At 35.7% G+C, this 70685-nt stretch overlaps 9 protein-coding genes and 2 pseudogenes across 14 annotated transcripts; 6 read left to right on the top strand and 5 right to left on the bottom strand.

Annotated features, from left to right (window-relative positions):
* Window positions 1–1254: 1254 nt before the first annotated feature.
* LOC147941379 (uncharacterized) lies at window positions 1255–2162 on the top strand (annotated as a pseudogene).
* Window positions 2163–2204: 42 nt separating this feature from the next.
* Window positions 2205–3075, top strand: LOC147941380 (uncharacterized). The gene is made up of 2 exons (XM_087458496.1): window positions 2205–2303; window positions 2392–3075. The coding sequence occupies exons 1-2, from the start codon at window positions 2205–2207 to the stop codon at window positions 3073–3075; spliced, it is 783 nt and encodes a 260-aa protein (XP_087314622.1).
* A 7313-nt stretch (window positions 3076–10388) lies between these two features.
* On the bottom strand, window positions 10389–12301 carry LOC104701223 (FBD-associated F-box protein At1g66310-like). Its single transcript, XM_010416870.3, has 3 exons — window positions 11244–12301; window positions 11018–11158; window positions 10389–10940 (listed from the first exon to the last, which is right to left on the bottom strand). The coding sequence occupies exons 1-3, from the start codon at window positions 12240–12242 to the stop codon at window positions 10668–10670; spliced, it is 1413 nt and encodes a 470-aa protein (XP_010415172.2). The 5' UTR covers window positions 12243–12301; the 3' UTR covers window positions 10389–10667.
* Window positions 12302–16706: 4405 nt separating this feature from the next.
* LOC104701224 (senescence-associated protein AAF, chloroplastic) lies at window positions 16707–20038 on the bottom strand. Of its 5 annotated transcripts, none has more exons than XM_087458809.1 (13): window positions 19827–20038; window positions 19215–19467; window positions 18992–19138; window positions 18834–18907; window positions 18662–18738; window positions 18499–18570; window positions 18316–18384; window positions 18194–18243; window positions 17989–18100; window positions 17842–17910; window positions 17644–17747; window positions 17201–17276; window positions 16707–17116 (listed from the first exon to the last, which is right to left on the bottom strand). In XM_087458809.1, the coding sequence occupies exons 2-13, from the start codon at window positions 19454–19456 to the stop codon at window positions 16949–16951; spliced, it is 1260 nt and encodes a 419-aa protein (XP_087314935.1). In that variant the 5' UTR covers window positions 19457–19467; window positions 19827–20038; the 3' UTR covers window positions 16707–16948. The 5 variants fall into 5 exon arrangements, 3 of the variants coding, with proteins under 3 accessions (XP_087314935.1, XP_010415174.1, XP_087314936.1); XM_010416872.3 differs by having other exon boundaries at window positions 19741–19829; XM_087458810.1 differs by having other exon boundaries at window positions 19577–19829.
* Window positions 20039–21233: 1195 nt separating this feature from the next.
* LOC104704654 (uncharacterized) lies at window positions 21234–23426 on the bottom strand (annotated as a pseudogene).
* Window positions 23427–27693: 4267 nt separating this feature from the next.
* LOC104701225 (ethylene receptor 1) lies at window positions 27694–31362 on the top strand. 2 transcript variants are annotated; one of them, XM_010416875.3, is made up of 7 exons: window positions 27694–27908; window positions 28282–29236; window positions 29347–29715; window positions 29808–30062; window positions 30150–30277; window positions 30373–30570; window positions 30688–31362. In XM_010416875.3, exons 2-7 carry the CDS (start codon window positions 28331–28333, stop codon window positions 31046–31048), a joined length of 2217 nt encoding a protein of 738 aa, XP_010415177.1. In that variant the 5' UTR covers window positions 27694–27908; window positions 28282–28330; the 3' UTR covers window positions 31049–31362. The 2 variants fall into 2 exon arrangements, with proteins under 2 accessions (XP_010415177.1, XP_019083195.1); XM_019227650.2 differs by having other exon boundaries at window positions 27715–27908; window positions 28256–29236.
* Window positions 31363–31938: 576 nt separating this feature from the next.
* On the bottom strand, window positions 31939–34159 carry LOC147941381 (uncharacterized). Its single transcript, XM_087456460.1, has 4 exons — window positions 33992–34159; window positions 32661–33776; window positions 32228–32570; window positions 31939–32153 (listed from the first exon to the last, which is right to left on the bottom strand). The coding sequence occupies exons 2-4, from the start codon at window positions 32933–32935 to the stop codon at window positions 32016–32018; spliced, it is 756 nt and encodes a 251-aa protein (XP_087312586.1). The 5' UTR covers window positions 32936–33776; window positions 33992–34159; the 3' UTR covers window positions 31939–32015.
* Window positions 34160–35842: 1683 nt separating this feature from the next.
* LOC104701226 (uncharacterized) lies at window positions 35843–37755 on the top strand. The gene has a single exon (XM_010416876.3). The coding sequence runs from the start codon at window positions 35925–35927 to the stop codon at window positions 37524–37526; it is 1602 nt and encodes a 533-aa protein (XP_010415178.2). The 5' UTR covers window positions 35843–35924; the 3' UTR covers window positions 37527–37755.
* A 4829-nt stretch (window positions 37756–42584) lies between these two features.
* LOC109125449 (uncharacterized) lies at window positions 42585–44376 on the top strand. The gene is made up of 5 exons (XM_087458497.1): window positions 42585–43180; window positions 43299–43582; window positions 43632–43922; window positions 44001–44128; window positions 44209–44376. The coding sequence occupies exons 1-5, from the start codon at window positions 42585–42587 to the stop codon at window positions 44374–44376; spliced, it is 1467 nt and encodes a 488-aa protein (XP_087314623.1).
* Window positions 44377–45741: 1365 nt separating this feature from the next.
* On the bottom strand, window positions 45742–46389 carry LOC147941382 (uncharacterized). The gene is made up of 2 exons (XM_087458498.1): window positions 46300–46389; window positions 45742–46215 (listed from the first exon to the last, which is right to left on the bottom strand). Exons 1-2 carry the CDS (start codon window positions 46387–46389, stop codon window positions 45742–45744), a joined length of 564 nt encoding a protein of 187 aa, XP_087314624.1.
* An 8153-nt stretch (window positions 46390–54542) lies between these two features.
* Window positions 54543–56537, top strand: LOC104701227 (DELLA protein RGL1). Its single transcript, XM_010416877.3, has one exon. The coding sequence runs from the start codon at window positions 54892–54894 to the stop codon at window positions 56416–56418; it is 1527 nt and encodes a 508-aa protein (XP_010415179.2). The 5' UTR covers window positions 54543–54891; the 3' UTR covers window positions 56419–56537.
* The last annotated feature ends 14148 nt before the right edge of the window (window positions 56538–70685 follow it).

Consider the following 70685-nt stretch of genomic DNA (forward strand, 5'->3'; position numbering starts at 1 on the left):
TTAGGGTTTTTCACAGGGATTTTATGATTTATTATATCTATTTATTTAGGATTTATTATCTTTTTAGATTTTTATCTTAGGTTGTTCTTCACATTAATTCTTGATTGATCACCTAGAATTAATACTTTAGGAAAATAAATTGATATGAGAACATAATTGATTTTCCTGATTAAAACCTTTGATGAGGAAAATTACTTTTTGCAAAGAGATTTGATTTAGTAATTTTGTGAACTTATCTAAACCTGTTTTTAAAACTGATTTTTAACTTAAAATTTTGCAAAGAGATTTGGATTTTCTGGTTTTAAATTTAGATAATATTTGCAGTGAGAACTGATTTATTTTACAGAAGAGTTTAGAGTTCTAGATCTGATTTTTAATTGTTTGAATCCTAATTATTTCTTGATTTAATAATTTGTAATTTCCTGAAAAATTCCCTAGGCCTAGCTTTTTGATATTTTGAATTTACAACAGTTTAATTTAATATTTTGCATTACCTTTTTAATTTAAATTACCTTGTTTAGCGTAATTCATATAACTCTATAATTTATTGTGTAGACTTGAGTCCTTGTGAAATTCGACCCCTAATTACTACAGTGACCTCTTAATTTGAGAGAGTAGCTCTAGGGTTTAATTTGAGCATATCAGTACGATCAGGTCCGGCCCTTCACTCATTCTCAAGACACATTGGTGTTGGGCCTCCAAAATTTTTGAGATTTTTCGTAACAAAAATAGGCCACAAAATATATTTTTATTGCAAAAATAGGCCTCAGTTTTATGAAAGTTATAGATTTGGCTTCAATTTATAAATTTATATAAAAAAATTGTTTTGTATTGGACCACAAATTTCACTGGGTCGGCTCTGTGTACAACAATGCATCAAAATCACCACAATAACAAAAAAAAGGATAAACAACATTTTAAAGTGCGTTTAACGATGAAACTGATTGACATATGTGCACACTGATGCATGCGATTTTTTTGTGCGATTGAAAGACGGTTACTTTCCCGTCCACTTCTCACATTTGAGACGGTTATTGAAACTACCGGCGTTGTGGATCTTGATCTCCATGATCACTACGACTGGGTAATTATCCCACTATGGAAACCATATTCCTTAGTGATATCATTAATCTCGCGAGGAAGTTTCTTGCTGAGAACTATAAAGAGCATCAGATGGAGAAATTCTGTTATCACTTCTCAACTTCAAACTTTTCAGCAAACTATCTCTATCGAGATTACAACTCTCTTGTTCAAATGGCGGAAAACATCCGGCGAGTTCTCCAAGATCTTGAGTTGGGGGTGGATGACATCCCAATTGCACTTCCATTTGATGTTGTTAACAACGCGGCAGCGGAAAACAGATTTATTCTCATGGGCCAACCAGTGATGCCGAGACGTCAGAACCTCCGCTCTATTATTGCGGTCATGCCACGCTTGTGGGGTCAATCTGGCCTTGTTCATGGGCGAATTGTTGAAGGACGTCGCTTCCAATTCGTTTTCCCATCTGAAGAATCAATGGAGACAGTCCTCGGAAGAGGACCTTAGGCTTTTGCAGACCGAATGGTGGTTCTCCAGCGATGGACACCACTAATGAATCATGAGAATCTGAACTTCATTCCTTTCTGGATCCAAGTCAGAGGCATTCCGCTGCAATACATGAACCAGGAAGTGGTTGCCCACATTGGTCGGGCTATGGGAATGATCATGGACATTGATTATGATCAGGCAGCAGCACAACGAGTGGAATACATTCGCATAAGGCTTAATTGGGATATCAGAGATCCACTTCGTTTCCAACGTAACTTCCAATTTACCCCTGGGGTCAACACCATTCTGAGATTCAGGTATGAACGACTGAGAGGATTCTGTGAAGCATGTGGTATGCTTACCCACGTTCTGGGGCTTGTCTGATCCGTAATGGTGGATTCGATCCTTTCTCGGATGATGATGATAGCGACGAGGACAATCAACCCCCAGTGGAACCAAGAAACCAGAATGTCCACATTGAAGAAGTGGATGATGTTAATGAGGATAACCAGAACGAGCCTCAGGATAATGGTCCAATAGCAGATGAACACAATATGTACGACGCCGAGGACCTGAGTGAACAACTGAAACACCCTCTACAAACAACAAAAGGAAGCGCAAACTGGAGCACATAGGAGAAGGAAGCAACATCGGTTTGAAGATGACAGATCCTGGAAATGACGGAGGATCAAGCACTGATCCAGCACTTGCTAGTGGCGTGGTGGGCCCTAAACCACCACAGCCTCCATGAGGACAACCTGTTGGAACTGTCAAGGGTTAGGCCAAGACTTGACAGTTCGATGCCTTAAGGAGATTCATCGAAAGTTTCTCCCGGACATAATCTGCCTTTCATAAACAAAGCAGGATGATGATCATATTAGAGATATAGGGGGCCAGCTAGGTTTCCTTAACTATGTTTCAGTTCCTCCTCTAGGACTTAGTGGTGGTTTTATTATCTTTTGGAAAAATCATGTATCGCTTTCTGTTTCTTTTGCTTCTCCCAATCTTGTAGATTGCTTAGTTGATTTCAATGGAAGTTCATTTAACTTGTCTTTCGTTTATGGAAAACCTGATCCAAATCTCCGGGACCATACTTGGGAACGTATTGAAAGACTAAACATCAATAGGAAAAATCATCCATGGCTATTACTAGGAGACTCCAATGAAATCCTTAGTAATAGTGAGAAAAAAGGGGGAAAAATAAGACCAGAAGCTACCTTTAGAGATTTCAGGCGGATGGTTAGAGAGTGTGGATTAACAGGTGATAGATTTTCCTGGGCTGGCCAAATGGGACAACATTATGTTAAATGTTGTTTGGATAGAACTATGGCTAACAAGGTTTGGATAGACAAATACCCGGCTGCAGTCACAGAATTTTTAGAGTTTGGAGAATCAGATCACAGACCATTGGTTACATTCATTTCCGATGTTGAGGAGGAAAAGTGTGGTTATTTCATCTATGATAATAGAATGACAACTAAAGAAGGATTCCATGATGCAGTGCTATCAGGCTGGAAAGATAGATATGATCGAAAGATCCCATTGTAAAGAAGACTACACCAATGCCGATAACATATTTCCAGATGGAAAAAAGCAAACAGAATGAACTCAGAAGAACGAATCAAAACAGTCCGTATCAAATTGGACAAGGCTATTGCAGAGGGTGAAACAATAACAACAAGACAAGAGTTAAGAAGAGAGCTCAATCAAGCATACATAGATGAAGAAGTGTATTGGAAACAAAAAAGCCGAAACCAATGGATGCACGCAGGAGATCGCAACACAGCGTACTTCCACTCAACTGCCAAAGCCAGACATGTAAAACAACGCATCAACGCAATTCAAGACGATCAGGGAGTTATCCAAAGAGGTGATGGAGAAATAGCATAAACGGAAGAGACGTATTTCAGGAACCTCTATAAATCCTCACCAGTTGATCCAAGAGAGTATGATGATGTATTTAGAGGATATTCACGTCGGATTACAGACACTATCAATGAAGACCTTATTAAACCAGTCAGCTTGGAGGAAATTAGGAATCGATATTTGCAGTAGGACCACACAAAGCTTCAGGTCCTGATGGTTTTACTGGAGCTTTTTATTAAAACTTTTGGGAGGACATCCATCATTGCTCATGAAGTTTTTCATAGCCTTAATACCAGAACAAGACAGGCGATCTCCTATATGGCTATAAAACCGACATTTCTAAAGCTTATGACCGACTTGAATGGTCATTCTTAGAAGAAACGATGAAGAGAATGGGATTCCACTGGCAATGGATTACATGGATAATGAACTGCGTTTCTTCAGTCAGCTACTCGGTTTTAATCAATGGATCGCCTAGGGAAATATAGTACCAGAAAGGGGCATAAAAAAAGGAGATCCACCCTCACCATATCTGTTCATATTATGTGCTGAAGTTCTTTCTCATTTGATGAATCAAAACATGGGAGAGAGAAAACTCCAAGGAATCAAGATTAACAATAGAAGTCCGGAGGTTAGTCATCTTCTTTTGCGGATGATTCACTCTTTTTTACACTAGCCAATGTAAAATCAGCAAAAAAGATATGAGATATCCTACAACAGTATGAGAGAGTATCGGGACAAGCAGTCAATTTGAGTAAATCCTCAATAACCTTTGGGACGAAAGTGCGACAGGCGAATAAGACGAGAGTAAGACACATACTCAACATTCATAATGATGGTGGAGGGGGAAAATATCTGGGCATTCCTGAACAGTTTGGACGCCGAAAAAGTGAAATGCTTCAGTATATTACAGAGAAAGTAAAAGCAAAAACTCAAGGTTGGAACAAGAAATTCTTATCACTAGGAGGAAAAGAAGTATTGCTCAAATCTATTGCTCTTGCCATGCCGGTCTACTCAATGAATGTATTCAAATTTCCAAAGGAAACATGCCAAGAAATTAACTTGGTACTGGCAAAGTTTTGGTGGAGTTCGGACGAACAAACTCAAGGAATGCATTGGTTGTCATGGGAGAGAATGGGAACTTCCAAAAGTACGGGAGGTCTAGGTTTCAGAAACTTAGAGCTTTTCAATGATGCTCTTCTTGGTAAAAAAGCATGGGGATTACTCCATCAGCCTCAATGTCTAATGGCGAGGGTAATCAAAGGAAAATATTTTCCGGATTCAAATGTCCTCAATGCAACAAGGAAACATAAAGAATCATACTTTTAGAGGTCACTGCTTCATGGAAGAGATCTATTAAAACAAGGAGTCAGAGCTTTAGTTGGCAATGGGCACTCAATTGATGTATGGAACGATCATTGGCTCCCAACGAACCCACCAAGAGCTCCTATACCAAGAGGCAATCCAATACCAACGGTACTAAGCAGTTGGATTACATCTGCACCAACATCGTGGGATGAAGGAAAAATAACAGAACAAGTTCATCAAGATGATGTCGAGAAAATAAAAAGGATAATACTTTGTTCTCAACAAGGACCGGATCTCTTGGGTTGGCATTACACAAAGAATGGTATCTACTCGGTTAAGTTAGCCTACTACCTTGCCACAAAACTACAAGATCATCAACAGCAACCGATCCCAGGGAATATTGAGATGAAGAAAAACATTTGGAAACTCAAGACTGCTTCAAAAATCAAACATTTCTTATGGAGAATGTTATCATGTATCTTACCAACAGGCGAAAACCTTCTAAGGAGACATATATCTCGACAAAGTCTATGCAGAAGATGCTGCCAAGAAGAAGAAACAACAAACCACCTATTTTCACATGTTACCATGTCCAATATTTATGGAGAGCATCGGGACATCCCATTGCAGGTCTGATCAGCCCAAATTTAACTTTGGAGAACAACCTAGACAATGTAGTAAATTGCAGCCTAGCCAACAATATTGATTTCACCAATCAACTGCCAATTTGGATTCTCTGGAGGATATGGAAAAGCCGCAACTTACTAACATTCCAACTACGACATCAACCATGGTCTCAAACCATCAAACTAGCAAGACAATATACAGAAGAATGGATCACTGCTGAAGCCTACTTAGCAAAGTTAAGCAATACACAAACAACACCATCAACAAGAAGAGTACAAGGATGGACAAAACCAGAATCCACATGGGTCAAATGTAATTATGATGCTTCCTTTGTCAATGAGAACAGAGAACCTCAAGCAGGATGGATCATAAGAAATGATACAGGAACATATATGGGAGCAAGCCAAGCAAAAGGAGCAAAAGTCAAGAATGTTCTAGAAAATGAATGTCAAAGTCTACTACAAGCAATGCAACATTGTTGGACGAAAGGATACCGCAAAGTTATATTTGAGGGAGACAATTTGGAGTTAACAAGTCTCCTAAAAGGACAAAACATCAACTTTAGCATGCACAATTGGATAAGAGAAGTTCTGTTTTGGAAAGGAAAGTTTGAATATACTAAATTCGCATGGATTAAGAGAGACATCAATAAAGCAGCTGATTATCTAGCCAAAACTCCCTTACCGGATGATACTTCTTTTACTTTTCATTTTTATGTTCCAAATGGTTTAAGTCATTTCCTCTTTGAGGATTATTGTACCACAAACTACTAATTATCAATAAAGTCAGATGTTACAAAAAAAAAACAAAAAACAAAAATTTAGAGAGTTCACATTAATAAAAAGTACATAAAAACAACTTTTGTATGTTGCTCTACGAGGATCAAAGAACAACGACTTGGCATGAGTTAGAGCGCCTTGGGATCTTAATGAGTTCTATGAGGATGACAGATTTCTTTATAGGATAATTACCCAACCATGCATAGAGTGAGTTTCTTGAGGACTGGTGAGATTTCCAGTAAGACACTCACAATTTCATCTCTACCGCGTCCCCTTCAAATGACGGCGATTCTATCTTAACATACTCAAGAGATAATAGGAGACCCCAAGGTCGTCTAGTCACAATATTGTTAAATTTAGATTTTACTGTGGGCTTCAAACTCAAAACCAATTGGCAATGAGTGGAGAGGTCCTAATCCTTTATATATTACACAAGTCCTTTCACATCTATCCGATGTGGGATCTTTCTCCACACGCCCCATAGAGATAATGGCTCTTCTAGTCATTAATCTCGACATTCCATCAGGCCCCCTCTAGATAATGGCTCGTCTAGTCATTAATCTCGACATTCCATCATGCACCCTCGAGATAATGACTCTTATAGTCATTAATCTCGACATTCCATCACGCCTCCTCGAGATAATGCTCTGTCTTTAGAGATCTCGATGGAATTGGGTCTTCTTTTGGGCCATCAATTATTGGGGTGATCGGGCCTCTATTCGGGCAGAATAAATTAACGGGTCAGCGTGTGTAGGCTCTGATACAATGATAAATTTGGACTTTACTGTGGCCTTCTTACTAAAAACCAATTGACAATGAGTGGAGAGGCCCTTCACATCTATCCGATGTTAGATATTTCTCCACAAATAATAGTACTCCCCTTTGGAAATGTAGCAGCTTCATGATATTACAACCATGTGAAAGAAACAAGTTTTGAGTAATTATGATACTTTCCCCATTTGTATTATACCAAAGAAAGTGCATAAGTTTTAGGTATACGATCCTAACCACGACAAGAGATTTTAGATTCGGGCAGCTCTCAAGAAAGACACTTTGGCCCGAAGTTGGTCCCTGCCATCTTCATCCATGAGTGCCTTCGAAATTGTGAAGAAGCGGGGTAAGCGGCAATGAATCGGTGTGGTCAAAAATAAAACGATAACTTATACCTAAACCTAAAAGTACCACCTTAATGGCGTCATATAAATGATGATAGAGAAACAAAACGCCTCTAACTTTTAAATATACTAGGTTAGTACCTGCGCTACGCCGTAGGTTTGTTTTTATATTTTTTTTTGTTTTGTACTTTTTAAAATTATACTTCATAGGATAATTGTGGTAAATCATATTTTCTATAGTTTTGTTTTTCTATAAAAAAAGCACTATACCGCAAAATCTAGCATTCAAATCTCAAGAGTCTTCTGCACCAATGTTCTAGCTTCTTTTAAATCCAAATATGTAAAACTTCGCAACTCCTTTAGCCTAATCATCAAAAGACTTCAATTTTATCTTAAATACAGTTTTCTCCACAGCTGACTCACTCGAACTACTACTACTATATCCATGATTTGATCCTGCCACGATCCCACCAGCACCAAGTTTCATAACAACAACGGTTCAGAATTTTCTGATGGCGACAAGGATCAGATCTCGTTGGTGGACTATGGGGCTAAGGTCGTTGACTCGTTGGATTTGTTGGGAGCTTTCTCTGATCTAAATCTTCTTTTGAGTTTTAGAACGAAGGAAAGATTGGAAATTTCTACACAAAAAAAGAGTAAAATATTAAGGTTCAATTTGGCAGCCAAATCTGAAACATAGCATCAAGTATGAGAGACTCGTAGCCTTCACTTGCTTCAAGAATGGTTTGAGACTATTGTTCTTTTTTTTGGATGACCTCCGATTAGCGTTTCAATGTCCTCTTTCTTTCCTCTGGTGTTGAGTATGTGTTGCTCGTCACCTTCCTCAGTTGCAATATACATTTTAATTTGAGTTTTTTTTACAGTTTTTCTTGGACACCATTGTAATTGGGCTGAGCCCGTAACATAAAGCCAAAAGAATGATGTGGAATGGAGAAGGATTATTACTCGAAAAAAATATTGAGCTGTATTAATCCTTATAATTTGATTGACTAACTATTTTAACTGATGTGTAAACTCCTCTTTTAACTAAAAAGCTGAGGTGTCAACACTGGAGAGAAGCACATCTAGTTTTTATCGTATTGATATCTCATAATTCTGAACTATGAATTTAATTTACTTTTTTTTTGGGCAAAAGATTTAAAATTAAAGATGGATTTTAATGGGAAATTAGTATATTCAATTATTTAATTAATTGGACACAGGTTTTTTTAACATCTGCTTTTTTTTTTAAATAACTTGGAAAAATGAAATCATATTATCATATAAAATCATAAACAATTAAATTATTTTACCAATAATTTTTAATATATTTTTTAATTTAGAGATATTCTAAAACTTAACCAAACTAAATGATGTTATCCACATACATTTATTAAAGTGATAATATTACATAAATGATCTAAAGGCGGTTCCAAATTCTAAAATTATCAAATAGTTCTCAAATTAATTAATATCTCTATGAAAATTTAAAACTTTTGTAATATTTACAACGAATATCTAAAATAATATATTTATTTAAATATCTAGGTATGAGTATGGCCCTTACCAATTCGTATTGTGTTTTTGTTTATCCGAATTCCAAAATATGTATATGTTGCCAACTTTATCTGACCTATATAAAAAAAAATCATTTTTGATATAGCTTTTGTCTTTTAATTTCCTCAATATCTTTTTTACTCCACTCCTATATCCGCTATTATCTAATCTTTTATCCAAAACAAATATGGCATATATAGTTTAAGTGTTTAACTGTTGTAAATACTTGTTTATATTGGTTGGCGTTGGAATTAAAAATGATTTAATCTAACTGAATTCAGTCCAGTATGGCAGTTTTTTTATTTATGAATTGTTGAATATGGCAGATCGATGTTTTTAGATAAGGAATGGAATTGCCAAAATTGTAGAATCGTTGAATATATTTGAATCTTGCAGAAATCTTTGGTGTGTTACCCATTTAGAATCTTACAAAAAAAAATCTGTCATGTTCAGTTACATTCATAAAAATATTAATTTTGGACTAGATATCAGGTATGGCCTATAGGTAAAGCATCAAGGAGTGGATCACTAATCAAAAGAAGTAGAATATATGGCGGTTGCCCACACAACCTCTGTATTTACGATGTGTATGTTCTTTGCTTTTTGAACTTTGATTTACCTTGCCCACAATGCTTGTCATCCACTACAATAATCTTGTGTGTTCTTAGTGGATTAAAGAGGATGATAATAAGAAAATATGTGCTTAGCAAATGTGATAGTATAATTTTTTTTTTAAGTTAGAGAAAAATTGTAAGCTTGCCACATCAGCATTCAAAATAAAAACTCTAGGTTTAGATACTAAAAGTACAAAAGTATAATTATCAAAAAAAAGTACAAAAGGATTGGGCCTTGAATAAAAACTTAAACATGTAATTAAAAAAAAAAATTGGGCCCTTGAAAATATCAAACCTAAACATGTAATAAAAAAAACCTAAACATGTAATAAACCCTAAACATGTTGTAGCAGCCGCATACATTTAAAGATCTCATGAATTGTTCAGTTCCATAGATATGAACCTATTTTCATCACTAGCCCTAATCCTTGTTGTAATATTTTTGCTTAGCTCAACCTCCACATGAATCTTGGCCTCACCCATGAGTATGGGATTTAGTTTGAGTTTTTGTTCGTTGCCAATGGATCTATAAACAACAGCGGCTTACAGAGTCCACGAAGCTAGCTACAAACACCAGATAGTCACCATCAACGTGCCAAAAAAAACCCATGACCTAGATTTTGATTTATATATATATAGGTTATTCGATCTTGATTTTTCTTTTCTGTTTTTGTCGAAAAACAGTGACGTAGTTTGTCTCCCTCTTTATCGCCTTGATCCTCTCAAGCCACTGCTCCAATTAGAGAGCCACTTGCTCTCGGATCCATATAATCCTCTTCTCTTCCACGCACAGGTTCTGAGTAGGGTTGGCAATAAATATGTTGTAATCTTTGAAAAGGAAAAGTCTAGAAGTTTATTCATTCACCACTCGTGTATAGCTTAAAAGCTCCAACCCTTGAGTCTCTAGAATATACTAGTCACTTAGTTTCATCTAATTATCTAGCTGAAGTACTGATAAATTAAAGAGTTTCAAGGAACCTTATAATTCCCTTATCTTACACAAACCTTATTCCATTTTTTTCAACATTGTAACAGTTAAGACAAACATATGATCTTTGTACGATCAACAACAACACATCAAAGTCACAACAATAAAGAAGAAAACACAGAGTTCACATAATAAAGTACATAAAAACAACCACTTGGCATGAGCTAGAGAACATCGACATGGCATAGAGAACATCGACTTGGCATGAGCTAGAGAGCCAGGATGTCCGTTACTGAGGATAGAGAACACCGACTTGGCATGAGCTAGAGAGCCAGTGTGTCCGTTACTAAGGATCGAGAACATACACTTGGCATGAGCTAGAGAGCCTTGGAATCATAAGGAGTTCTCTGAGGATGACAGATTCATTGCTTGACTCTCTATCCACATATAGAGTGAGTCTCCTGAGGACTGGTGAGTTCTCAAGTAAGTAACTCAGTAATTCCATCTCCATCGCTTCCCCTTCCAATGGCGATTCTATCTCAGCATACTCCAGAGATGATAGGAGACGCCAAGGTCTAGTCAAAATACGAGTATTCCCCTTTGGAAATGTAGCAGATTCCTAATATTACAACCAAATGATGTTATTATGATTATACTTTCCCCATTTGCATTAAGTTTTAAGTAAAGAATCCTAACCACAACAAGAGATTTGACATTCGGGCATCTCTCAAGAAAGACTGGCAACATTTCCCAGCTGTGGTTGTAGAAGTAGACACTCAAGGAAGATAGGTTACAAAACAAGGGCAGCAGTTCACATTTTGAGTACTCATAAATGACCTACAACCACCACATGCACCAGGGATAAAAAATAATTTTAGACAAACTTGTTAGAAAAATTAAAAGAACGAAATCAACATGTTACCTCAAGAGTGCTTGGAGAGATGATCATGTTTTTGACATTAGAAATCGCAACAAGAAAATTCCTAATTATCTTTCTCTTCGGTATATCCATCGGATCGAACTTCTTCCCAAAGCAGAAGTTAAACTGAACATCGATATCCGCCTCTTTAAGTGAGCTCATATTATCTATCATGAAACTCTCAGTCAAATGATCAGAGAGCTGAAGATCTTCAAGCATAGGAGCATCTATGGCAACCACTAGATCTTCATGAGGACCCGTAAAAGTTGAGCCGTTGTAATCGAAGTTGAGTAAAGACTTAGATCTCACCCTCAACACTTTTACATTGTCATTCTGACTTCTATATAGAGTTAACCTTTCGAGACCAAGGCAGCCTGAGATCAGCTTTTCGAAAGCCAAATCGTTTGCAAACTTAACCGACTCTAGAAGTATAGCTTTGACAGACGGTAAAGACACAAACTCAGGGTTTGGCAAGACTGCTTCAGTGAGCTTTAAAGAAACCAAGCTCTCAGACTTGTAAAGTGTTGGAGGTATCGGCACTTCACCCCACGACAAAGCAAGGTGCTGAACTTTTCGCCTAACAACAGTGTCGATCCACCGGGTGAGATTAGCGTTATCAGTCTCCTCGTCCACATCGCCACCCAGATCACTATGGTAACGTAACTTAAACATTTTTATGGACAACTCACCATTGTTAAAGCTCAGGAAGCTATCGATAAAACCGGCAACTTCATCGTATTCCTTGAAATCACGACAGTCCAAGTCCAGACCAGGAACATACCTCCAGAGATGTCTCCATTGGCTGGATAAGGTACATGTCTTCACCACATCTTTTGTCGGAAGGTTCAAGAGAAGATGACATAGCAAACATTCTGGCAAATTTCTTAGCCAATCATCAACTTGAACAATTTTACCACCAGAGACTTTGGCACGAACTCGTTTCCCTCCGTCTTCATCACGAGAGACTTTGGCACGAACTCCTTCTACTCCGTCTTCCTCCATGAGAACCTTCAAAGTTGTGTAGTAGTGGTAGTGAGTAGGTGTGGTCAGAAATGAAACAATAAATAGTAAACCTAAACCTAACATTACCACTTTAACGGCGTTTCTAGAATGATGACAGAGAAGAATAAAACGGCTGTTTTAACTTTTTTAAATATGTCAGAGTATATATTATATTATTTTGGGTCAACTTAGCAGTTACAACATTGTAATTTTGACAGAGTTTTAAATGACATTAATTAAACACAATTTTTTTCTATAACAATTGCTTTGTTTTTTTTAATACAACTTGGGGAAATTGTATTCATATAAAAGTATAAATTTATTTCAAAACAGTATTCTGAAACCGAACGGAACAAATTTTTGTATATTCTTAACTTAAGTAATGAAATTACCAAAATTATCTTAAAGTTTTCATACCAAAATTATCTAAAATTTCTCAAACTAATATTTCTATAAAGATTCAATTTTTTTTGGTAATAATTCTTCAATGTATTATATATCCAACAGTTTGTATCTATTTATCAGTTGAATAAGCTGGAATGTTTTTAGATAAAAAGTGGTAATAGCAGATTTTTAGAGTCTAGCAGAATTGCAGAATGTACATGAAACTTGCATAAATGTTTTTAAGTGCTAACATTTAGGAAAATTCAAGGATTTCATTGTCCTCATCTTGTTTAAGCACCCAATTACATGATAATTACATAGGCTTTTGAATTTTTCATGAGACATTATATTGGGCTTCATATGAATCCTTTAATAATTCATGTATTTCAAAATATTTGATATACATTATTTGAAAAGTATTATGACATACATTAGCAAATTAACAAAAAGTCAGAGTAACTAAATCTATTTTTAGTGAGATGTGATTTTATATGTTATAGATTTTCACAAGTTATTTTTGGAAATAAACTTTTTTTTTTTTAAATGAATGATGTCTCTTTCTTATATCACAACTTTTCTTGTTAAACCGTTAATTTTTTTAACGTTTTCTTTTTTAATAATTTGAAAACAAATCGTACGTACATTAGCACAAAAATCATGCGCCGTCAACATTTTTATTTTTGATGAGATGTGATATTTATTATACATTTTAAAATAATAACTTTTCGAAGTAAACATTTTCTATTAAAATAAATGGATTATATATTTTTATTATATCACGACTTTTCAGGTTACCCGTCAATTTTAGTTAACTTTTTATTTTCTAATCATATGCGTCTCGAAAAAGACATACCATAAGTACTTTACAATGTAATCATGTGCGCCGTCTAAATATTTATTTTTGGTGAGATGTGCCTTTATTATAAATTTTACAAATAATAACTTTTGGGAGTAAACATTTTTCCATGAATGATGTTGTTTTCTTATATCGCTACTTTTTCAGGTTAAACCATTAATTTTAATAACTTTTTTTATGTTCTAATCATCAGTGCCTCGGAAAAGACATACCATAGTTACCGTTAGCACATAAGCACATGTGTCGTCTAATAATATTGGATGAAATGTGTTCTTTATTATACATTGTAATTTTTGGAAATATACATTTTTTATTAAAATAAATAGAAACTTGCATAGACTTATAAACTATTTATATTGGTTTAATTTTTTCATAGGCTTTCTGGTTTAGCAATTCAGCAAAAACAAATATTGCTAGATACAGATGAATTCAGCTAGATTAACAGTTCTTCCAACACCAATTGATACACAAATATATAAGTGTTGGATTTACTATTAGCTAATAATTAATATCTGGATTGGGTGAAGATTTATAAATTGCAAAAAAAATAACATTTGGAATGTATTTTTTATTACAAAAATAGATTAGAATAACTTTTTGGATATATAAAATCATTACACACACAATATCTTCTCTTGTATTGATGAACTATATTAATATTTGTGTAAGCTAGATTGATTTTGATGTAGCTTTTTCTTTATTTACAAAATTATCCGGACGGATAATCATCCTCTCTCAAATGTATAACTAAATTATAATTAGAACTATCAATGTCTTATTTTAATACTAGATGTTGTTAGCACAAAAATATGTAAATTAACATATAAAATATAATATTTAGTAAATGTAAACACTTAATAATTTTTTTGATAGCTTATGTTTTATAGAATTATTAATTATGTTTGAAAAGTACTACATATATTAACTTCAAATATCATCAAAATTCATCCTTAGTCTTTTACGAGTTCCAAGTTGTTTGGCCAAATTATCTTGTTATCTTATGTCTATATAATTAATAGTTATAGGTTATAAAGTTATAGTTATTATTTGATTCATTAGTTGGTTACAAAATAAGTGATATGGATTTACTTCGATAGTACACGAGATTTAGCCATTTAGGGGTTAAAATAATTACTTTACCTGCATTATTATTAATTACTAGCAATGAATACACTTAAAAAATATATTCCAAAGAATAATACAACTTAAGAAAATAAAAATTTTAACAAAATCTTTCTCTATTAAACACGTCTAATAGAGTATATTTACACAACCATATATATTGTTAGGTAACTAAAAAAAAATAGAATAAAATTTTTAAGTTGTAATTATATCAAGCAACTAAATTTATAATTTTGTAATCGATTTTAGTCGGTTCTTTGTCTCGCTTCTTTAGATGAACCATTAGTTATTCTAGATAAAATAAATTTTAAATTTTAAAAAGTTCAAAATATTATAAATAGTTACACTTATTAAAAAATATCACGGACATGGTTATATACTGTATATGGTGGGACATGTTTGGGTTAATAATAATATAAATTCAAATTATAATTAACTGTTACAACACGGTTAAATTATAAGTTCATTATTGTGTTATCACTATTAATAGAAGTAGCTAAAATATTTAATTAAGTTATGTTGATTAAATTTCAGTTAAGTAAAAATAATTTATTCTGTAGTATATTGTGGGTTAAGTACTAAAATTAACAATCAAAATACATTTATACAATCTTAAACACTAAACAAATTAACAAATAAATATAACTTGAAATTTTTTAAAAATAGTTTTAAAAAACTCGACAGTGGTGTACCGCAGATTAAAGTCTAGTATTATTTAATATAATAGTGGTTTATATCAATTATTTCGACAAAAAAAAATTAACTAATATTATTTATGAATTTATTTAATTAATTCATTTGTTCTAGAAACACTCAGCCCATTTAGCCCAATAACATATTGGGCAATATTACTAAATGATTATGGTTCCAAAAAAATTAAGAGAATAGCTATATGTCATAATGTTTTGGAAAATAACTTTTTCAAAGACTATGAAAATTGAAAAATGCCCTCAGACAAAAGACAAATATAGGGTATTGTTATTTGTGAAAAAACATGTGATTTAATACAAAAAATCATATTATGTTGAAAGAAACAACGTATCATTTGAAAAAATAGTGTTTTTAACACTATAAATTATGTTTGCGAAAGAGATCACATGTAATATTATTAAAGAAACATGTAATACAAGAAAGCAATATGTTAAAGAGAGAGATTTTTTTGCTATCACTTGTAATTTTGAGGAAGTAGTGGGTTAGAAAACAAAATAACATGCGTTAAAGAAAAAAACACAATGGCGGAGATTACACGAGAGATTGAAAAATCAAAGAAGAAAGAAGGAGAATAAAACAAAACCTTTCTAATTTGGAAAATTGGCATAAATAATATAAAAAAAATTATAATTTATTCACTGACTAGTCTAAGCATTATAAGGTACTATACTCTATATTATCTATATTATATACTATTTTATCTTTCCCACAATCATCACCTTTACCATCTTGCCACCATCACCTTTACCTTCTACCACCATCAACATCACCATCATCACCTCTATACCACTATCACCATTAGGGTTCTCAATATACTATCTTTTAGGGCTTATATTTTCTCCAACCACTACCGTCGGAGAACCATCAGGCCACCGCCTGAGAACCGTCAGACCACCGCTACAGAACTGCCGGACCGCCCCGGAGAATCGTCGGAGAACCGTCGGACCGCCACCGGACTGCCGCCAGATTACCGCCGTTTCACCGTCGGACCACCGTCCACCACCACCGCCGTCCATCCCTATCCACCACTACCCTTAAACCAAAAACCCAAAATAGTAATTTATCCTACCCTTGATCCTATTTTTCTATTTTTTTTGAATAGATGACTATATTATTTGTTAGTTTTTTTTTTGACTACTCAGCTAATTCACCCTTCTAATTTTGCTACCCTCTACAAAAAATACTCTAGAGAAGGTTAATTTATTAATTCTTTTTGAATATATACTCTGACATTTAGTATATATACTCTGATATTTAACCCAATACCAGGTAGCTTCCCCCATTCAACTTGAAGTTTTATGCTATTCCTCTACCTTCCTTCACCAGTTATACCCTAAAAGTGATTGCGACAAAGTGATGAAGGAGCAACTCGTTGTTATCCCATATTATTATTATGTGTTATCCCATGTTATTATTATGTGGAAGGTAAAACAAAACACATTATAGTTGCATACAATTTAAGGTACATAGGGGTTATATATGACCATATCCAACAACAAATACTAAATCGGCCTCTTTTAATTACATGACCCCAACGTAGATCCCTAGTAACATTGTCTTGACTCTGTAACACTACCTTCATTGAAAATTATCTATACAACTTCATATTCGTCTACATGAAATAAAATCATTTTCAGATGTCATCATGGTCACTGTCTCCATCGTTGTCATCATTTGGTGTCTCAAAGTTCATCATAAACCTAAGTGAGTCTCCTTCCTCTATTTCCCATTGCTTCTTCAGTGCAATGATCGCTCTCGAAGCAGCTGCAGCAATCGCCGGGTTACTGTCTTCAGCGAGTCTCTACGGAAAGGTTCATCGATAGGTAATTTAATATTGTTCAAATTCCAGTTTCAAAAATAGTCATCAATTTTTTTTTTCTTTTACCTGTAATGCTCCCATGCCTGCATTTCCTAGTGTCCACATGGATGGTGCAGCTGCTAAAGCATTAGCCAACGCTTTTCTACAACAAGAACCGGAAATAACCAAACGATGAAGTATCGGATAATCTCAAGAAACAAAATGTGTCCTAAGTATGAATTACATTAGTTAATACAAAACATATACAGACCAGAAGATAATGTCTATAGTACTATTGGAAAACTTTTTGTAATCAAATTTAGGCCATGCTAATATGCTATTCAGTATTGGCTTTTCCGTATCAATTCAGTAGTTACAGAACCGTACCGCATTAGATTGTTAGCAACTTAGAATCACAGCAGTAACACTATCTATGTATCAAGAAGAAGGTATAAAGAATGGTATGTTTCTTCTAAAGCAAAGAACTCACACAAGAGAGTTGGTAACAGATAACAGAATAGTGGTTTTACCTTGTATTGACGTCTGGAGAGATTGAGCATTCAGCCAAGAGAGATGCACTACTTTTACCATCCATCGCATCAAGGTCAATCAAAGTTGTAACTAACAACTCGAGCTGTTCAAACCAAAGTATAATATGATCATTTATGAAAAAGTTGGATTACCAGAAGTAAGAAAAAGAACGACAAGAATGACAATTTTGGACCGACCTCTTCAGGGTCAGTGTAGTCAATTCCATCGGCTTCTGAGAGTGCTGATGCCATACTCTTGTAAGCTTCCTGTTTCAATATCAAAAAAGAAATCATCAGAGAGAAGAACACTTAAAGAACACAGCATTTTCACAAGTGGGATCAGACCTCAATAGCAGATATGCGATCAGATGAAACTTCCCCTGGAAAAAACTCTAGAGCTTTTCCATTCTTCTCAAGTGATATACGATCCGTGGTACCAGTTTCAGATGTAACCCCTCTTAAGATTCAAAAGAAAACTCCAATTTTAGATCTTGACATCAAGAAACCACACAAAAAAAAAAAACATACAGTGTCAAGGTCGTTATCTTACAAGCTGTTAACCATTTTGTTCACCATCATGTCATGAACGTTCTTGATGAACTACACCAGAACAGGACACATCAAGTGTCAATAAGAGAAGATGAATCAATACATATAAGACTTTGCTTTTACCTCTAAAGCCATTAATGCATCCTCCATTGCCCGTTGCTTCGCACGGTAATCTGCACGCCTTAAATCAGCCTGGAAAAATCAGGGTAAATCTCTTAACTGCCAGTTTAAACCCAATAATATATGTACATTGAGTAGTTACTGTTATCAGGTCAATACTTAGATCCGCTCACATAGTGATTATACCTCTAAGGCGCCATCACTCCAATGCTTATCAGCGGCATTTTTCAACTTAGACTCAGCTATGTTTTTAAATATCTATAGAGATAAACCAATTAAGAAAAGTAAGAGGAAACATAGCCAGAAGAACGGTTAGTATATGTGCATCTATAAATGAGAAGCATCATACAGTAGCAATATGATGAAGACGCTCAGCCTTTCTTTTGACATTACGATCTATCTTCTCTGTATCTTCTCTTGCCCGAGCTACATAGTAATACACCAACAAGACAGGATTAGAATACAGTGAAAGAAAAAAAGAAACACAAAATATGTAAGTGTGAAAGGGAACCATATCTCACCGTCCAGTTTAAGGAACCCGGACCCAAGAATCGCTACATCCTGGCGAGCACGAGCATCAAGTCTCATAATGCCACTGGAAAGGAATCAAAAACATATATCTCAACAACACACATAAGTAATGTATAAATGTTAAACATTTGGATATGAGAAAAAATACCGAGATAGAATAACAAAGTCACTACGAGCTCTCTCATTCACAAACTTAGCATCATTGGACACATAATCAACCAAAACTTGGCTTGAGTTATTACTTTTCCTCCTTGGCATCACTTGCTTCTCACCTTCTTTTTGTACAGTTTGGGAACTAACACATCACCAATAAGTATCAACAACACAACCAGTGCAAATGGAAGCTAAGAAAAAAACCAAAAGGGGCTTACTTAGTAGTTTCCGTGTCTTGTGATTTCCCAACAAAGCACAATGTAGAAGATCTCCGAGAACTAACAAAAGTGATATTCTTTGTACAACAAAGACCTTGCTTTAACTCTTCAACAGATAAACCCTTTTTAGCAACTAGAGGATGATGAACAAACGCCAACAAAACTCTTTGAGATCTTGACGCATTAACACTCTTCCCTAAACCTGGACTGTTTGGTACCACTTTGCTCACGTTAAGAGCCATTGGGATCAAACCTATAACAGAAAAAAAAATCGAAATTGATTCCCTTACACTTGTAAAGGCATCAAATTTATAAATCCTAAGTAATAAAGATACAATTTTTCTCACAAAGGGGAGATTTACCAATTGAATCAAACTCAAATTATTGAATTTTAAGACAAACCCATCAAGAAAAAACTGGAAAATTGGAGAGATGAAACAGTTCTTTGAAACCAATTCGATTCTAGAATGACATAAATATACAATTTTTTCACAAAGGCATCAAATTGTTGAATTTTAAGACAAACCCATCTAGGAAAAATTGGGAATTGGAGAGATATAACAGTGATGAACACAGAGTCTTGTTAGAGAGAGAGAGAGAGAGGAGACAAACCTTGTGGGGAAGAGATGAAGAAGAAGAGTAATATCCAAAGAAGGATTAAGGATATTAAGAGGAGAAGGAAGGAGACAAAGAAGTGGAATTATGGGAACGGGAAGTGAAAATTGTAGCCACAAGAGTTACTTGTGGACCAGTGTGAGCCAACCATGCCGTACGTTTCCTTTCTATTTCGATTCTCTGGTCATTGTAATAGTGGGCACCACTCTTTCCCTTAATATCATCAGTCTCAATTTGGTTAAACACTTCGGTTGCATAAATTTTGGATTTCTTTTTTTTAATAAAGTTTTATATATCTTTCCTAATTATAAGAAATTTCTGTTAGATGTATGTATTAATGAAACTAATATGGTAAAACATTATTAAGAACATATTAAAAATATGTTTAGTTGCTTTTTAAATAAATTGATCATTTTTATATTAAATAAAGTTATGGTTCATATTCAATAATTATTTTATAAAATCTATATATACTTATTTAAACAATGTTATTAAAGTTTAACCCTAGTATCATGTGGCATATTACAAAAAAGCCACTACATTTAAATTAATTTAATAACTAACAAAAGAAAAACTTATATTGATTTATAAAATAATAAAACAATATTTTCAAAATTATTTAAAGAAACTATTTAACATATTCTATTTATTGTTTCTGAAATCTTAGGAAACAGTAACAAACTAGTTATAACAATTATAAAACCTAATTTTATTTATAAAACTAAGATTAAATATTTTCATATCTAAATCATTTAATAATGACAAATATATTTTAAAATTAAGATATAACATTAATTATATTTTAAAAATATATCTATATACTTATTTAAACAATGTTGTTAGAACTTTAACCAGATTTGATGTGGCATATTACGAAAATGCTATTATATTTGAATTCATCTAATAACTAACAAAAGAAATATCTATATTTGTTTACAAAATACTAAATCAATATTTTTAAAATTATTTAATAAAATTATTTAACAGATTCTATTTATAGTACAGTGTGGGTCACTATCTAGTTCTTTTGTTATATCGTTAAAATTGTAAAAGTATTTAAGTTTCTATCATAGTGAGTTGTTGAATGCCACATAAGACTAGAAAATTTTGATAAAAAAAAAACAATGAGTAAAATAGATTAGAAAACACAAATAAAGATGTTAAGAAATCTTTTGGTGTATGCTATTTTTTTTTGGTGTTTTTTCCCTTTTCTTATGAAACATTTGTATTTATAATTGTGGAGCCATTGAATGTTTTCATCTACTTTTAGTAAAGTATGTAGGTATTTGGACTTGAAATACATAGCCAGTGGCGGACCTAGGAACTTTTTTAACCCAGGTCAAAACATAAAGAAAAAAAATCGTCTTTAATATAAATATAAAAATCCTACAATGTTAAAAAAAATTATAAAAGCATCATACGATCTTTCATGTTCTGAAATCGTGTCATCACAGTTTCGTTTGTAATAGTTTTGAATACATCTTTCTCGATAAAACAAACTAAACAATCATTCAAAAATTGATCTCCAATCCGATTGCGTCGATATGTCTTTACGATCTTCATGGCTGAAAAACATCTCTCAACAGTTGCAGTAGCAACAGACAGAATCAAAACCAACTTCAAAAGCCTATAAACCAAAGGATATGACATATGTTTTCGTGTTTCCACCAACATTCTAGCAAGGTCTCCAAGATTCTCCAAATTAGAAAATCTTTCATCATGTCGAACATTATCAATGTAGATACATAATTCTTGCTCAAGAGAAATGAGCTCCCCTGAACTGAAGTCATCTGAGTAGAACTTAGATAACCTCAACAATTTTGAGAGATCAAACTCAGTAAATGCATCGATGGGAGATAGAGAAGCAGCACAAATAAGCAATTCAGTGTTCACCTCATTAAAGCAGTCGTTAAATTCTTGAAGCTGCAAATCCAAGACAGAATATAAGCAATTGATCTTGTAATGATGCATATTTGATACTCCTGTCTTTTTTCTTCATCTTTTTGAGTCTATAAAATCTGCCTCCATCTCAACCTTTTCAAGCTTATGTTTTTCACAAAACAAATAAACTTTCGTCATGAGAGAATTTTACCCACCATCCCTAAACAACTGGAGTTGTCTCTTAGTTGATTTCACTAATGACATAGCATTTAAAATATCATGATCTCTTCTTTGCAGCGCCACTGACAAGGTATTTGTGAGTCCTAAAAGGTGTATCATCATATGCAAATAAAACACAAAATCAAAGCTATGAAAGTAATCAAGGAGACCATGAGCTTGACGTCTTTTCAAGTCATCTGCGCCTTCATTCTCAATGTACTCAAGCACCTTGATGATAGAAGAAAACAACTGAATCACCCGCAATAGAGTTCTGTAGTGAGAATTCCAATGAGTATACCCTGGTCTTTGAAGAGAGATCTTTTGATTCAATCTTGTTCCTGTACTGATTTCACCATTATTAATTTCTTCCATAATTTCCTTTTTGTAACTCTCTCGGATCATATCTTTCCTTTTGCATGAGGCTCCCACTACATTCAGTAACAAAGAAATCATATCAAAAAGTCGCCAACATTAAAATGTTTTTTTTGCAACTGCCACAACAACTAATTGAAGTTGATGAGCAAAGCAATGAACATAATATGCTGATGTGCTTTCCCTCTGAATTAATGATCTTAATCCATTGAACTCGCCTTTCATGTTACTTGCTCCGTCATACCCTTGTCCTCTCACCCTTTTTATGCTCAATTCATATTTAGCAAACAAATCATCAATAGCAAATTTCAAAGATGTTGCAGAAGTCTCACTCACATGTGTGATACTCATAAATCTCTCTTTGACTATCCCACCTTTATCAACAAATCGAAACACTACCGCCATTTGCTCTTTGTCGGAAACATCAGCAGATTCATCCACCAGCAAACCGAAAACATCATGATTAATTTCTTCAATAACATATTTGACTACCTCTTTTGCAAAACAATGCACAATATCTTTCTGAATCTTAGGAGACTTCATCTGATTATTTCCAGGAGCATTATCTAAAATAACCTTACTCACAACTTCATTCTGATCAGCAGTGTACTTCAAGAGTTCCACAAAGTTTCCTCTATTGACAAAATTTTCTTATTCATCATGAACACGAAAAGCTAATCCTTGTTGCAATAAGTATCTTAAAGCATCAACAGAAGCATTCAACCAAATTTGATACTCATTTTTTGTAATATCGTCTTGTTTATGCAAAGCATGCTCAATAGATTGACCTTGTTTCATCAAGTTTTCACACTTCATAACTGCATTGTTGTAAAAACTATCAACACCTCCCACATGTCCTGAAAAACTCTTGAAATCATTCCACCTACAGAATCCATTTGTGATAAATGCATCACTTTTTACGCATTTACCAGCATTATCTCTGAACAAGTAACAACACAGACAAAAAGCTTTTTCTTTTTTTCACACTGTACTCTAACCAATTTCTATATTGATCAAACCAAGCTGGATTAAATCGCCTCAATGTGTTTCCTATCAATATTTGTTTTAAAGTATGCCCACGAGGTTGACAAGGACCACGAATCAAGTATTTTCGAATTACCTCATCTCTTTGATTCGGATGATAATCTGTTATTCTTTTTCGATCAGCAGGATCCCAAGGTTAATCAATATCATCTGATTCACTGCAAAGTGGAGATGGTGGTTCATTGCAAGGTGTAGATGGTGGTTCACTGCGAGGTGTAGATGGTTCTTTTCTTTTATAGTAGTTTTTCAAAGTATTTATTGTTTCGTCTGAAAAAATTAGAAAAAAAAATTGTCAACATAAAATAAAACCATGTATTGGAATTTTTATTTCTAAATATAATTTTTTTTTAAAAATTGATTATAAAACAAAATCTAGTTTTGTATCTAATAAACTTACTTGGTTTGAAGAATCTGATGTACTGAAGGCGTGAAGCATAAAAATTGAAAACAGTCACGGACACACCAACACGACGATCGTTGCTTCTTTCTCTTTTTTGGTCGACTTAAAAAAGATGGTACTTCTTTGTTTAATATATACGCACAGAATAAATTATTAGGGTAAACAAATTGGGCCAGATTTGTTTTTAATTATAAGAAATAAAAGGCTTCGATCTTCTCTTTGTTATGGGCTAGTGGACTTTCGTTTTCATAAATTAAGGGAGGTCAGATTTTTTAAACTTGTTTGGTTGGACTCATATAACACTAAAAAAAACTCTAAAACTACGAAATAATTTTTTTTTTCAAAATTTGGGCAGGTCAGCTGACCTCCCATTAATACACGTGGGTCTGCCCCTGTACATAACGACCATCTTGTTATATTGTTATATATGTAGTCAAATCCATTCTTTTAAACCTCTCTGCATGCATCACTATATTTTTTGAAACCAGAGTGTTACTGTGACACCCCGGTTTCAGAGACTTGCAGAGATGTTTAAAAAAATTGAGTTGGCCACCTATGTCATCAAAATGCACTTATCTTTTCGTTCAAGAGTCATGAGAGAACCCCAAAGTTAAGCGTGCTTGAGCTGCAGTAGTTTTAGGATGGGTGACCTTGTGGGAAGTGATTGTCATAATTGTGTGAGTGAGAACAAAACACAGTGTGGTGATATGTAGAGATGACAACAAGTTTTTAAAGCCTCTCGAACGTAGCAAACCGGTCGTCGGATATGGATGAGCTCATAGGCCTAGTGAGAGGACGTGATGCCCATTAAAAAAGATGGGCTCATAGACTCGGAGTAGACATGGGACCCACTTGGAGGTGGTGGTAAGAGCGTTACAAGTGGTATTAGGCCGAACCCAGATGAGTGTTGAGTCAAGTGGGATCACACTGTCAGGAGATGACGGACTTGGTGCGCAACAATGACGTTGCAATTTGTTAGTGGGGTGAATTGTGACATCCCGGTTTAAGAGACTTGCGGAGAGGTTTAAAATAACTGATTTGACCACCTATGTCACCAAAGTGCACTTATCTTTTCGGTCAATGGTCCTGAGAGAACTTCAGAGTTAAGCGTGTTTGAACTGGAGTAGTTTTTGGGAAGTGACTGTCAGAACTGTGTGAGTGAGGACAAAACGCATGAAAAATCGTGTGATGATTTGTAGGAACGGTAACAAGACTTTAAAGCCTCCCAGACGTAGCAAACCAGCCGTCAAATATAGATGGGCTCACAGGTCTAGTGAGAGAAACAAATTCTGTAGATTTTTTATTTAGGAAATTATGTCGGATTAGGTTTATAAAGGAGAATTAAGGTTTTAATTTTATAATTGGAAAAAATTATATGTCGGTTTGAGTTTATAAAAGAATGATTAGGGTTTAGATTTTACAATTAAACGAAATTATATGTCGGTTTGGGTTTACAAAATAGTGGAGTGAATGAAGAGGTTCATCCCTAGGGGTATTGTTCTTAAAAAAAATAAAAATAAAAGTAAATAATTTTGCCTTAATAGATAATATTTGATAGAAGAACCATACAAATAAAACTCCCTCTAAAGTCAAGTTAACGATGGGACAAACCTCTTTTGTTGCCTTAATTAATAATTACCACAATTATAACTAAACCTAAAGTTTTAGTATTTGAGAGAAAAAACATATGCTCTTAATTTTTTTCCAATAAAATGGATGTAGATGCCAATATAGAGTTGGGCAAAACAGCCCTAGCTCCAGTGGGTAGGATAGAAGGCAGTGGCCCATGTGACCATCAATAATTTCAAAAAAAGAATTATGTTTAAGGATCCATTTAAAAATAATATATAAATATAGTCCTAATTCTGAACATTTTAATGTATATTAAAGTCCATTTTGTAGAAATGAATTTTAAGAAGGCCCGAACAAGTTTTTTTTAAGACATAAATAGGTCTAAATTTACTAAAAAATCAGTGTATATATAGCTTAAGGGTCTAAAAAGTATATTTTTTGTCATAGAGCTCTAAATACTATTGAGTCAGCTGAACTTAAACTTTAAAAGTATATGAATGGGCTTTAGAGGTTAGTACTCCATGTGTTTGAGCAAAAGCATGAGGCACAATATTGCTCAAATCATAAAATCTAAATTCTAAAAGCTGATCTATTTTTAAAAAGCTACACGTAATATATTTATCCTTTTTTATAACATAAGTACGAAGATGCTTTTTCCTAATTGTCTATATTTTCTTATAGTCTCCAATCTATATTTATCCTCTCTTTTACAACATAAATACGAAGATACTTTTTCCTAATTATCTATATATTTTTTTTACGGTCTCCAATTTCTATTCTTCGAAAACTAAATTGTCACCTTGGGCGTTCGGTAAAACCCGAAGAAACCGAACCAGACAACCCAAAATTTTCGGTTATCAGGACAAACCGAAGAGAGTAGGTTAAACCGTTCGGCGTAATTGATTTGGGTAATCGGATTTCGGTTTGGTTCAGTTTGGTAATCGGACCGATCGGTTTATTAAAATCTGCAGCCATATATAAGCCTAACCCTAAACTATTAACCCTAGTTTTATTTCTCTTCTTCTTCGCCTCTGCCTCCTGTGATCCGAGATTCAAAAACTTCTCTAGTTCATATTTCTTTCCGATCTAATCAATAATCATCATCACATCTTCTTTCATTCTCTCAAATCTCAGTCGCAGTTAAGAAAGAAGCCTTTTATCAGAGATTCAACCTGTAAAATTTCTCAAGGGTAAACTCTTCTTCTTGGGAAAAAACGGCAAAAATCAACCTAAACTATTTCTCAAGCGCTTTTTCATACCTGAACTTTGGTACCATGTAAAAATCAACCTAAACCATCCGAAAATTCAAATTTTAAACCTGAACTAGGTGAATTTGGCCGATTTCAACATCTATTTAAAGGGTGTTAATTAGCGGGTTAACGGTGGCAAACACATGTTGAAATCAGCCGTTTTCCCCTTCTTCTTGGTCTTTAATTGATTCCACGTTTGATTCTTTGCTCTCTAAACTCTTCCTATATCTTGATAACTTCTTATTCGATTTGGAGAACTTTAGACTTTGAGTTTTCAACTTTCAAATCACAGATTATTCATTAGTCTTCTGTCTTTTGTTTGTGTTTTTGTCGTTGTAAGTCCTAAATAGATATATCTTTATTAAACTTTTCTATTTTTGTTCTTTGCAGGTGGAAAAATGCATACCCGAGAACTGTCAATCTATGCTGCCTCAACTCGCCGTCATAGTTCGCCGCCTCAGCTCGTCGTTATAGTTCTTTGCAGCTGCACATCATCATTTCTGGAAAACCTAATGGATCTGGCCATTTGGGATTGTAACTATTGGACGTGTTTCAGATTGATTTAGTTTGTTTTGGACCGGTATATTTTATTAGGTCCATTATTATTTTGGTGGTTTGTAAATTTTTTATGTTAATTTAGCCCATAATCTTATTTTTTTTTGTTTATTCGGTTTAAATTAACCAAATTAGAAAAAATTGGATAAAATTCGGAATTGATTTAAAACCTAATTACTGACCCGAATAAACCGTGTACCGATTAACCCGAACCGAATAATCCGAACCAGCTGAACGCCCAGGAAAACTAAATTGTAACATAATTTAACCATATGGCCTAAAATATAAACTCAAAATGCTAAGCCACAAACTTCAAAACTTATAAGCTCTTAACCTCAAATTCTAATCTTAATCCCCCAATAGCCTAAATGATAATATTTCTTTTATTTGAAAATATATATATATTACACCGAATTTCTTTATTTATTCTCACCCTTTTTGTTTTACAGCAAAAGTTTGTAATCATCTCTTATTTTATTCCATTTCTCTAATTTCAATTTCTCTATCTACGTTATACAATTGAGGAAAATTTAATTTATCAATACGGTATTTTGAACGAACAAATTCATGTACCCCAGCTATATATTACTCTATTCAAAAAAATCAAATAAAAAAGTTGAGAAATGACGTCAGAAAGAAAAAAGAAAAAAAAGTAAAAGAGAGAAGAAGTGTTAAACCCAACCATTTTTGACTTGATAAAAAGCTTCAACGCTCTCCTTCTCCGTCGCTCTCCGCCGCGTCCGAATTCCCCCCAAATCCTCCTCTTCTCCGATCAATTCTTCCCAAGTAAGCTTCTTCCTCGATTCTCTTCTCACACCAATCGTAATTGTTTCCTGAGTTCTCCGTGTATACACATACGTTCTTCACTTTCACAGTTTTTTTTCTTTCTTTCTTTGTTCTCGATCTCTCAAATCAAAGAGATTAAGAAACCTAATTCCTATTGTTCTAATGTAATGCAATGGTATTAGGAACGGTGACCTATGATTTCAAAGATTTGGATTCGAATTATTCTGTTTTCGATTCTTAAATTGGAACCTAATTTTTTTTTTGTGATCAAGTCCGTCACAGTGATGTAGAAACCCTAATTTCTTGATTCTGTTAGGTGCATAGTGATTGATATAGCTATTTTTCAGCTCTTGTTCTGTTGTTTGTTTCACAGGTGTGTGTGTATGTGTTGAGAGAGGAACCATAGTGTTAAACATTTCATAATGGAAGTTTGCAATTGTATTGAACCGCAATGGCCGGCGGATGAACTGTTAATGAAATATCAATACATCTCAGATTTCTTCATTGCGATTGCGTATTTCTCAATTCCTCTCGAGCTGATATACTTTGTGAAGAAATCTGCGGTTTTCCCTTATAGATGGGTGCTTGTTCAGTTTGGTGCTTTTATCGTTCTTTGTGGTGCGACGCATCTTATAAACTTGTGGACTTTCACTACACATTCGAGAACCGTAGCGCTTGTGATGACTACCGCAAAGGGGTTAACCGCTGCTGTCTCGTGTGCTACTGCTTTGATGCTCGTTCATATTATTCCTGATCTGTTGAGTGTTAAGACCAGGGAGCTGTTCTTGAAAAATAAAGCTGCTGAGCTTGATAGAGAAATGGGATTGATTCGAACTCAGGAAGAAACTGGACGGCATGTCAGAATGCTGACTCATGAGATAAGAAGCACGTTAGATAGACATACTATTTTAAAGACTACACTTGTTGAGCTTGGTAGAACATTAGCTTTGGAGGAGTGTGCGTTGTGGATGCCTACTAGGACTGGGTTAGAGCTACAACTCTCTTATACACTTCGTCAGCAACATCCTGTTGAGTATACGGTTCCCATTCAATTACCGGTGATCAACCAAGTGTTTGGTACTAGTAGGGCTGTAAAGATATCTCCTAATTCCCCTGTGGCTAGGTTGAGACCTGTCACTGGGAAATATATGCTTGGGGAGGTGGTCGCTGTGAGGGTTCCACTTCTCCACCTTTCCAATTTTCAGATTAATGACTGGCCTGAGCTTTCAACAAAGAAATATGCTCTGATGGTCTTGATGCTTCCTTCAGATAGTGCAAGGCAATGGCATGTCCATGAGTTGGAACTCGTTGAAGTTGTTGCTGATCAGGTTCAGCATAATTTCTCTTTCTCATGTTTTTTTTCTTTTGTTTCTTATAGTTTGGTTCAGTCTGAAGTTTGGTATTAAATCTTTTCTAAACTTTTCTTCTCTTATTCCAGGTGGCTGTAGCTCTCTCACATGCTGCGATCCTAGAAGAGTCAATGCGAGCTAGGGACCTTCTCATGGAGCAGAATGTTGCTCTTGATCTAGCAAGACAAGAAGCAGAAACAGCGATCCGTGCCCGTAATGATTTCCTGGCAGTTATGAACCATGAGATGCGAACTCCAATGCACGCGATCATTGCACTCTCTTCCTTACTCCAAGAGACGGAATTAACCCCTGAACAAAGGCTGATGGTGGAAACAATACTTAAAAGTAGTAACCTTTTGGCAACTTTGATGAATGATGTCTTGGATCTTTCAAGGTTAGAAGATGGAAGTCTTCAACTTGAACTCGGGACATTTAATCTTCATACTTTATTTAGAGAGGTAATTACTACTATGTCAATTTTTGAATTGTTCTATGTTTCAGAAGGTATACTATTTGTGTACTTAATTGATACATTTGAATCTTGGTGCAGATCCTCAGTCTGATAAAGCCTATCGCAGTTGTTAAGAAATTACCTATCACACTAAATCTTGCACCTGATTTGCCAGAATTTGTCGTTGGGGATGAGAAACGGCTAATGCAGATAATATTAAATATAGTTGGTAATGCTGTGAAATTCTCCAAACAAGGTAGTATCTCCGTAGCCGCTCTTGTCACCAAGTCAGACACTAGAGCTGCTGACCTTTTTGTCGTGCCAACGGGGAGTCATTTCTACTTGAGAGTGAAGGTTAGTATCTTACACAAGCATCTTGTATCTTAAACCATACCTGAACGTATTTCTTAGGTCTTAATCGTGGCGATTATTCAAATATAGGTAAAAGACTCTGGAGCAGGAATAAATCCTCAAGACATTCCGAAGCTATTTACTAAATTTGCTCAAACACAATCTTTAGCGACGAGAAGTTCGGGAGGTAGTGGGCTTGGCCTCGCCATCTCCAAGAGGTTGAGCCTTATTTAGAGACACTTCTATGCTTTCTAATTTTTCTTCTCTCTTTGGTATTGCTAACAGTTTGCTCATGTGCGTTTGATATGACAAGGTTTGTGAATTTGATGGAGGGTAACATTTGGATTGAGAGCGATGGTCTTGGAAAAGGATGCACGGCTATCTTTGATGTTAAACTTGGGATTTCAGTGCGTTCAAACGAATCTAAACAGTCAGGCATACCAAAGGTTCCAGCCATTCCTCGGCATGCAAATTTCACTGGACTTAAGGTTCTTGTCATGGATGAGGACGGGTTAGTATAAGCCTCTCTCCTTGCGAAAATACTCGCCTTACTCCCTGCACATGGAGAAATTGGCGTGTGGAAGAAACACAGCCTGAATCTTATGGGAAGTGATTATTTTGGTTGCAGGGTAAGTAGAATGGTGACGAAGGGACTTCTTGTACACCTTGGATGCGAAGTGACCACGGTGAGTTCAAACGAGGAGTGTCTCCGAGTTGTGTCCCAGGAGCACAAAGTGGTCTTCATGGACGTGTGCATGCCCGGGGTCCAAAACTACCAAATCGCCATCCGTATACACGAAAAATTCACAAAACAACGCCACCAACGGCCACTGCTCGTGGCACTCACTGGTAACACCGACAAATCCACAAAGGAGAAGTGCATGAGCTTTGGTCTAGACGGTGTTTTACTCAAACCTGTATCTCTCGACAACATGAGAGACGTTCTGTCTGATCTTCTTGAACGCCGGGTTCTGTACGAGGGCATGTAAAGGCATCGCCCCGCCCCACCCCACCCAGAGGAGTGATTCTGCTCCCGGCTTTTGCTCCCGTAAAACATCGGAAGCTGATGTTCTCTGGTTTAATGTGTACATATCAGAGAGAGACTGTGGGATTGTTTTGGATGATGTCTAAAACCAGAAAGGAAATAACTTAAAACAGAAACTCTAGGCCGGTCTGTATCGTTGGCGATCCGGTTAGAGAGGAACTAGACGTTGATGGTAAAATTATACCATTCCATATTACATGTATGAATATATGATTGATGTTGTTGTATCCTTATATATCAGTTACATTCTTATTAAAATATTCGGATTGAGTCATGGACGCTTGTTGCGTGCATGTGTGATGTTGATGCGGTATCATGACGTTAAAATTTGTTGTTTACACTTTCGATGTGGTATTGTAACGTCAATTTATAATGAAAAAAAATAGGAAAAAGAAAAAGGTTCGATGAAATGCCAAAACAGATGAAGTAATAATGTAACTGCCGTTAACGGTCGTTAAGTTGCGACTCAAATCCACCGACCTATTCCCCCTAAACTTAATTACTTTATCGCACATATTCCTGAAACTTTCAACTGTGCCAATTTCCCTCTAAACTCTAATAAATTTTGAATTTCCCACACCAATTATACAAATACGGATTAAACCCCCAAATCGTGAAACGGAGTTAATTTGCCGTTAACAGATGATGATTAGGACGACACGTAAGCACTAAAACGATTGCGTTTTAGCACTAAACCCATCGTTTTACAGACACAAAACGACGTCGTATAACGAATTGGGGGTTTATTCGATTTAGGGTTTTTATTTCTTCTTCCTTCGCAAAAGTGAGAAACTGAAACAAAGAGAAACACTTAGAGATCGATAATCGAAGCTGTTGTAGCTGAAATGGGTGAAAGAGGAAGAGGATTTCCGAAGAAATGTAGATGTGGAGAGAATGCATTTTTGAGGACATCAAAGACTGTGAAAAATCCAAGGAGACTTTTTAATGCTTGTCCAAATGGAGATGAGGTAATGGTTTTTAATGCTTTTTAATGCACACATACAATGCTCAACTTGTGGCAATAACTCAGAAACATCATTCAATAAACCCTGAAATCATCAAAGAATAATTATTATGCGGTAAATAATAACAAGATGAAAGTTGTAGAGTCCCTTGTAATTACCTTTTGTCTGTCTGAAATCAGTGTAAAACCAGCACCATCTCGCAGATTCAAATCAGACTGCAACTTTCCAATGAACCACTTCCAGTTTTCTTCATCCTCTTTGTCCACCACAGCCCATGCAAGTGGATACATTTGATTATTTGAATCGCGTCCCACGACAGCCAAAAACTGTCCTTTTGTGTAGTATTTGAGAAAGCAACCATCAATGCCAAATATTGGACGAGAATATTGACACCATGTTTTCTTAATCCTAGCAAAGCACACGTAACATCTGTAGAAGACATCTAGTCCTCCACCTTCTCCCTCAAATGTATTTACCTCCACAGTTGATCCTACATTAGAACTACAAAAAAACGAAAAACACAAAAATTATCAATGCACAAATTTATAACACATACAAAATCAACAAAGAAAGAGTGAAAGAGTGACTTACTCTAATAGCTCAAGTCGATAATCTTTGAGTCTTGAGTATTGCTCAACATGCTCTTCTTGAATAATCTCTAATGCTATTGCCTTTGTCTTCCTACATTGATCACTAGATGCGATCAAATTCCAACGCTTCATCATATCCGCTTGAATGACCTTAGGCATCAGTTTCGGGTTCTCTCTGAATTCATCCAAAAACAACCTAGCAATAACCTCTTGAGTAATAATCTTGCTATAACCAGTAACGTTGCAGCTGTGATCATCATTGAAGGCTTTCACCATCCACTTATGCAATGTTGTTTCATAAGAACAATAAATTCTCCATGCACAGGGTTCAATCTCTTCTTCTTCTTCATTTTCGGGATTCTCTCCTTGTTCCTTATCTCCGGTTTCTCCTTGATCTTTATATGCGGTCCCTCCTTGCTCTACGGTTTCTTGTCCATCACCGGCATTTGGATCCTCTCCTTTATGTGCACATCCACTTACACATTTAAGTTCTGATCTGTCTTTATCCCATCACACATATTTAATATTTCTTCCTGTCTTTAACACATAATCCACAATTGCTTTCTTGAACGGCTCTAAGCTGTCAAACACTTGCTTAAATTTCAGCTCACCACTACCTTTCACATATCTTACATACTCCTCAGTCTCATCATCTTCACCACCAGACTCCACAGGTGTCGCATACTCATCATACTCATCATCTAAATCAACAAAACCAGCCACATGTCTTTCCACTCTTACTTCTTCTTCAAACTGTTCAGCTTCACAAACTCTTTCTTCTTCATTGGCTTCTTCCTCAGCTCCATCATAATAAGGCTCCACAAATATATCAAAGTTTTTTATATAAGCTGATGCTAAACACATTTTCTTGAAATTTGCATCACCATTTGTCACTGCTTTCCGGTCTTCTTGTTCTTCAAAAGGCAACTTATACCATACTCGTTGACCATACAAACTAACGGGAAGATGATTCATCATTTGTTCAAATAGCTCACTCGCTTTTGCTTCTATATATCGAACACAACCACCATCGTAGTAGACATGGCGACCAATCTTTACAAATTTTCCATTGTGGTAACAAGCAAATTTGACGACTGAGGCCTCCTCTTCGAGACCACTGCATCAAATGTCCACAATTTTAATGTTATTAACTCTTTTACACATTTCGTCGAACACATGGCGGACACTAAATAAAATTACAATCTAATCATGTGAATCTTATAGACAATACATGAGTTATATCATACGATGAATGCTAGACAAAATCTATCAACTACAACAACAAAATTGAATAGAGATCTAACAAATACAAGTAAAAAAAACTCCATGTACCTCATTGTCGAGCTCACTGATTTCGTACAAAGCAACCAACAAAACTGAGTTAATCTCCAAATCGAACACAAATCAAACAAAGGACTCGTTCAATTTCTCCTTCGCTCCTCCATCTCTCAGTGTTTCTCTTTGTTTTACTCTCTCAATTTTCCAATTTCGTTTGTGAAGGAAGGAAGAAGACGAACCCTAAATCGAGAAAAAACATCCAATTCTATAAACGACGTCGTTTTGCTTTTGGCCTAAGAACGTTTTTGAGTGTTAATCGACATCGTTTTAATGCTTACGTGTAGTCCTAGTCATCATCCTGTTAACGACACATTAACTCCGTTTCACGATTTGGGGGTTTAATCCATATTTGTATAATTGGTGTGGGAAATTCAAAATTTATTAGAGTTTAGAAGGGAATTGGCACAGTTGAAAGTTTCAGGAATGTGTGCGATAAAGTAATTAAGTTCAGGGGGGAATATGCCGTTTTCCCATTCAGAGATGAAGTAATTTTTTTTTTTCAACCATTGGCCGGCAGATTAGCTAAATTATTACATTTGTAGGAAGCGAAACTCGATCCTTAGTGTGATAGTGCCTTCAAAAATGGAATAATTTTTAATAACAATAAAAGTTGAGTATGAATATAAACGTAAAAAAATATAGATTTTTTTTTAACTCTTAAACTACATTAATATCAACGGTTTACGGATACAGAGTTGAAATCAGAGTAGATACAAGGTGGTATAGAGTGATGCATAGTGAAAACTGAATTCATATTTCTCTGAAGTTTAGCTAGTTTATCAGCTAGATGATTCGAACGCCTTGACGTCCATCGGAACCTGATGTTATCAAACCTTGTTGCCCATCCTTTAATCTCTTCTAGTCAGTTGTATATATCAAAGCGTAAATTGGGGGCTGTTAAGCGCATTAATCAATGATTGGCAGTCACCTTCAAAGATTATGCGTGTGTAACCACGGGTCAATGATTGTTTCATGGCAGAGATTAAACTTTGGCATTCGGCTTCAATAGCAGACTTGACTATAGATCTGTTGCTTGACCTGCTTCTCTAAAATGACCTTAATCATCATGAATTATCCATGCTCACGTAGCCTGTCTGTCACCATTGATGAAGCTGCCATCAAAAAGTTTCGATCTTTATTTTTGTTTTTTCTCGTTAAATTTTAGTATTATTTTGCTAATTTTGTAATGATTATTAATGGTCGGTAAATCGTGGGTAAGTATCCACCAATAATTAAAAATAATAATTATTTTTAAGATTAGATATACTATAGCGAGGTATTTAACGTCTAGAAAAAAAATATGAGACATTTTTTAAACAAAGTTTTATTAATATACTTTTAAATATATTTTACAGTAAAACTTTTATAAATTAATAATGTTGATAGCACAAAAATTTATTAATTTATCAATAATTATTAATTTAAAGAGAAATTTTTGTTTTGGTAATTTTTTATAAAAATATTTAAAAATAAAATTTAATCTTTCTAATTAATATTTTTATAAGCTCAATTACAAGAAAATTAACAATTATCATTTTTTGAAAAGATGAATAAAAGCTTTTTATATACTAAAAATATTAGAAATGAACTCTAACCAAAAACTAATGTGTACATATATGAACATATATTTTGATAATTTTATATATTTTATTAACTTATATTACCGATGAAATCATGTATATATATAATGATTTTCAAAATAAAAAATATTATTTTATAATATTATCAAATGTGTCCAAAACCACACTAATATAATTTAAGACTAGAAAAAAAATATTAATTTAAAGCATTTATGAATTTACCCAATATTAATTTACATATGAAACTTTTAATGTGTGTTTTCAAAAATAATTTAAAAAAGAAAAACTTAAACATCTACATTTACAAAACCATAAAACTTAACAATGATTCTGAATAAAACTGTGAGATGCGCCGCTTACTAAAACAACAACAGTGGCGTCCCTTCGTTTCTGCAACAAAACTCAACAATGGCTTCTTCTTATCATCCAAAACTAATCCAAATCCAAACGAACACCAACAAACCCTCATCAACGCCATCTCCAAATCCTTACAATCAAACGACACCTGGGAAACTCTCTCCACCAAATTCTCCTCCACTGATCTATCAGACTCCCTCGTCTACCAAATCCTTCTCCGATTCAAACAACCCGAAACAGCGAAACGAGCTTTAACCTTCTTCCACTGGTCAGCTCACACACGAAACCTCCGCCACGTAACAACCTCTTACGCCGTCGCGATTCACATCCTCGTTAGATCTCGTTTACTCATCGACGCTCGAGCTTTGATCGAATCGTCTATTTCCAATTCAGATTCAGATTTAGTCGATTCGTTGTTGGATACTTACGAGGTCTCTTCCTCTACACCACTCGTGTTTGATTTGGTTGTTCAATGTTACGCTAAGATTAGGTATTTGGAATCAGGATTCGAAGTTTTCAAGAGAATTTGTAGTTCTGGATTTTCTCCTAGTGTGATTACTTTGAATACGTTGATCCACTTCGCTGCGAAATCGAATCGGATCGATCTCGTTTGGAGGATTTACGAGTTCGCGATTGATAAGAGAGTGTATCCGAACGAGGCAACGATTCGGATTATGATCAGTGTGTTGTGTAAAGAAGGGAGATTGAAAGAAGTTGTTGATTTGTTAGATAGGATTCATGGGAAGAGATGTTCACCTCCTGTGATTGTTAATACTAGTTTGGTGTTTCGTGTTTTGGAATCGAATCGTATCGAGGAGAGTATGAGTTTGTTGAAGAGATTGTTGATGAAGAACATGGTTGTTGATACGATTGGTTACTCGACTGTTGTGTACGCGAAGACGAGAGAAGGGGATTTGGAGTCTGCGCGGAAGGTGTTTGACGAAATGCTTCAGAGAGGTTTTAGTGGGAATGCGTTTGTTTATACGGCTTTTGTTAAGGTTTGTTGCGAAAGAGGTGAGGTTGAAGAAGCGGAGCGGTTGATGAGTGAGATGGAGTGTTCTGGAATCAATCCGTATGAGGAAACTTTTGATTGTCTTATCGAGGGATGTGCGAGATTCGGGAGTGAAGAGAAAGGTTTGGAGTATTGCGAGGTAATGGTAGCGAGAGGGCTTTTGCCTAGTTGCTATGCTTTCAATGAGATGGTTAAGAGACTAAGAAAGATTGAGAATGTAGATCGCGCTAATGATGTTCTAACGAAGTCTATAGATAACGGGTTTGTCCCTGATGAACATACGTATTCTTATCTGATTCAAGGATTTGTGGAAGGAGGCGATATTGAACAAGCGCTTAAGCTGTTCTACGAGATGGAATATCGAAAAATCTCTCCCGGTTTTGAGGTGTTCAGGGCACTAATAACTGGACTTTGTTCTTGTGGTAAAGTTGAAGCCGGAGAAAAGTATTTGAGAATTATGAAAAGGAGATTGATACAGCCTAATGAAGATATATATGAGGCATTGAGTAAGGCGTTCCATAAAATTCGCGATGAAACAAATGCTGATAGAGTTTATGATGAGATGATTTCAATCAGATGATTCAATTTGCATGGTTAAGAATGTTTGGGTTGGATGATTTTAGTCTCCTTTGTAGCTTCATACGATCATTTATTGGAGGACCACACGAAAGAATGAAAGTCAACTTGTAGAAGCGTTATAAAAAAAACAAACTTTAGTAGTTCAGCAGCATCTCATTGTAAATTCTCAGAGAGATGTGTATGGGAATTAGCAAATAATTGTATGATTTTTGTAGTCACATTATACAAAATTTTCATTCATTCAAAAAAAAAAAAATCAACTTTAGAATAATTTTTTTTTTCTATATTATTGTTAAGTTTGGGTTTAGTCATAAAAATGTGTGATCATAACTTACTCATCTTCTCGAGATAAAAATTTGAGGCTCATAAAATATATTGACGATTAGTTTGTGTTCTAGTAAGAACCACATCCACTTTTGACTCTTTAGTATTCTTTAAAATTTTAACAAGATACAATTGTATGAGTCTACCACATTCATTATGTTTAAAAGATTCCTTTATACTTAAGTAGCAATGTAGCATGATATTACGTATCCAAAGTGATCGGGCTTTGGTCATATCCATAAATAAAAATAAAAATTCTAAATGTGGTAGATTGGATTATTCATGATCGAACTGATTTTCTTATCTTTATGACGCTGAAGAGTGAAGATCTTATTATAATTTCACATATAATATGATAGGTTGCAGGCTTGCAGCTAGAATGTGCAATTTTCAAATCTTTGATATGGGTGTTTATATAACAATACATCATGTGGAAAATTTCTCTTTTTTTTTTTTTTTTTTGAATGTAAGTTTTTGAATATTCAAAGAAAAATTAAAAAAAATTATTGGTAAATAGCCATGCTACGCAACAAGATATAACTAAAAAATAATTATCCTTAAATATCAATATTATTGAAAAATAATTTAAGAAGCTTTAGATTTTTTTTTTAGATTTTTATTTAAATTTTAATAGTTTTTATTTTACTATTTAATTATATATTACTTCTTTAACTTGAAACTATTTACATCATCAACAGAATATAGAACTATGTGGACCAGCAAATGTAAGATGGCGGATATATGTGAGAATTATAACAAAGATGCCATTTACAACAAAGAAGCAGAGTATCAAATTATCTTTTCCACGATAAAAACAAAAAACAAAAACAAACTATACTCCTAAATATTAATATTTTAAATTAGCTTATCCTAAAAGGAGCTCATAATACACAATCCTACAAAAAAAAATACCATACTGTTTTATTAATGAATTGTAAATTTTATTATGTTGTTCATTCTTTTTTTTTAATGAATATAAATTTTATTCAATAAAATGAAAATACAATAGTTGCTCATTCATTCTCACACCGTTAAAAGACATGCGGAAGGGTTGCAAAATATTAATTTGCTGCAAGATAAAATTTTCACCATTGCTTTGTATAATTAAGTTTTTTTTACTCAAATTATAATTAAGTAAGTTAAATGGAAAATTTTGCATGTGTAAAAGTTTTTTGATTATCAAACGTTCAAAAAATCGATTTAACTAACGTTCTATAGAATGTAACTGCAAATGAAATATTTTTCATGGTATATTAAGAAAAAAAATTAAGAACGAAATTCCAAAAAATCAAGATTATAGGTGATAGATCATTCGCATGTATGTATAACGTTGTATAGGATTCTTTATTAGAGAATACAATGTGTAACCCCACCACCATCTGTCACATGAAAAGGCATGTTATATTTTTTTTTGGTTAGACAACAATTTTAATGGTCCTTAAAGTTTATTTTTCTTTATTCCCTAATTGTTCTAAGCCTCTTATTTTCTTTTCTTTTACTTTTATTAAGAAAAAGAGAGACCTTGCAAAATTAATACATTCTGATTACATTTTTGAGTGAGACCAACATAAAATAAAGCAATTAGTAAATTCATCATCCTATGGAGAAAGGTAATTCGTTAAGCAATTTTTAAAAGCTTTTATTCTTGTTTAAATATAAATAGTGACGGTAGAGAAATGCGTTCTCCATAGGATGATACATCACCAGTTCACAACATATCAACATCTCAAAAGTTGTCACATGTACATTCTTACTATTCTAAATAAAAATATATCAAAAATTCATAGAAAACTAGAATCTCAATTATTCTAACATTTTACCCGACGCCTTCGTTTACTTTTAGTTTCAAATTCTAAAATATTATTGTTTATCGAACTCAAAAGCTTTCTCATGTGTTTATAAGCTCAAAAAATTGGACGAGAGAGAGATTTCAATGAAAAATAAAGACCAAAACAAATTTGCATGTAATGCGGGTATATATAATGTATTTGAACCTTGTCGGTATGAATTTACCATGCAAAATTATACATCAAAAAAAATTGTTTTGTTAATTACGAGGAAAAACAAATCTGCATATAATGCGGGTAATAACTATTCAAGCCTATTAATTTATTTAGATCTTCAATGTTGAAGACGAATAAAGTATTTGAATAAGATACTACACCGTATATAAAAATCTTTCATTTATAATATAAACATTATAAACATAACCTCTTCGTGTTAAGTAGCATATTATTATTGTTATTATTATTATTATTTCACAAAAAACATGTAAGTGTGTAACATGTAATTATTATTGATGCATGAGTAACACATGCAGAGAAGACGATCGTGTTGAGTATTTATTGTGTCCACCAGATACCAATCCATTTTAGATTACCTTCTTCAAGAAACATAAACTAAAAGAAAATGAAGTAAATGTGATGGATTCTCTTTTAAATTACCAACAAGTTATTATCAAATAAATTTAAATAAAATGAAGTAAATGTGATGGGATCCCCTTTTAAGTACCTAATAATATCTATATATGGATGTAATATGTATATATTGGTTGCTTGCAATTGTCTTGTCATTGGTGGAGACATATAGTGGCTCAACTTGTTTTCACAAAATATATCTTTGGTCTTGTGATTGTAAGTTATAAATTTTCGTGCTGATCTTTCTGGAAAATGTAGGGTCTTTCTAATAAATCTTATGTATCATGATTGGTTGAACATTCAATTATATTGGTGAAAAAGCGATTTACCACTCAAAAAATATCAAACTCTAATACTACCTCCAAATTATATTGTCTTGGTGACACACTGATGTCTTGTCGTTCTTTGGCCAAGATTTTTGATCATCAACTCCTTCCAATAATTTCCTATATAATTGACAACATATTGTAATAACTAATAAGAATATCTCTATCAAATTATCGGCATTTTAGGGGTTTGATCAAGTACTACAACTTAGCCCTAATGTCAAAATGACATGGACCCAAAAAAAAAAAATCACACTATATAATTGTTTGTAAACCCTTATTGTTGAACCACTTCTCATCGGATTTTTACCAAGATTACAATTGGTTTGTCATTTACAAAAGAAAAAGTTAAAAAGAAACACATTCGTAAGTAGAAACAGGTAACTTGGTTATTTTCATTGCATTCCCAAAATGTTACAAAGTTTTCTAATTCACTCCAGTTATATGAACAATTATCATATATAAAGGGACCACACGCTTTCAAAAATCACTTTTGGAGGAATAAAAATTATATGAAAAGCTAGTGAGTGATGATAATCGATCGGAGATGGGGCAAAAATATGAGAGCGACAAGGAACGTGAGTCACATGGAACGATCGATCATATTATACAGCAAACAGAAGTCCCCACACCAACATGAATTGGTGTCATATGTATGAATGTGAAGGGCCAAAATCATCAAAAAAGAAGGTGTTGTGTCATTGTGGACCTCGATTAAGGGTAAACTCGTAATTATATTTATTTCTATCTTTTTTTTTTTTGGTTACACTCTTTAAATTAATTTTTTCCCCGAAATCGACTATGAAGTTATTGGCATCTTTTTTGGCCCACCATAACAATCCAACCACTTTAATTCCCTCTTAGTACAACAACGGCTACTTCACTTTAACATTTGTCTAGCCTTTTTCTATTTTAAGTCAAAATCTTGACAATGCACATGACCCCTTAAGAATCTTCATTAACGATATTATTATCGTACATATATTATAGATTGTTGTTAATCATCCCAGCTAACTCGTTTGGATAATATTTAAGAACACGATGGTTTGAAATATTGGCATCGTTTCTAGCCACTTGTTTAGGAAACCATTTATCACTTATAAGTCAAGTTTAAGACCCAAAATACATATAACGTAACGTACCCATCAATATTAAATAAAATATTTCATTTGACATTGTGGATAGTGAGAAGTATTCTCTCCTTCCGAACTGATTTATGTAAGGAGGAGCTTATCACCGTTCGGAGTTCCAAACTGAAAAAGAGTGTTTTAAATGCTAAAATTGTATATTACTACTTGAGAACCAAAAAATGTTCGATCCCTTTCAAAGACTCCTCCCTTACATATTTATACAAACAAATTAATTACCCAATTAATGCGTAATTAATTTTACATGATTCTCGCGTCCTAATTAATCCACTTGAATGTCGGAATCTTTGACCGAGCTCGAGCTGCGAGCTGATTAATATGACGCCTCTCCGCGCTCTCTTCCTCTCTCTGGGCCTGATGGGCCGACCAGTGCTACACCTTTGGCCCGTTTAGCGTGTCCGGTCCAGGCCCTCTGCCTGTTATTCGAGATGACGAATCATGGGTACAACAATTGTCCCGCAAATATTCCGAGCTGAGCAGTTCGGGGGACTTTTGATCTCCAAGCGATCGATTTCGGGAAACTGAATATTCCCCATATCCCCACGATTTGATCGTGGTGAAGATGAGATTTGTCTTCCCGAACAAGCCTTGGGGCCCACCGGGTAGCGTGTAAGCTATAAGAGAGAGGAAAAGCGGTCTGAGACCTTTCGCTTCCCCAGGTAATCATTACTCATTGGTTCCGTGTATAAAGGTAAACTCGCCAAACTTCTCCCTCCTACTCTTAATTCTCAGTTTGCTTTCGTTTTGTCCTGCGTTTTTCTCTCTTTTCTTCTGTTGGTTTCTTTGCTTTCACCGGAAAGTTCTACGACCCCCCTCTATTACTCACTACTTTTACCCGGAAAACATGTCTCCTCCAAAGTCCTCATCGGGTAAAACCGTGAAACCTTTGATTCTGGGTGTTTATGGTCCCCATCAACCGTCAATTCTCTCTGCGGAGAATATAGCTGAGTTTAGAGGATCTACCGGGATTCCGCCTGAGATTGAGATCAGGTTCCCGGAAGCTCATGAATCTCTGGAGAATCCTCCTCCGGGCTACGGTTGCGCGTTTGAGATATTTTTCTCTGCGTGCGGACTATCGTTCCCCCTTCCTGAACTCATCGTAAAGATGATGTTCGAACTGGGCTTTGCTCTCCCCCAGAAGTGCCCGAACTTCGTTCGAACCGTAATGTGTCTCCAGACTCTGGGGGAGCAGTTTGATTACAAGCTATCCCTGGCCGACTTTCTTCAGGTTTACACGGTGAAAACAGGTCGTACCAAGGGCACGCTTTACGTCAATCCGCTCTCCGGGCTGAAGGTCTTTGATGACCTTCCCGAGAAGGACGAGAAATGGCGGAAGTCTTACTTCTTTTTCCCGGTTAACGAACTCACCTTTGGTCACCTCTCGAGTTCGCACGTGTCGAAGTGGACTTCGAAAATTGGTAGAATGGTGTTCCTTGTTAGGTAGAAACTCAATATATATTTTTTTTTGCTTCTTACCCTTTGTAGTTTCCATCTCAGATTACTTCGAGTGCGGGTTGATTTGCCCTATCTTTTGCGAGATTTTCTCGAGGTTCTGCAGCCAGGGCCAGATCGCCTGGGATTCCTTTTCGTGTGAAAGGATTAGGGAGTCCACGGTGAGGCTCAGAGGACGTTTTCTCATTTGCTCCGACCCCATAAGCACTTCGGAGATGAACTATAGAGAAGAAAGGGCTTGTCGACTTGCTGAGAAGGAGGCAAAGCTAAACATGGCGGCGGCTCTTGCCGAGGGCAAAGCTCGCCTTCCTACCAAGAAGTCTGGTTCGTCCGCCCCTGAGGTAGGCGGGACTCCCGCATCCCCTGCTGGCCCTTTCGAGCTCCTCGCAGGTGCAACCGATCCGTCCGAACCTCTCGTGATTGTCATAGCTGATTCTAGTGACGAGCCACGGGAGATCGCAGCTCCCCCCGTCAGCAAAGAAGCCTTCTGGTGGAGTCAGCTCCCAGCGAACTGACTTGTCGAAAAAGAGGAAGAAACCCGAGACTTCCTCATCTTCCCGCGAGAAGAGCCGAGCCCGGACTAGTTCATCGGGGGACGACCGGATTAGGTCCAGCTCGAAAGATAGGGGTCCCTCCTCGGAGAGGAGATCTAGGGAAGTGCCCCCTTCAAAAGAATCTGGAGGCTCCTCCGGGAGGTTACCTTCGAAGGAACTGCGTTCTTCCCCCCGAGGTAACGATAGCCCGAAGTGTTTCATTTTTGTTTCTTCAGATGGGCACTGAGTTAAATAACGTTGCTCAAATATTTCAGCTCGTCCTGCGTCCCCAGCCGACCTGATGAGGAGCTATACTCGGCATGGAGTTCGGATTCCGGCATTTGCCGACATGTCCAAACTAAACCGCGCAAACTTCCTCCGCTTCGCAGACAAAATTGGCGAGGTTAGTGACGCCTACACCCTTTTGTTTTTTTTCTTTACTTTACCACCTTCATCGTTTTTAACAAGCCGTGATTTTCCCAGCTGATGATCGAGTTTAACTCCTCGGTGGATCAACTGTTCGCTTCCCCCTCATCTTCCGAGGTGAGCTTTCTTAAAGAGAGAGTCGCCGACCTGGAAACCCAGGTGGCGGAATACTCCAAGTTGGAAGCCGAAAATGCCGACATTGTGGCGAAGGCCGAACAGATCTGAGCTCGGATGAAGAGAGCTGAGGTAGAGGTGCTTGACCTCAGGGTTGCCAATGAAGACCTCCGGGACAAATGGAAGAAGGCGGGGGACCTTTACTTTGAGGCTGCTGAAGATGCGAAGGCGGTGAAGAACAGGCTGCACGAAATCGAGCTCCGTAATCAACTTCTGGAGGCTGGCAACAGCTGCGAAATTGAAAGGGTACGGAGGGAGGAGAGGCAGACAATGAGGCGAGCTCTTCGCCCCTTGGTTGAGGATCACTTTCGCGGAGAGGGGGAAGCTAGCTCCGGCCAATATCCGAGCCGCTGAGATCAGGGCTAACCGGATGCTGGTCGAGGAGATCTTTAGGGGAGAGATCCAAGATATGGAAGCTGAGCTCGGACTTCTGAGAGCTGATGAGGAGGAGGCTGACAGAAAGGTTTCGCAGGTAACTCCCCGTGACCTCGACCTTTCTGCATTTTCAGACCTTTTGACGGATACGCCCGAGCTTTTGTGCGACGAACATCCTTTGAGTGTCACAATCGACGAGTCCGACACTAATCTCGGACAAATGTCGAAGCAGGGGATGGACGACTTCTTGGCGAATACCAGGTCGGAGGCGGAGCTTGCAGAGATGGGCTTGGTCCTCTCCGAAGTGGCATCGGATCCTCCTCTCCCTACTCAATAGTTTTTATCCCGGGGTGTCTTGGCACAAGTTGCCCCCCGTTTGTTATTTTTCTTTTTGAACTTATTTCGGAGTTTTATGGGTCGTGGTGACCACTCCGTACTCGCGTATTTTGGGACAAAGAATTTTTACCTTCTGCAAACTTTGGTTTTAACTGATACGAGCGAAGTAAGTGCGAAGTGAGGACTTCAGTTTTGATTAGAGTTCGTGAAATTTAACCTCAGTTTCTAATGATAAATAAAACTGAGTACGAAGTATGAACTTCGGTTCTAATTAGAATTCACGAAATCAAACCTTAAAAACTGAGTACGAAATGAATACTTCGGTTTAGACTTGAGTTTGCGAAATTAAACCTCTGCTTTAATTTGATAAGTAAAGCTGGGTATGAAGTGTGAGTACTTCGGTTTAGACTAGAGTTCGTGAAATTAAACCTCAGCTTTAATTTGATAAGTAAAGTTGGGTACGAAGTGTGAGTACTTCGGTTTAGAATTCGCGAAGTTGAACCTCAGCTTTAATCGATTTCGATTCGCGAAGTTGAACTTTGTTTTTTTTTTTCTTTTCTTTTCTTTTTTTTTTTTTTTTGTGAACCATTGTTCATAAAAAGTTTCGGAAACTTTTGATTTTATTAATATGGATAACTGGACTCGAAACGGGCTGCCTATGTACCCTTATCGGGATCAAGCTAAACGTAGTTCGATACAATTAAATTAACCGTAAAAGAGTTTAAGATGTAAAGAGTTCCAGGACCTCGGAACTGGTTTTCCCTTCGAATCCTCGAGCTGATAAACTCTATTTCGGACTTCGCGAGTAATCTTGTATGGTCCTTCCCAGTTGATTCCCAGCTTCCCTACATTGAGCTCCTCAGTGTTTTCGTAGACCTTTCGAAGGACTAGTTCGCCAACTGCCAAGGGTCTGCCTCGGATTTTGGAATTATAATACCGGGCTACTGCGTTCAGGTAGTTCTGGATCTGAACTGAGGCCTGATCCCGACGCTCATTGATAGTATCGAGGGTATCCTGTAAAAATTCCTCATTCTCCTCTGCTCGGAGTGGGTTTAGCGAGGTACAAACTCCAGGAACCTCTATGTCGGCTGGGACTACGGCATCGACTCCGTAAACGAGGGAAAAAGGTGTTTCATTAGTGGCCCTGCGGGGTGTTGTTCGGATTGCCCAAAGAACGCCCTGCAGCTCGTCCAGCCAGCGCCCTTTGCGGTTTCTTCAAGTTAGCTAGTATGAACTTATTCATCGCCTCGGCTTGTCCATTACCTTACGGGTAACGAGGAGTTGACTTATTAAGTTGAATCTTCCATTTCGCGCAAAACCCTTCGGACTGCGAGGAGATGAACTGCGGACCATTGTCGGTGACAATTTCAGGAGGGACGCCGTAGTGATAGATTATACTTTTTAGCACGAACTTCTCTACTTCTTCACTCTTACTTACGCGTAGGCCGCTACTTCTACCCACTTGGAGAAATAATCAGTAAGAGCGAGCCCGTACTGAACTTCTTCTGGTCCCCGATGTAAAAGGCCAATGATGTCCATGGACCACCTCATGAATGGGTAAGGTGCGGACACCGACGATAGGAGCTCAGTAGGTTGATGGATTGACGGGGCATGCTTTTGACATTTCTCACAAGTTCGAGAATAGTTTTCGCAGTCTGTAACCATAGTAGGCCAGAAATAGCCTTGCCTTTTAATTTTGAAGGCCAAAGTTCGTCATCCGGAGTGATTCCCATTGGGAACGTCGTGAACAGCTCGCATCAGCATCGCGGGCTCCTTACCAGCAACACATGTTAGATAGGGACCAGCTACACTTCGACGTAGGAGTACTCCGTTGTGGATGCAATACCGTGCACTGACAATTTTGAGTTTCCTGGCTGCCCATTTGTCGGCTGGGAGTTCTCCTTTTTCCAAGTAAGCCCAGATCGGGCTCCGCCAGTCTCCTGCCCCCCAATTGTTAGTGCTCGTACTGCCTGAAGTGGAGTGCGGGATAATAGTGTGGACGTCGACTGGTGAGCTCGATGATTCCGGAGTTTGATTTGCTTCTTGCTCGACCGGAGGCATGACGGGAGCTGAGCCCTTCAGCGGCAAAGTATCCGAAGCTGCCATGTGAGTTGCCTCCTCAATAGCCAATTGTTTTTTGTTCGCCCGGGTGACTACGTTTGAGCTCTCTAGTCGAATACTAGGAAACTCGATGACTTCGAAGGGGATGATTCTTGTCATTGCAGGGTCCGAAGTTGACGCCAGAGCTGCTAAGGCGTCCGCAGCGGAATTTTCACTTTGGGGGATCTTAGTGATTTCAAAATCCTCGAACTTAGTTACTAATTCCCGAGCTGCGGATAAATAAGCCTCCATACGCCCATCCTTAGTCTCGAATGCTCCTAGGAACTGGTTGGTGACTAGCTGCGAATCGCAGAAAGCTCGGAGCTTTTGGATACCTATCCCTACTGCGAGGCGTAAGCCAGCGAGAAAGGACTCATATTCTGCTTCATTGTTTGATGCACTGAAAGCCAAGCGAAATGACTGCTCGACTATTTCTCCAGTAGGAGAAGTGAGACGGACCCCAATTCCTGCTCCCGATATGGAAGATGCGCCATCTACATGCAATGTCCATGGGACCTCGATATTGTCATTGACCGTAGAGGCTAGTGGGAGTTCGATCAGGAAGTCTGCCAGCACTTGTGCCTTAGCACATGTTCGAGTCCGGAACTCGATGTCGTATTCACTCAGCTCGACAGACCATTTAGCTAATCTCCCAGACTGGCTTGGAATATGCAACACCGTCCGAAGTGGTTGCGTCGTTAGGATTATGATTGTATGGGACTGAAAGTAAGGTCGTAGTTTTCTTGCCGAAGTAACTACTGCTAAGGCCAATTTTTCCATCATGTGATACCTGGACTCTGCCCCAGTAAACGGCTTACTGACATAAAAAATTGGTCTCTGCTCCCCCCTTTCTTCCCGAACAAAGACTCCACTTACTGCGCTGTCCGAAACAGCTACGTAAAGGAAAAGTGGCTCTCCGAACTCAGATTTAGCCAAGACCGGAGGTTCAGACAGGTAAGCTTTCAGCTGAGCGAATACTTCTTCGCACTTCGTATCCCACAAGAAGTTCTTCCCCCCTTTCCTCAACAACTGGTAGAACGGGAGGCACTTGTCTGTAGACCGGGAGATGAAGCGGTTGAGGGCGGCGATCCGTCCGTTAAGACGTTGCACTTCGCGTAAAGTCCTAGGAGAACTCATTGATAAGAAAGCGTTAATTTGCCTCGGGTTTGCTTCAATTCCTCGTTCTGTAACGATGTATCCCAAGAACTCTCCTGATGGGACTGCAAAGGTGCACTTCGTGGGGTTCAGCTTCATCCCGAACTGGTTCAAGATGTCGAAGCAAACTTTCAAATCCGCGAGATGCGAGCTCACTTCCATAGGTTTTACCAACATGTGGTCAATGTAAACTTCCATGGTTTTTCCAAGCTGGTGTTCGAACATTCGGTTTACTAGCCTCTGGTAGGTTGCGCCGGCGTTCTTTAACCCAAAAGGCATCACCTTGTAACAGTAAATCCCGCGGTCCGTAATGAATGCGGTCTTTTCCTGGTCATCCGGGTTCATAAGGATTTGGTTGTAACCAGAAAAAGCATCCATGAAGGACATCAGTTCGTGGTCCGAAGTGGACTCGACTAGCCTATCGATGTGCGGAAGTGGGAAGCTATCTTTAGGACATGCTTTATTCAGGTCGGTAAAATTGACGCAAACTCGCGACTTCCTGTTCTTCTTCTTTACCACTACTGTATTTACGAGCCACTCAGGGTACTTCACTTCGCGTATCTGCCCTGCACTTAGTAAGCGGTCTACTTCTTTGTTAACAATTTCAGCCCGTTCCGGGCCCAGTTTCCTTCGTTTCTGCTTTACTGGTCTGAACGTTGGATCTACATTTAGCTCGTGTGAGATTACCTCCGGACTGATCCCGGGCATTTCATCTACGGACCACGCAAAGGTGGCCATATTTTCTTTCAGAAAGGTTACCAAACTGGCACAGATCTCGTCATCCAACCCAGCTCCGATCTTGATTTCCTGATCTGGAAACTTATCGTTGATGAAAATGGGCTCAGTGAGGTCGCCTTTTAATTGGTTCCGAACTGGGTTCTTCGGGACCTCGAGCTGTGGTTGCTATTGAACCAGGAGCTTGTGACTCGCGAGGTAGCAGCTCCTTGCCGTCCTTTGGCTCCCTAGAATCTCTCGAACTCCTTGCAGGGTTGGAAATTTGACGCACTGATGATACGTCGAGGCTACTGCCTTCATCTGATAGCGCCAAGGTGTTCCCATAATAATGTTATAGGCCGTAGGTCGGTCAAAGACCGTGAACTCCACCATTTTTACCACTCCTTGAGTGGACACCGGTAGTGTTATTGTGCCCAATGACATCGATGTCTCACTCGTGAACGAAACTAAAGGTGAGGGCGGTCCCATGATGTTCTCTCTCCCGATACCCATTCTAGCAAGCGTCTCGAGGAATATCAAATCTACCGAACTCCCAGTATCTATTAGGATCCGGCACACTTCGTGGTTCGCCACGTCTAGCGATATGACGAGTGCATCGTCGTGCGGAGTGTCTAGTGCCTCGGTTTCCTTTTCGGAGAAAGTGACTTCAGGTAGGTCACTTGTTGTGACCTTAGCTCGCTTCGGCTGAGGGCTAGTGAGCTTCCGCTGATGGTCTTTGATTGCAGTGATGGAGTTTCGAAAAAGGCGCGACCCCCCATTACGACATCTATTCTTTTCTTCGGGGCTCCGCTCCCATCTGACTGTTTCGGCTTCTTCGAAGGTGGAGCGTCTCCGTCCACCTCGGGGGTTGTCTTCTGCTCCAACTCCTCGATTGTTACATTCGGCATCTTTCCTGCCACATACTTTTCTGCGAGAAGGTGCATCAGTTTCTTGCAGTCACGAGTGGAGTGGCTATTGGTTTTGTGGAGCTCGCAGTACTTATCCTCATCTCGGACCCATTTGTTACTTGGGAGTACTCCACTTTTGGAACGTGGTGAAAATGGAGGTTTGGATGACGAACTCTTTGGAGAATTCTTCTTGGGAGATTGATTGACTGCGAATGTGCCAGGTCCGGACTTCGGAGTCGTAGGTGGAGTCTTTTTAGTGGGTGCTTCGAATCGGGGTTTGCGTGCAGGTGGAACTTTATGTTTCAATGCGGCGGCGGCCTTGTCTTCCTCTGCAATTATCCAGTTCGAAGCCCGATGTAAGGCGTCCTGAATGGTTGGGAACCTGTTTACGGTTAGCTCTTCACGGAAACGAGATTCGTGCCAGAGGCCATTTTTTAGCGCAGCCAGTGCAGTCGAGTCCGAGAGTTCGGGGATTTGAACCTGGATTTCCTTGAATTTTGTTATATACGATCGGAGAGACTCTCCGGCATTTTGGCTCAAGTTCCAAAGCCGAGTGTCTGTTACCGCGGTTTCGATTAAGCTAGAATACTGCTTAATGAAAGAGGTCGACAGCTCTGTGAAGTTGTTTATGGAGCCGGCTGCTAGAGATGCAAACCAAAGTAAAGTCGGCCCGCAAAACGTCTCTGCGAACAACTTGCAGTACCCAACGTCTGCTTTATGAGGTTCGAGGTCTACGCGGCTAGCTGTTAACAGGAAAGTCTTAAGATGACTAGTCGGATCTCCCTTTCCCTCGTAGCTCGAGAACTTAATTTTGCGAGTATCTTTGATGCGGACTCGGGCTACTTGGTCGGAGAAAGGAGTTCGCTTTGACTCCTCGATCACTCGGAAAATATCCGGAGCTGAAGTGGTTGCACTATGCATCACAGACCGCATGTTCCGGATTTTGCTCTGCATGCGGAAGATCTCGGGATTGGTGACGTAACCAGAAGTTGAAGTGTTTCCGCCCACAGGGGGAGGGAGGCGAACTGGGACTTCGGAGGATCCAGCAATATCGAGCTGAACCGGAGTGTGGCTATCGCCGACCAGCGGTGGCGCTGCTTGAGTACTTAGCTGGGGTGGGAAAGTATTTCCCGGAGTAGAGTTTGCTGCTGCAGGCTGCGTGGTGAGAGGCGGAATAAAGCTAGTGAAGTCCAGAGCACGTCGGCGAGGGTTTTGATCGGAAGACAGGAGATCGACCCGATCGGCGTATGCGCGGTGAGAGGCTGAGAGGTCGGCTACTGACGTTGTGATTGCCTCTAAACGGGTGGAGACCTGTCCCTCCAGTCTGTCAAAACACTCGGTGAGAGCGGCCGAGGCTGCTTGCTGGCTGTCGGACTTCTCAGACAATTCCTGCAAAAGTTTCTGGATAGCTTCCAGAGTTACCTGATTGGAAGAGTCGGTAGTCATAGCGGTGTTTGGATGAAGTGGGTTCAGAACTAGTAAGAGTATAGGTGATAAATCCCCCTCTTTCTAGCGCCAAATGTGGATAGTGAGAAGTGTTCTCTCCTTCTGAACTGATTTATGTGAGGAGGAGTTTATCACCGTTGGGAGTTCCGAACTGAAAATGAGTGTTTTAAAAGCTAAAATTGTATATTACTGCCTGAGAACCAAAAAATGTTTGATCCCTTTCAAAGACTCCCCCCTTACATATTTGTACAGATAAATTAATTACCCAATTAATGCGTAATTAATTTTACATGATTATAGCGTCCTAATTAATCCACTTGAATGCCGGAATCTTTGACCGAGCTCGAGCTGCGAGCTGATTAATATGACACCTCTCCGCACTCTCTTCCTCTCTCTGGGCCTGATGGGCCGATCAGTGCTATACCTTTGGCCTGTTTAGCGTACTAGGCCCAGGCCCTCTGCCAGTTATTCGAGATGACGAATCATGGGTACAACAGATATGTGACTAGAATATTATTGGTGGTAAACCTTTTGGTTAAAAACGAGGGGGAATTCACGATGATTCGACCCCTTCCTAGATGTGGGACAGATGAGGAATCGACCATTATCCTAAGATTTTCAAATGCTCTTATAACTTACAATTACTCGAAAACAAGAAGACTAGAAGGCAGGTGGTTAGAGCATGTGTTGTGGACGGATCGGTACAGGTGGATGGTCTCATCGATTAAAATGTAGATTCAACAGAGTGGCCGGCCTTTTGACATATATATTTGGATCAGGTTATTGATGGTGTTTTTTTTTTTTACGATCTCTCTTATTTTTTTTTGACGAACTATTATTAAATCGAATAAATTGACATAAAATATTCATGTACATCCGCATGTTATGTATGTAAACAATGTTCAATCGGTTCGAATCCTTTGAGAAAAGAGAATCTGCTGTAAATACTCAAACATCAACAAAGAATATGGAAAGGAGATATTTCCAAGGATATCATAATTTACTTAAAGATAACGAACATACGATCAAAGATGTATTGCTCTGATTATGATAACGCAACACCTCTTTAATTCGTGTGGCCAATTTTTTCTACTTTAATTTGGTGAAATGTTTTTTTTTAATGGTGAAGTTAACAAGATAAAAGAGAAATCAAACTACTAACTAAGCAATTAACAAAGTTTTTTCAAACTATTAGAAACTAACATTGGATCAAGGGTCTAACTACGATAAGCATGAATCGAAAAACAAACAATGATGAAAGCGGTTGAGATAAACCCAATCATAGAACTTGAAATCACTTATTTTGATTAGTTCTCTTTTAAGACACACTAACCATCCTTGTAAATCACCATATTTTACTAATGTTTCATTTGAAAAATAAATAACCAAACAACTAGTATATCTGTAAACTCAAAAATAACCTTAATTTTAATTCTCATTGACTAAGAAAAAATCAATTAATTTTTGTTTAGACATTTTCACAAACATGTTTTGAGAGGAAAACCCTCCTAACTAGATTATAATGATAAAGTCTAGTCTACCATTAATAGCAAAAAAAATTAAGAATCTAACAACACTTGGACCTAGCTAGATATCAACATCTAACTACTAGTTCAGCCTAATCAAGCATAATTCATAACCCAAATTATAATACTCATGCATTTTAAAGACGAATAAATACATAAAAGAGAAATGAAAAACATGGTTTAATTGAATCACATATATGGAGAGATGAAAAATTGTTCACTATTGCATCAAAATAATTAAGACGTTTGATCTTGATAAAAATGTATGGGAAAGTATTTTAGATTTATTAACAAACTTAAAGAGAATAAACATTGTTTTAGAGTTCATTAAACATGCTTTTTTTTGACAATCCATTAAACATGCTTAAATAGTCAAGAAATTAAGATTGGATAGACCCTTTATAAATCTGGCTAGATCTTGGTAAACAAGGACGATTTGGAGGGGTGAACCAGTATTACCGTTAATTTTGTTAACATGGTTGTACATGTGAAAAACTTAAAATAATTTCTTTGACTATCTAAATTATCAGAACATACTTATTTTTGTTTTTGTTTTTGTAAGTAGTACTAAAATAACTTTACATTTAAGCAATTACAAAATTTTCAAGATAGGTTACGTACTACGAAGTGATAATAAATCTCATGAATACGAGGATAAAACACGGAAATGTTTATGGTAATTATCTCCAGGGCTAATGATAAGTATTTTAATATAAAAGGTAATGCTCACATAGTCACATGCTAAAAGCTTGCATGGGATTCCACAAACAATGGTGAATTACAAAGATTTCACAAGTAGTTTTAGAGTGGAACCCATATGAGTGTAAAGGGAAATGGACTCACACCATCGGGGTAACAGTCTTGGTTCGTAATGAGGATGTTGTATTATGTGTCTGGGTGATTGTAATATCCTGAAAATTGGTTGTGAACGGAGAAACTTAAAAGAAAAAGAACTACCAGTAACGTTATTATATAGTGTATGCATCTTTTTAGTAGATCATGTCAATAAAACTGCAGATTTAATTGCGTTTATGTTAGAGAAATTTTAGGATTGGTATCATAACCACACTGTTGTCTCGAATGATTTTTAATTCTGGTGTATGTTTATTTATTCTAGAATGATGTCTTAGTTACGATATAATTTAATAAATGGACATAACAAATTCCTTTCTTTATTCTCATTTATAAAGATGATAAAAAAGTTTGAACAATAATCACAACATAACACATAATAAGTGAATCTCCTAATCAACCAAAAAAAAAAAGGATGTCTTTGTAGTTGAAAAAATAGGGTGGTGGTTGGCTTTAGACATTGGACTTTCTAACCTAAACTGTTTCTCTACACTACAACTTCCAAATCAGAGCTGTTAATTCACTTGATTACACATAGTCTATGATGTAGAAATCTCACAAATCACAAATATAATCAAATACCAAAAATAATTACTATAGATTTAGAATATCTCGTTGCAAATAATGATGTCAGATTTTTACATCAATCAAAACTGAATTTTCTCGAGAAGCATATTTCGAAAATTAAAAAAAAAGAAAAATTATTATTCGCAGAAAAAGAAGAGAAGGGAATCTATTGTTACAGTATAGATTATATAGAAAGGAAAATAAAATAGGTAAATAAATTTCCTTTTATAATTGCGCTTTAGATTGCGGTTGTACCACGGCTCTGCGCTTGCTTTTAAGAACTTGCCGGTACTAAATTTCATATACTCCAATTAAAAGCTGGCTCGATACCCCAAATATTTCATTTTCATTTTATTTTATTTTCATAAAATACTAATCATACATTATATATAAAAAAAAACATATCATTATTTTTTTTAAAATAGACTAGAATTTTATTTTTCTTCTTCTTGTTCAATTATTATGACACTCTCGTGTTCCTAATCTCCTCTCTCTCTCTCTATCTCTATCTCTCTTTCTTCTCTGCTTACAAAATCTTTAAAGATTTCATTTTTTCACGCTAAAGATTATTAAAAGAGTCGGTTTTAATGAAGAGGGAGCACAACCACCGTGAATTATCCACCGGAGAAGGTGGGAGCTCATCAATGACGATGAAGGAAGAAGCTGCCGGAGTTGACGAGCTTTTGGTGGTTTTAGGTTACAAGGTTCGTTCTTCCGACATGGCTGACGTGGCGCACAAGCTTGAACAGTTAGAGATGGTTCTTGGTGGTGATGGTGTCTCGAATCTTTCTGATGAAACTGTTCATTACAACCCTTCTGATCTCTCCGGTTGGGTCGAAAGCATGCTCTCGGATCTTGACCCGACCCGGACTCAAGGGAAACCTGACTCGGAGTACGATCTGAGAGCTATCCCTGGGTCAGCAGTGTACCCACGTGAAGAGCACGTGAGCCGTCGGAGCAAGAGGACGAGAGTTGAATCGGAGATGAGCACCACGCGCTCTGTGGTGGTTATGGATTCTCAAGAAACTGGAGTGCGTTTGGTCCACGCGCTTTTAGCTTGCGCTGAAGCTGTCCAAAAGAACAACCTGAAGTTAGCCGACGCGCTCGTGAAGCACGTGGGGTTACTCGCGACGTCTCAAGCTGGTGCGATGAGGAAGGTCGCGACTTACTTCGCTGAAGGGCTAGCGAGGAGGATTTACCGGATTTACCCTCGTGATGATGACGTTGCTTTGTCGGATACATTACAGATTCACTTCTACGAGTCTTGTCCGTATCTCAAGTTCGCTCACTTCACGGCGAATCAAGCGATACTTGAGGCTTTTGCTTCGGCTGACAAGGTTCATGTTATTGATTTAGGGCTTAATCATGGTTTACAATGGCCGCCTTTGATTCAAGCTCTTGCTGTTCGTCCTAATGGTCCACCGGATTTTCGGTTAACCGGTATCGGTTCTTCGTTAACCGAAATTCAAGAAGTTGGTTGGAAACTTGGTCAGCTTGCGAGTAATATTGGTGTCAATTTCGAGTTTAAGAGCATTGCTTTGAATAATTTGTCCGATCTTAAACCGGAAATGCTAGACACTAGACCCGGTTTAGAATCTGTCGCGGTTAACTCGGTTTTTGAGCTCCATCGCCTCTTAGCTCAGCCCGGTTCGATTGACAAGTTTATATCCACGATTAGATCAATCCGACCAGATATCATGACTGTAGTCGAGCAAGAAGCAAACCACAATGGTACGGTTTTCCTCGACCGGTTCACGAAATCCTTACATTACTACTCAAGCCTATTTGACTCGCTCGAAGGCCCCCCGAGCCAAGACCGAGTAATGTCGGAGTTGTTCTTGGGACGGCAGATACTAAACCTTGTGGCCTGTGAAGGTGAAGACCGGGTGGAAAGGCACGAATCACTAAACCAGTGGAGAAACCGGTTCGGTTCGGGAGGATTTAAACCAGTTAATATTGGTTCGAACGCATATAAGCAAGCGAGCATGTTGTTGGCACTTCATGCTGGAGTTGATGGTTACAATGTGGAGGAGAATGAAGGTTGTTTGTTGCTTGGATGGCAAACTCGACCGCTTATTGCAGCATCTGCGTGGCAGATCAATCGTGTGGAATGAATAAATAATGGGAATGTGGTGGACATTGTGCTATATACTTTATTGCATTGCTGATTATATAAAAAAAAAAGTCCCACGTTTCCCAAATTTTTATGAATACTAAATTTTTGTTCACGAGATTTTGACCTCGCACAAAGTCTATTTGAGGTCAGGCCAGTAAGATTTGATCGTTTTCATTCGAAAGTCAAAAAGAATTTTTTTTATTTATTAATTTATTTGTTTGACTATATATATATATATATAATATATTTGGATCCGTGCTACACCAAAGATTGAAATACATTTCATTATTTGTAAAATATTATATATGTAATTGTTTATAATATTATTTGGATGCAATTCATGCAAACAATTTTTATAGTAAATATCACTTATGGAATGTAAATCTATTATGTAAGTCTTATATTGTTAATTTTAATTCGTGCTAGAATATATAAAATTATTAACCTGTGCTAGAGTGTATTCAGCAGCTTCCGTGCTAGAGTATGTAAATATTTAACCCGTGTTAGAGTATGTAAGTCTTAAAATTATAATATAAATAAAAAAAATTCACAGCACAGATCCTAATTTTTATTGAACGTTGTGGTTTATCAATAAAATCTGTGAAAAATAAATTTGTAATATTGTGTTTAAAAATCTTTGGAAACAATTTGATATAGGACTAAAATCTTCCGAAAATACAGTTTAGAATATTCATGATTTTATTTGTTACCATTAATATATCAATTATCAATTTGGAATATTCCTAATTAAGGTTGCACCCAATATTTAGGTATAACCGATTAATATATGAATTAATCTATAACCTATTTGTAACAATTTGTAACCATTTATTAAAAATAGAAAGTCTACAAAAACTATGTTGTGTACTTCCGTTTTATTAAAAATGGGATATATACATATTATTGATTTATTTCATCTTTCGTTTTTGATAAAATTACAATTTACTGAAGGGATGAACTTTTTATTCGGATCTAAAATTTGATTTGTTGCGCTCCATAAATTATAATATTTGTAGAAGATAAAATATCTATATATGACTAGTAAAATCTTGGGTTGAGATATTTGATTTTAAAATATGGATATTTAATGATCTGTTATATATATTTAAAAAGAGTTTTTAAATGTTTGTTCATATAACATATATAATGTTTTACATAAAAACCAAGTTTATTTATTTATTATTTTATTTTTTTAACATCTTAAAAACTTTAGTGATATGAAACAGAGTATAAAATATTATCAATGAGATTACAGATACAACCAATGAATTGTGTAACGAATAAACGATAAAGCAAATTACGCTCCGCATTCCTAGTCAAAAACTTAAATCCTATTCGTGTTTTCGGGCAATTTGGTGTGACTTTCTTGCTTGGGATTCATCCTTTTTTACTGTTGAAATACTGATAATGCATTCGAAAATCATAGGCATCGATCCATCTGTTACATTGCAAAACCTTCCAGTTGGTCGAAACTCTCATGTAGAAAGAGATGTCATTGATCTTGGTTGCACTTAAAACCCATTTTTGTTGATATGGTATAAACCATCTTCTGATTGTCCTTCTATTGGCCTCCAACTCCTCTTCAATATATTGCTTCCATGGTGGTTTACGTGTCAGTCGATGATTACATTTCAAATCTGAAGGGATTTGTGTTAGTCTTCGGTACGCCCACAAAAGAACATACTGACGCCCGGGAAAAATCGCATAACTAAAATCATGTGTTAGTATGAACAAACGCACGACCAACTAGACCAGAAAACTCTCGGCGAAATCGCCGGACATTGAAACACAACGGTTGATTCGAATCCACCGGTGACGAAACATATATCGTGAGTACAAGAACCGATAGAGAAAAAGTGAACAACCGAAAGAAACCATTAGAGATCCACTGGAAAACAGTGAGATACCCCTTTGGCGTGATGACAAAAACAATTCCATCATCATCGGTAAGCGTTCTAGAATAAAAACCTAAACAACAATATCAGAAAAGAAATAGGGAAGAAGGAAGAAAACCAGCCGATGCCGGAGATACCAACGTCAGCCAGAGATGCAGAACTGTCGGTGATTGATTTAAGAAAATGGTTATTGATTATCGCCCCTCTTCGTGTGAGAGAGAAGAGTTTTTTCGGTTTCAAGTTTATTTATATATAATTTAAAAGAATCATATGCCTCTCGATACATAGCGTTCAACCCGCAAAGATACATATAATATACATACAATGTTTTGTAATATTAATTGTTTTGTTTTGTTTTAGTTAATATTAATTGATTCAAATCCGAATATCTAAAATTCCAGAATATATATCCGTATCTGTCAAGTTACATTAGAAAGTCAGCATAAAGTCGCACAGATAGGCAAAGAGAGCTTGTTGAAACCAGATATATATAATTATATATATAAAGGAAGAGTACTCATAAGTTTTTATAATTTTTTGTAGATCAAATGCGGTTAGTCTTTAGACCATTTAAAAATTTCTCATTAAGGATAAAAATATAAATAAACCTTAACTAATAAAAAAATTCAAATAATTATAAGTTTCCAAAAAAAATAATTCACTTCATCTCTAATTATGAACGAAAATTAGTAATTAATATTTTAAAATTGTTAACTAAGCAAACTTAAAAAACTAAAATATGATATTATATGTAACGCCCGTGTCCTAAATAATCTTCTTATAATTAAAAGAGAAGTACAAATTGGAGAATGTCCAAAATCCCTGATCTATTTACTCAAATTGTCATTCAATTATTAATAAAGGAAACACTTTATTGAAATTAAGAAGGACAAAATTGACTAAAAAAACACAATAAATCAATTTTATCTGTAGGATCCGCGTCTTTATCCGAATACCCACCCATCATCAATTCGTCACTAATGACTTGGGTATTGTTTATTTATTTTGGGCTTCGGTATCGTTTGACAATATTAGTATACATATTGGGCCTTACTTATCTGCAAAAATACAATTATTCTAATTAGTCGATAGGTGGTTTTAAGGGCATAAGATTAAATATATAAATCAGTTCATATCAATTTACGCAAAATCATTGAAATTTGTAATATTAAATCTCAAATCAACTTATTATCAGGATCTCAATTAACTAATTCTATAATAGCATAATTTCTAAAAAAATGCAAATAAAGATCGAACATTCCTAATTTGATATCATAAAATCAAAACAAATTTGAATACTAAGATTTCGTACTTTCCATTCAAGATTATCACAACTCAATCACTACGAAGCCCTATGTTACCAACTTCAGTATAAATAGATATATTCTATAGTCATTCTAATCTCATCACATCAATCAATTTCGAAAACTCAATAGCAAAACTCAAAGTCCTTTTAGTATAATGGCGCAAGCAATTGCTTATCTTAATGATGTAATGCCCTACAAGACATCCTGGAGAGTGCAAGTCCGAGTCCTTCACTTTTGGAAAACTTACACCACCGCTTTTGGAGTGACCTTTGACATGGTCCTCACAGACGTACATGTAAGATAAATTGCAACCTTTTCCTCATCTACATGTCCAATATCAAATCATAACTAAACATTATTTCAGGGAACAAAAATACATGCTTCTGTTAAGAATGATTGTATGACTCCTTTCGAAAAGTATATGGTGCCTGGTGAATGGAAAAACATTCAGCACTTTGGATTGGTTTATGCAGCAGATCAATTTAGACCAACAAGCCACTATTACAAAATGGATTTCCTGGCTCAAACCATTGTCACATGGATTAATCCACTGTCTGATGACCACTACCTGTCTCTGACTACTTTCAAAGACGTGGAGACTGGTGGTCTAAATGCAAACATTTTAATCGGTAACATATACATTCATTCTCATGGTTAGTCTTATTATTATAACTAGAATATGATTCTATTTTAAAAATTGTAGACATTGTTGGACAAGTTGTCAATGTGGGTGAAATGGAGACCATTGATGTCAATAGTATGCCAACCAAGAAGATTGATTTCCAACTAAGAGATGAACTGTAAACTACAAACTTTTATATTATTTTTCAAACAAACTGTGTGTATTATTTATCTGAATATATATTACTAACATCAATAATAAAACTTTCATGTTCTTTTCATTTCTGTCAAACGTAATCCAGATGTTTACTAACTCCTTCTCATCCAAAAATACTTAAAATGAGTGACCAAATTAATTATTTGTCACATAAGAGTTTCGTAATAAACCTTAATACTGCCCAGTACAATTTCTTCAGAATCAGTTCTTCATCATCTCTCAAAATCAATTGCAAAAACTGGAAAACAAAGAGTCGTTACAAAGGAAAATAATATAGATCTACATGGAACTAAAAAAGAAATTACAAGCCACTTACAGAAACATTGAATTCAATTACGAATTAGGCAATTCCAGTTCATGTTTCCTTAAATAGATTAATTAGAACTAGATATTGCCCAAAAAAGCATCGAGCAAATCTATTATGCTCAATAAAAATCTGGAGGCAATAAGTATGCTTTCCTCGACATCTTAGCAGATATAGTGAGAGTATGTAAGGATGTAGAGAATAATTGAATGGAACAACTGATTATTGACTAAAAAACTGATTATTGACTAAAAAGAGAAGATTTTGGATGACAGATGCGACGGAAAGCAACAAGAAAAAAGTTGTTGTTTGCAATTTTCCTTTTACCAGCAAACTTATTTAATAAACATTTTTAGTTTCACCATTAAAATCTGTATTCTTAGTAGGCCCAAATAAGCCCAGCTATATTGTCCATACGTTAGAATATTCAAACATTGACATTTTATTAATACATAATAGGTTTTTCAAATATATAAAAAAAAACATATTAAAACGATTACGTAATGCAAAATTTTATTTGGTTGAATAAATTAATATATATTTACAATCATATTAAAAATATGAAACCTCAAACTTTTCTATTTGGCCGATAGTTTATTTTCAAAGAAAAAGGAATATAATCAATAGCAAATGGATTTCAGCTTAAGGTATCTGAAAAAAAACAACCAAATAACGAATTTTCAGAGTTGTATCACTATTTAAAACCCGTAAAAACACCGTGTACACACAACTTCATTACTAAATAAATAAATAAACCAATGTTTATTACTAATAATAAAAATATTCAAAATATAAAATTTTACAATTCACACTACTGATGTGTCATATATATTAGAAAGCCAATTTTACATAATATTTACACTTTATTTTAAAACTATATTAAAAAACAACTATAACTTAATATTATTAAAAAATTACTACTACACATTTCCAATATATATATATTTTTTAAAATTGGTACTTACAACTAAATAAAACTTCTATAAAAATTTATGTAATCTATATACATATAAGTAGAGCATAATTTAATTAATATATATTAAATTATATCAAAAATATCCAGCGGTATACCGCGGGTTAAAATCTAGTTAATATGTAATATTGGAGTTTATATTGGAAATTGAAGTGAATTAGGTTTAATTATTGTTGGTTTATAAAACTGGTAAATTTACTAATTAAACCAAAGAAATGGGTTCATTAACTATTGATTTAGCTAATTTCTTGTTTAATTTTAAATTAAACCAAAGAGCTCTATTTTGTTTCTATAAGCCTCGATGTCTCCTCTCTGTTTTGTGTGTTTCTCTTTGTTGTTACTGCTCAAAGAGAAAGAGACAGTTAGAGAGACTTGGTCGTTGGGCGTGAAGGAAAGGAGAAGAGAGGAACCCCGACTTTGGTGTGTAAGGCAAGGGAGACAGAACTGTTTGGGTTTGGGAGAAAAATGATTCGACTGTTTAAATCATTTCCTAAGGTAATGGTTTCCGGAATAGTTGTACCTAAGCCTTTTTCGTAGTTCTTCCTTTATATAGAAGTGAATATGGGTTTAAACTCCGTGAGTTATTGACAATTTTGTTAGATACAGTTTTTCAGACGTTCTGGGACCATTGGGGTTGTAACTGAGATCGTGGTCTTGTCTGCTACTAGATCGCTAAAAGATTTTGTGGGAAGGTCTGGGCTAGCTTTTCACCGAAGAGATTTGATGTTTAACGGCTGGTTTTAGTTTTAGGGTTTCGTCTTTGAGAATGTCGTTTTCTGTTATTTCTGTCAATTTTGCTTCAAGGTTGTTTTGGTTGTGTGGCTTCGTGTAGGGCATTGTTGGGCTGATGCAGATGCGAGGAGAGTTTCTCCTGTTTGTGTTTGTTGTTCGAATCATCTTTTTAAGGTAAGTGCGTGACCATGAGCTTATTTGAGCGATTTGGTTGTATGACTTGTTTTGTGTGATGATGTGTAGGTGTGGTGAATATGTTATTGGGTGTTCTATTCAATGACTGGTTTGTTATGTTTTATTTGTGGTTATACTCTTGATTTGCTTATGTGTGTAGCTCGTATATGGAAGGATCGCCTCACTGAGTATTTCTGGTAATACTCATGCATTTCATTGTGTTTGTGGTGCAAGTAATGTGTGACGTGGAATCATGGCAATGAAAAAGAGGATGATATAGGGTCTCGGTTGTTGTGTTGATGTTATGTTATTATTGTTGGAACCTGGTTAGAAGCTTGCTGGTTATGTTAGGTAGTTTATATGTTTCCATTGTGAATGATGATGGTTGGTTTATGCTAATTGGAGTTGAAGATATTGGTTTATTGTTTGGGTTGTAATTATATATTATGAGATATTTAATTATATTATATTATATTTTAAATAAAAAACAGGTCGGATTGTTTCACTATACCATATGATTTACTGTTAATTATTATATCTGAAAAATTATGTTAAGATTTTAAATTATAATTTTCCTATCATCTTTCTTTGATTTCAATTGAAAATTACTTTAAATTATCACATAATACATATGATTAATAAATATGTAGATTTTTTCTACATATTTTGTAATTTGAATTATTTAAATGGAGATATTACTCAATCTATGAAGAAAAAATAGTGTGTTCAATAGCAATGATGGGTTGATAAAATTAAATTTAATCGGATTGATAAATTAATAAGTTTTATTTCCTCATAATTACAATATTATAATTACTAATTTGAAGTATTTCACAAAATAATGACGGAAATACAATAAACACAAAATATAAAACTATATTATACATCAAAAAAAATCAAATACGCTAACCTTCTAAAATAATAGAGAATTTGTTAGAAATCCTTTTTGATGTACCCATTTTCAAAAATACCCTTTATTGAATATTTTCATTTTAACCCTATTTTTAATAATTACAATATGTTAAATTAGTTTTTTAATTTTTTTTTAGGTTTGGATTCTCTATTTTACATTTATGTTATAGTTTTTAGGGGGTAGGGTTTAGTATTTGGAGTTTTTAGAATTTAGTCATTTAATATATTAAAAAGTCGTATTTTTGAAAATAGACACCATGGAAGGATATTTTAATAAGTGACATAGAAAAATGGTATTTTTGAAAATCCTCCAAAATAATTAGTATAATGGAGTCATTATATAATTGCTGCTGGGGTATAATCTGACAAGCATATGAACTAAAAAGCGCTTTTAAAACTATACACAGACAATTATTTCACTATATCTAAAATTTAAACTCTACTAGTATGAACTAAATCAAATTCACACTGATAACTATATTATACTAATAAAATTACCAAATCTACAATTATCAATATACTACTATACATCAAATATTAATCTACCAATAGTTGTTATGACTTCATGTTTTTTTTCTTAATATTTTAATTTTACTGCTATTCTATTTTAGACAATTATTTGGTTTTAACTGAACATTCAATTCTTTTATATGACTACCTGTTTAATTATATTCTCAAATAATATATAGTTTCAAAAAAACTAAATTCAATTACACAGTCGTGTGTCTCTACGTTCTATTTGTTTTATCCTACTATTACTTGATTTCTTTATTTCATAACATACATACAAAATATACATGTCAAATACAAAAAATGTATATATATTTACCAAATAACTGTTATATTAAAAGCTGGTCCAATTGATGTCCATTTTATGTTTCACAACAAAGACAATCATTTGAATCATGCATGATATAGCTGATTGTTATTTGTTGGTTGTGGGTTGTGACATGAATCAAATGCTGTAATCCGTCTATGAGTTTATCACAAAAAAATGGCAGTTTAACTCAATATGTTTTGTGCATTCATGAAAACATTAAGTTAAAAGCTCTATTGTAACATCCCGGATTTTAAACGGTGTTATTGTGGATCCTAATTCAGCCCATAAAGGACCAAGAAGAGTTAAGTCACAAAAACGACAAGGGTTATTGTGTGTAATGGTGTTAACGTGGATGCACTCATATCGCCGCCCTTGTTTTGTCGAGAGAAGAGAGTTTGTAAACCCTAATCCTAAGTCTCTCTCAACGTCGGAGTTCACCATCATCACCGTCTTTCTCATGTGGTTGTCATTGCCATTGTTGAGAAGAAGAGAAAGAGGTCACAGAGATTTGTTGTGCGCCACCGTCGATCACCACCGTTGGTGAGCAAGCCATCGTATATCACTGGAGTTGCTACCATGTGTTAGCCGCTGTCACTGGAGATGTCAGCCGCTGTCACTGGAGATGTCAGCCACTGTCACCGAAAGCAGCCGTAGCCCATCGTCGAGGCCATTATAGGTAAGGAAACCTAGATTTGTTTTATAACTTGGGCTGGAAGTTACAGACTGTGTAGAACTAATCCTTCATTTGTTGCTTGCTTGTGATGTATGTTGTTGAACCATGGGGAAGTAGCCACCGTGTGACTAAACCGTCACGTCGAACCGTCAAGGATTGGCTGAGAGTGAACGGCGAGCGAGGTAAACGGCTAAGCTAACACTCGTGTATGTTGTTGTTGTGGTTTGTTGTGTTGATTATTGAACCGGGAGCATAAACCAACTAAACCGGAAATAGTTTGTGTAATTAAGGTCCATTACCGAACTCAATTATGTGGGTACGTGAAAAGTGTGGTGTTGTGCGATCATGTATAATATGGGGTAATTATATTGGTTTGGTTTAATTATTAAATTGTGGTTGATCGATTTAATTAAGGAGCACAAACTCAAACAAAGAAATGTTAAACCGGGGCATGCGTTTGGATTTGGTTTAATGGAATAATCATGGATTATTTAATGGATTGTTATCATCTAAATCATTGCAGACCGAGGTTGTTGTTAAGACGGATTATATTGTTACAAGTGCTAAGTCGAAGATGCGATTCATGTGGCTAAGGTGAGGACTAGTTGGTGTCTTCTACATATTCAGATGTGTTTGGATAGTTACTTAGTTTAAGTTTAAGCTGAATATATCTATATGTTACATAGTATATAAGTAATGTATATTTGGATGAGTGTATATCTTATTTATACATATATAATTATATATTTATTATATTATATAAGAACTAGTATAAATATGAGATTAGAAAATGATTGTGTGTTGATTGATATTGATATGGTTGGGTGAATGCATGTTGTTGTGGTAAAATGTGCTTGTGTGTGAGGAGATAGGTGCCAGTGGCACGTAGATGCGGTGAGCCGCAGGGAGTCATGCAAGGAGAGATCCTTGTAGTTGTGTGGTGGTCTACGGGCGCGGAATGCGAGTAGATCAGGATTGGCTGACGAGCCAACGCGTTGATATGCGTGTAAGAAGTGCGAGAAGCACGAGGAATCCGGATATGCAAGTGAAAATGTGCAGGAAGAAGTGCGAAAGCATGAGGAATCCGGTAATGCACGGGTATGGGCGTGAATGCATGTTGTTTCATGGGACGTACGTAGTTCCATTTGTGTGATGTGTGTGTATGTTTGGGTGTCATAGGATTTAGGACACAGTGATTGCTGCTTGGCTTAGGTTTAGACTTGGTTATTGTCTAAGCGTGTTTGGGTGTGGAGACTTCGGGAGCCCTGAGGCTTTCCCTCACTGAGTAATTATCAATTGCCCATTCCTCTCTCTTTTGCAAGTTGGTTAAGTTAAGAGTTCGTTTACATTTTCTAGCTGGTGGTTTTTCATTTAAAGAGCGTTTTGGGCCGGCGAGGGAGTCAACACATTGTCCGGACCGTATGACGGGTCTGGGTGTTACATCTATGATATGGTTGTCTTGTCCCAAAAGAAGTCGCAGCCCGTAAAGGTTTAATCTAAATATCATAGAATAAGTGATACAGCCATATTAGCCAAAACCATGTATTGTGGAACTAGGAGATTTCCTTTAGACTTCAATAGATTAGAGAGTCAACCATGAAGATACATAAGCATGTAAACATGTCTTTAGGAATCAGAGTTACATGTGATCCAAATAGTTACATATTATTATTTATTTAAGATAATGATGTGATTAACCATTGACTTGAGTTATTTTCTTCCTTTTAAAATTCTTGATTTAGTAAGCTTTTTTAAAACATATATTTAGACTGGAAGTTTAACAAGAAAAGATATCCTAGAGAAGTCTGCCTTTGATTCGAGTTTTACAGAGGATGTGAAGAAATGGTAAGGCCTATACTAGTGTGGCATGCTAGGCTGATACTTAGGGTCTGAATGGTGACTGTGGTCGGGGCTGCCAAATCCATCAGCGGTTTAGTCCTCTTTAAACATAAGGCGGACAACAAACCGCTGCAGACCAATTTTATTTGTACGTAAAAATAGTCCATAGTTGGTCTGCAACGATTTTTTTTCTGTTTTCTTTAGACCAGACTACTGCAGACTAAACTTAATGAATGGTAAATAAAAAGAGGTCTAATCCACTGACGGATTTGTCCATCCTGACAGCCGTCACCATTCAAACCTTAACTAGAAAGGCTACATTTTATAGAAATTTTTTTTTTGGTGTTTCAAATATAAAAAATAATTTTCAAAAGATAGAAACACTAGAATGAGCTAGCCTAAAGTTAAAGTTTCTTTTCAGTGATTATGATTTTTGATGATGATTGGGCATAATGCCGTCAAAGAGAGGTAGCAAATCTGCTTATCCGAGGGTGAACCGAGTAAAAGATGCACAAGCTTCTAGGGCACCCACCATTATGAATAGCAAATGCAGCAACTCACGTAGAGATGAAAGAGCTTTGGACATGATGTAACAACATACTATGCCAATAATCATGTTTTAAAGCTTATACATCTCTTCGCGAGTTGTTTTGTTGTTGCCTGAGCTATATATATAGATGTTATTCTTATATAAGTGTGATCCTTGCCCAGCAGTTTGGTGCATTCTCCATTGGGTCTATTTTCGGGCATGCATAAATTTTTCATCTTTATACATATATATTTTTCTAAGCCTTCATTTTGAAACTCTATGTCCCTCTAAACTAGACAACCAATGATGGAGCCGACTTTTTAATACTAATTTTGGTTTAAGAAAAGCTATTGTATATGTTTACTTATTTTTTAGCATCTATTGAAGCAAGTCAATATGTGACTAGTGAAACCATTTGGGACGAATGCATGTAAAGCAAACTTTTCACCCACCTCCATGTAGTTTTTGTTTGACAGATTCAGATTCTAAACCTGTATTGCATATTTTCTAATTTCCAATTATATTTATAAAAGGATATGTACTTCACATGCATTAATCAATGTTTGTTTGTTTGTTTGTTACTAATGTGTGTTAGGAGAAATAATTGGATGCCACAAAATTATTTTAATCAATACATGTATATGTTAAGTTTGTAAGAGATTCCAATAGTGAATTAGTTTTCCCTAAACATGAGAACTCTGTCGAAAAATCCTAAAATAAAATAATTCGATGCCACAATATATATTATTTTAATCCAAATTAACATTAATAGTTTAGGTTTTGTAGATACGGGAAATTTACTAAATATTGACTTAAATATTAAGTCAATGGACCGACTTGGACTTGAATAACCGAAATAACGATAACCGGGTCTGTATATTATCGAGGTATGTTCCCATTATAGTATATTTTATAAACTTAATTAGTGTTTTAGTACAAATACTATTTATAATTGGCAAAATAGGTGATAGAGTGTTTGTGTTCTGAGTGTGTGTGTGAGATAAGAGAGTTATGTAGGACCCATTTGTGAGATTGAAAAATTGTGATAATTACTTAAATAATTGTTAACATAATTTTTTTTAGAAAACTTTTCAGATACAAAAAAAATATAGATTTTTTTCTTTACAATTTGATATGTATTTTGTTTAATAATTATTAAATATATTATATACATCTTTTGTGCGTTTGTACACATTATTAGGTGTACGAATGTCTGTACACTTTATTGAAGGTACAAATATCTAAACACCTTATTAAGTATACAAATGTTTCTACACACTATTAATTGTATAAATATAATGTATACACTTAATAATGTGTACAGACATCTGTACACTTAATAATATGTACGGATACAAAATTTGTAAAAAGTATTTAACATTATCAAATAAAATCAGCAGAAAAAATACATATCAAATTATAAAGAAAAAATATAGATTTTTATATATATCTGATTTGTTTAAAAAAAAAAAATCATATTACCAAAATATTTAAATAAATAGATATGATAGGGTGTGATGACAAAAATAAAATAAAAACAAAAAATTATATTTTTCCTTATTTCTCTCTCACCCACATACACCATCTCATTTCTCTTTCTCTCTCACAATTTTATCTCACAAACATTTTATTTCACAAGTGGGATCCTAACTATTTCGCCAATTATGAATAGTACATGTACTACATTTCTAATTAAGTTTGGAAAATATACTAAAATGCCAATAATCTTGTACAATAACCAGATTGATTACCCTAAACCAGAGTTCTCCACGGATGTTCTAGCATCGGTCAGTGTTTTTTTTCTCATAGTTTTGAAGAAAAAATATCAAAGTTGACAAATATATATGATAAAATATTTTTCTTATGAACAAAGATAATATCAAAATATTTCGAAAAATATCTAAATCTAATCTAATCAAATTATATATATTTTTTCAATTTCTTTATAAACTTAAAATCCATATGCACCGTCGTATTACACCCTTATAAATAAAGATCTATTACCTACGTTGAATCTCTTACAAACTACTTTCAATCTTATTGTCAAGTCCCCAAACTTACTCGATGTTGATGCCTGGAAGAGAGAAGCACAAAGAGAGATCCTTGCCGGAACCGCAAACACAACGACCATCTGTATGGGGAACATATTATATATAATTAATAATTCTAAATTTAGATAATAATAAATATTAAATAAAACCAATTATAAATACTTTTAGTATATTTTTAAAATATGAAATTCAAGAAGACATCAATTTTTTTTTCTTTTTTGACATAGACACCAATTTTTTTGGTTTCTAAATATACTCTAATACATATTTCATATAAAATTGTTTATTTGGTCAGTTATAAATCTCAATAAACATGTAATTTATCCATATAAGTATGATTTGAATTTACATTTCTAAAATATCACAAAAATTTAAACTCTATATAAAATTAATAACAAAGAAGACAATAAAATGTTTACTAAGTTACTCATTTTATTAACATTTTTAATTCCAATGTAATCTTCTTTACAGTTTAAAATGATGATTTTTTTTTTTGAAAGTTCAAATGGAATTAGAAAGAGAAAATAAGAATTGAATAAACATAATTTGATAGACAATAAAATGGAACAAGAAATATGTACGAATCATAACAAAGAATAAAAACATGCAGGAAAGAAAATACTAAGAAAGAAAATGAAACGTGGTAACTGATAAACAAAAAGGAAAAAAAAACAAAGAAATAAGTTACAAATGTGGGCATCAAAACCAATCTCGTTTAACCAAATGAGCTAGATGATAATAATAACAATAACCAGTGGCCCCAAGACACTGTAGATCGCCCCAGCTTCTTCTTTACTTGATAACTTGTCTTCTCCTTCAACAAGACTTCCTTTCCGCCAGGTTATAAGTTTGAACCAAACGATGTGAACCTCATTTAAATACTACTTGGACGAAAACACTACTTTGAAGGAAATAATTACTCATTTCTCAACTTTGTGATAACATCTACGAGTCCAATCCAGAACAACTCTCAGGTTTGTCTCCGTATATATATATATATACTTTTTATTTCTTAATTTAGGTTTCTTTATTAATTTATATTTTTCCTATTAGGGCAAAAAAAAAAATATATATATATATATATATATATATTTGGAAATAGTGGAATATGAGAAGGGTAATGATATGAAAATGGTTCTTTATATCGGAGAGGAACAAGATTTGTAAAGGTGGCAAAAAGCATAAACGTGGAGACAATGGCGGATATTGGCACGCAAC

This window comes from Camelina sativa, chromosome 7 (genome assembly GCF_030686135.1).
Source record: "Camelina sativa cultivar CO46 ecotype springtype chromosome 7, ASM3068613v1".
Classification (NCBI taxonomy): domain Eukaryota; kingdom Viridiplantae; phylum Streptophyta; class Magnoliopsida; order Brassicales; family Brassicaceae; genus Camelina; species Camelina sativa.

Coding starts and splice junctions, on each gene's coding strand:
- LOC147941382 (XM_087458498.1), bottom strand. CDS start 46,389: ATGGTCCGCAGTTCATCTCCTCGCAGTCCGAAGGGTTTTGCGCGAAAT. Junction 46,216..46,299: donor AACTCCTCGTTACCCGTAAG/GTAATGGACAAG, acceptor GACGAGCTGCAG/GGCGTTCTTTGGGCAATCCG.
- LOC104701224 (XM_010416872.3), bottom strand. Junction 18,739..18,833: donor CGGGTTCCTTAAACTGGACG/GTGAGATATGGT, acceptor ATTACTATGTAG/CTCGGGCAAGAGAAGATACA. Junction 18,571..18,661: donor GTCTTCATCATATTGCTACT/GTATGATGCTTC, acceptor TTATCTCTATAG/ATATTTAAAAACATAGCTGA.
- LOC104701225 (XM_010416875.3), top strand. CDS start 28,331: ATGGAAGTTTGCAATTGTATTGAACCGCAATGGCCGGCGGATGAACTG. Junction 29,716..29,807: donor TTCATACTTTATTTAGAGAG/GTAATTACTACT, acceptor ATCTTGGTGCAG/ATCCTCAGTCTGATAAAGCC. Junction 30,063..30,149: donor ATTTCTACTTGAGAGTGAAG/GTTAGTATCTTA, acceptor ATTCAAATATAG/GTAAAAGACTCTGGAGCAGG.
- LOC104701227 (XM_010416877.3), top strand. CDS start 54,892: ATGAAGAGGGAGCACAACCACCGTGAATTATCCACCGGAGAAGGTGGG.
- LOC147941381 (XM_087456460.1), bottom strand. CDS start 32,935: ATGGTGAAAGCCTTCAATGATGATCACAGCTGCAACGTTACTGGTTAT. Junction 32,571..32,660: donor TATCGACTTGAGCTATTAGA/GTAAGTCACTCT, acceptor GTTTTTTTGTAG/TTCTAATGTAGGATCAACTG. Junction 32,154..32,227: donor TGATTTCAGACAGACAAAAG/GTAATTACAAGG, acceptor TGATGATTTCAG/GGTTTATTGAATGATGTTTC.
- LOC104701226 (XM_010416876.3), top strand. CDS start 35,925: ATGCGCCGCTTACTAAAACAACAACAGTGGCGTCCCTTCGTTTCTGCA.
- LOC147941380 (XM_087458496.1), top strand. CDS start 2,205: ATGACGGAGGATCAAGCACTGATCCAGCACTTGCTAGTGGCGTGGTGG. Junction 2,304..2,391: donor ACCTGTTGGAACTGTCAAGG/GTTAGGCCAAGA, acceptor TAAACAAAGCAG/GATGATGATCATATTAGAGA.
- LOC104701223 (XM_010416870.3), bottom strand. CDS start 12,242: ATGGAGGAAGACGGAGTAGAAGGAGTTCGTGCCAAAGTCTCTCGTGAT. Junction 11,159..11,243: donor TCTCTCCAAGCACTCTTGAG/GTAACATGTTGA, acceptor TGGTGGTTGTAG/GTCATTTATGAGTACTCAAA. Junction 10,941..11,017: donor ATGTCAAATCTCTTGTTGTG/GTTAGGATTCTT, acceptor TTGTAATATTAG/GAATCTGCTACATTTCCAAA.
- LOC109125449 (XM_087458497.1), top strand. CDS start 42,585: ATGTCTCCTCCAAAGTCCTCATCGGGTAAAACCGTGAAACCTTTGATT. Junction 43,583..43,631: donor CCCTTTCGAGCTCCTCGCAG/GTGCAACCGATC, acceptor AGCTGATTCTAG/TGACGAGCCACGGGAGATCG. Junction 43,923..44,000: donor ACTGCGTTCTTCCCCCCGAG/GTAACGATAGCC, acceptor CAAATATTTCAG/CTCGTCCTGCGTCCCCAGCC.